At 33.4% G+C, this 72089-nt stretch overlaps 1 protein-coding gene and 3 long non-coding RNA genes across 5 annotated transcripts; 1 reads left to right on the top strand and 3 right to left on the bottom strand.

Moving 5' to 3' along the window:
- Positions 1 to 13690: 13690 nt before the first annotated feature.
- Positions 13691 to 20310, bottom strand: LOC134695331 (uncharacterized). The gene is made up of 3 exons (XR_010102744.1): positions 20224 to 20310; positions 15200 to 15268; positions 13691 to 13885 (listed from the first exon to the last, which is right to left on the bottom strand). It is a non-coding gene; the product is annotated as an uncharacterized LOC134695331 (long non-coding RNA).
- A 9022-nt stretch (positions 20311 to 29332) lies between these two features.
- LOC134694216 (uncharacterized) lies at positions 29333 to 53874 on the bottom strand. The gene is made up of 9 exons (XM_063555213.1): positions 44448 to 53874; positions 37830 to 44243; positions 37308 to 37423; positions 36498 to 36556; positions 35836 to 35886; positions 33930 to 34120; positions 32523 to 32667; positions 30867 to 31064; positions 29333 to 29510 (listed from the first exon to the last, which is right to left on the bottom strand). The coding sequence occupies exons 1-9, from the start codon at positions 53872 to 53874 to the stop codon at positions 29333 to 29335; spliced, it is 16779 nt and encodes a 5592-aa protein (XP_063411283.1).
- A 4264-nt stretch (positions 53875 to 58138) lies between these two features.
- On the bottom strand, positions 58139 to 62401 carry LOC134695404 (uncharacterized). Its single transcript, XR_010102753.1, has 3 exons — positions 62135 to 62401; positions 60401 to 60599; positions 58139 to 58379 (listed from the first exon to the last, which is right to left on the bottom strand). It is a non-coding gene; the product is annotated as an uncharacterized LOC134695404 (long non-coding RNA).
- A 3868-nt stretch (positions 62402 to 66269) lies between these two features.
- Positions 66270 to 71270, top strand: LOC134695403 (uncharacterized). 2 transcript variants are annotated; one of them, XR_010102751.1, is made up of 3 exons: positions 66270 to 66357; positions 69885 to 69972; positions 70849 to 71270. It is a non-coding gene; the product is annotated as an uncharacterized LOC134695403 (long non-coding RNA). The 2 variants fall into 2 exon arrangements; XR_010102752.1 differs by lacking the exon at positions 66270 to 66357 and adding an exon at positions 66380 to 66438.
- Positions 71271 to 72089: the final 819 nt, after the last annotated feature.

The following is a 72089-nucleotide window of genomic DNA, read 5'->3' as shown; positions in this document are numbered from 1 at the left end:
CTTTTTTGTCTAACTGTCTTTTGCATAATTATACTGTAGCTTACAGTTTATATGCATGTAACTCGTGATGAAGGTCGTACATTGACCTATAATTGTTTACTCTAACAAAATGTAATTATTCCTATTGGCATTCATACAAAATCTTCTTAAATCTATGTACAATGTGAATAAAAGAACTATAATGTATAAACGTATTAAAACTACGCAAAAGTTATATTTGGATATTGCGGCATTACTGTTTGTAAAGCATGTTAAAACCGTTGGCTTGAGTTTGAAAACAAAATGGTACATCCAGACGTGAATGCAGTTCTATGAGCGGAGTGAATAATCGTAGGGAAACAGTAAAGTTTGATCGGTATCAACACTTTTGATGAACTCATCCTTGATATACGGATTAAGGTTTTGTTAACTCAACGCTTGTTTCGTAGTAAAAATAAACCATCAGTGAACCTAGAGTCACACACGTTCAAAAGGCTGAATTGTATCACTGGATTAGATATTAAAAATTAAAATATAGTTGCCACATAGGTAAAATTTCGCTTACTTATTTTTTTACTCATTCTTAAACACTACGCAACATTGTATCTAGATAAAAGACAGATGAAAATAATACTAACAAAGTCGTGTGTTGAAATGTGATTTCTGTTGAGTTTGTATTGGTGGTTAAAAATTACATGTAATATATGATATGTGTATGCCTTTGTATTTACCTCTTCTGAACAGAACGATTTGTTGTGATATGAATGTTCAGATTGATCATCCATTTCTGGTCTCTTTTGTGGTTCAGCTGACGGATTGTAGATATAAGTCTGAAATAAAGAATGCAATAAAGAATTATTTTCGAAGTTGGCGAAAGCCATGTAAAACTATCATTTGCTATTTCTTAATTTTTTTTTTATAAACTTGCATTTTAAAATTAACAATAAAGTAATCATCGTACAGTTTAAAGAAATCGTTTTTCAAACTAGATATGTATGTTATTAGAAACATACTTGCTTATACACGATGTTTTGTGTTTATTATCTACAGAGATAATTGAATTAGTAGCTTCGTCCTCGGTCAATATACTTCTTTCAGGTCAATATATCATTGTATCGACCTCATATACAGGCTATAGTATTATATAAAAGAATCTAAACATGAGGCTATTTGTCGTTTTTTTGTAGTATTTCACAAAACAAAAGATACTGACGTAAACAATCATGAGGGCTACTTAGAGATCTGGAGAATGATTTTCCTCATTTTGAGAGATTGCATCTTCATTCAGGTAATGTATACTTCGTGATGTTTATTCTGTAGTTTTCTATGTTGTGTCATGTGAACTATTTTTTGTCTTTTTGTCCTTTTCATTTTAAGCCATGGCGTTGTCAGTTTATTTTCGATATATGAGTTTGACTGGTATCTTTCGTCCCTCAATTGAAACAAATATCAAATCGTAATAGTTGCTATAAAATCATACAAATACTGTCAGTTTATAGCAAAATGTTGGTACTCGTAATGATACATATAATAAACAAAAATATTGATATATTTACATTTCCTTTGTTTCTCTTTACATCTTCAACAACAGTATACCTTCTGTCGTCAAAGTTATATGTACTATCTCTCATAGAGAGGTACAAATTAGAAGGTGTCCTTTGACGTCCAAAAAGTGCTGCTGGGTGGTTATAACTTAACGTATCGTGTTCTGTTCTACAAATTTAAAACAAACTTAATGGTCGATCAACAAATACATATTTTGCAAATCAATTCAACAATGGTATAACGGCGATATAAACAATGTAACAAAACACTTAATACTTCTTTTAAATGCATTCTTTCTGTGCAATTACTTGAAATGGGAATAGGACCAATCTAAATACAAGGATTGGAACTCCAACGAATAATAATTGCAAAACAACACAATTTTGATTCAATATAAGGATACATATTATCGAAGGAGTTGCACTAATAAGATGTATTACAATACACTTAATTAAATGTAATTCTTTAATTCAAAGTATGAATCTGCATCTAGTAGTTCGACAACATTTTATTTTATATTGTTGTTAAACAGTAATGAAAACAAAATCAAACCCTGACATCAACACTCGTTTAAGTTGCATATAATATTATTGAATGATTTGTAGAAAATAGCTATATGACTTTCTAGGATTTTTATACAACTATTGCAACTTCCATGTTTTTCTTTCAACTTATTCGACATTTCTATTACTTTCTTAAGAACTCAGAGATTATGAATCCAATTGGTAGAAACACTGTAGAGCTACATGATGCATAGTGAGCATTTCCATCATTACTTAATACCTCGTTTGTCAGTGTCAATATACAAATTGATTAGTTGATTTGTTATTGCTTCACTCCTCATCAGCACATAATGACAATATCAAATCAATCAAGGATGCACATACATGAATACTATATAACATACATATAATAGTCTTTATTTTGTCTTTCTTTGTGATTTCTACTTTTGCAGGCTAAACAAATAATTATTGCGACGATGATGATAATTCCACCACTTCCACATGCGGCAGCAATGATATACTCAGATGCAAGTTCTAATTTTTCTCCTCTTGTGCTGCAATCGTCACCTGAGAAAACATATTTTTCATCTGCCGTGCATCTATAAAAATATAAACTCTTGTGAGAAATTAAAAAAACAACATCGGAGATTTACATTCATTTTGTTAAATGATGTACGTGATGTATTCCTCTCACCTTTTAGTATTGTTGAAATGTCGTTCTGGATATACTTCCAAAAAAAGTAACAACGTTTGAAAGTATAAATGAATTTAAATAAATGTTTTCACGAAACTTATCTCTGTGAATAAATTGTGTATTTACAATAAGTAGCCTTGGGTATTTTTTTTCAAATTTGATTACTAATTAAGTAAGTCTTGTTAGCCATTATTTAAAGAAAATTGGTGAGGGTACAAGCATTTTTTTTACCAGAAACATACAGATTCCACAACTCTAACAAGTGTACTAGGATATTTATCCACTCGAGAAAGTTAAATTCTAATATTTAAAGCGCGAGTCTTGTCGAGCTTTTTGAACAATTAAAATTTACCTTTGAGAGCGGCGAAATATTGTAATACACGAGTTACAGTGGTGGAATCTGTTTCTCTTAAGATGTTCATCCTTCCTTTTCAAAGATTTGATGACATTTTTGTACTTTTGATGTGACGTTATCAGGCATGGTCGCCTTTTTCATGAAGTAACAATTAGAAAATTCAGAGGAAAACAAGGAAATTTAAAGTCACAATTGAATTTTAACCAATCATTTGCCGAAAACTAATTTTTCACTAATTTTTGACACAGGTCAGGAAATGTGAAAATAGCACAAAAACTAGAGAAATGTACATTCTATATAACTTTTCTTTTCGATAGGATTTTTGTTGAATTATTTAAAACTAAGAAATTGACTTAAAATGCTTTTTGTTCTTCAAATAGAGTACACAAATCACAGCACGATACATTTGTCACGAAAAAGCATCAAAATATGATATAACTTTTTTTTACGCTTCCTACAGTTGTTCTTTTAAGTTAAATTTATTTAAATTGGGTCCACTTCATTTTTATTGAAAGAATGACAAAATTTTATTCGTGAAACTTTATTTTTTTCACATTAATAGCCTAAACATGGGTAAGAATTGATGAACGATTGGGAAAATCATCAAAATTGGGAACGTTCAGAAGGTCGTAGCAACTTCAGAAATTCACCATCAAATCAGTGTGTGTACACCAATTAATTTGAGACATTCATATTACCCAAAGTTGAGGGAAAAAGTTTTATTCTAGAAATATTTGGCTCCTCAGAGGTATATATACTTAAGAATACACTGCATCTTATTTTCGGCTAAAATGAATGCATATTCAGTTGTCCTATCAGTTGAGTGTCAATAGGCGCTATATAGAATTGTGTCACAACAGTTTGAGTATAGCCTATGTATGGTTTATCGTATAATGTTTGGTGTGTTAAGATAATGTCGGTGATTCGAAAATAAGAGAATGCAACTATAACTCCAATATTTAACCTTAATGGTAAAATATATTAATCTCGTAATTTGCAAGACAGCTAATTCAACTATGACTCAATATTTGTATAGCATGCAAGTTGAAGAGCTTTGGAAAAAAGACACATAGAAAATTTCTACGAAATATGAAAGAATTTGGGGAAGGCAAATTATATTGATAAATTACAAAGGAGTAGGTTCAGTAAGACCCTTTTTTTGGCCCCAAAATATAGCAGTTTTACAAAATTGTGAAAATGTAATCTTTGAGATATTTACTGAAAGTAGAATGCTTCTGCTTTATAAATGTGGGCTATTTTTTACAATACAATGTACATATATCGGGTTCTAGCATCATACATGTAAAGTCATGCTAAATTACTGAAATCTTCACAATTTTAGCATTTTAGTTAAATTTTAGACGCTTTCCGTCTGAAATGAAAGTGGCCGCATTCGTGTTCATTCATAATACTGAAAAGTAAGTTGTACTTGGTGATAATACATAACATATATCTTTTTGGTCTTTTGTGGATAGTTGTCTCATTGTCAATCATACCACATCTTCTTTTTTATATAAAGTTTAAGGATGAACACGGATGCGGCCACTTTCATTTCTGCCAAAAACCATCTGAAAAGTGACGTTTTTTTTTTGCATATTTGATGATTTTTTCATTTTAAAGCTTGAATTGGAGCGTTTTTAACGACTAAATCAGTTAATTCTTTCCCAAAAACTTGTTGAATCAATAGAAATAGACACTTTAGTGATTAAAAAGTGTCCAAAATCTTTCGTGAAATGAACTTGAATTTTGAGGCCAAAATCGGCCCTTACCGGACCTACTCCTTTGATGTACATTTAATTAATTTTAGAACCATTTAAAAACAATTCTAGGAGATATGCTATGTTGTAAACGAAGAAAAAGCACTTGCAAAAGACATTCTTTACAACTTTTTTTATACATTTGTATCATGTATATCGAACTTACCGACATACTGGTGTACCATCTATATCCAATATACACAAACCATTATTTAGACAATCAACCCCAATACAACGTGATAGACAGGTATTGTTGATTCGGTTGAATGTATATCCTAAGCCACCACAAAGTAATTTGGATATGTTGTCAGGACTATTTATTTTCCCAATATCTGAAACGACGAATTCATCGATATATTAGTAAAAAAGATATATCAACAGTATTATTGCTTTTGTTAATCTTAAACTTACTTCGATAGGTATCAAATGTCATGCAACGACATTACTTGAAGATGGCTGGAGAAACTTGTAAAAAAATGCGACCTTTATGTTAAATTGTTTATCTAATTTATTGAAAGTTTCGGCAAATACTACCATGGGTTCTTTATGATTGTTTTGCTTTAAAAGATGAATAAGAATGAGTACTGAATAATATCAGTGTCCTGTTAAAGGGGGTGCGCTGTGATTTTAAATCTATAGTATGAGTTAATCAAATTCACCATTAAAAAAGAATTAAAATGTTATCTTCAACTCATTAAAGAAGAAGATTGTAATTTCAGATATATCAATAATAAAAACGTCTTTGAAAATTTTATTAATAGAACTGATATATAAAAGATATTGCTAAATGAATTATATAAAGCAGCAAGCGGGATAGTGATCATCAATAAACAAATAACGAACCAGCCGAATATTTTATGTACATTTTTCAAATTATCATTTCTTTTGATAAGTAAGTTATTCACCTGTTTTTTTTTTTTGGTATAACATTAAACAGTGACGAGGGTTTTTTAATTCAATTCTTATTGATAATGTCTTTAGATGTCTGTAATAAACCAATATTGATATGAAACCATAGTCTTGTTTTGAACCTAAAACCTTTTACTTCCAGACCGGTAAAGTCTACCCTTTTTTGTCTTTTTATACCAATATGACATGGTGCTTGTCGTCAACAGACTTGTGTTTTCATCAAAACCTTAACATATTAGCGCTTAAACATATTTCAATTCAATTTTCCAAGAACGTTTTATAGTTTGTTCATCCCTCCCCAAAAGTCAAGTGACTGTTGTTACTTTACCATGCGATCAAAAATTTCCGACTGTTAAACTTACTTTTCTGAAATAATTGATACATTATATTCATATGAGCCCATGTACGTGCTCTTTGTTGCAAATGTAGTATTCGATTAATGCTTTTTTTTGTTTCTTTTTGAAAGCTGTGGGTCTACTATGACTAAAAAGAGTTACAAGTCAAAACATAAAACATAAAGTCACTCCCGATCTGTAAGTCAATTATAAGAAGTATCCTCTTTGATACATTAGGTACTATTCACACATGTGTTAATCAGTCAACTGACATCACTTCAACTGTCGTAGAGTAACATTTAAAATGATTTTGTAAAATTGTACCTGTGTCAAGCCTGGTCAGTATGTTGACTGGATCGTCTATTGTAAACTGATTTATACTTGTTGTTTTAATGAGGTCAAATGTTTGACGTTTGATAGCTGCAAATGTTTCATTTTCGGTATCTTTCACTTTATCTGATGTAAGCTTTTTAAATGGGGCAACTATCACTTTAAACGCAAGCTCTATCCTATAAAAAAAATGGATTTCAAACTTAACTGATATATATTTCAATAACACGAATAGACATCAAGAACCTAAATGACTTTGATGATATACGAATTTCAAATGTTCAATAAGCTAAAAAAAAAAGTCAAAACTATGATATTAGACATCATCCGTTAAAATATGTACATAATATACAAATGTTTCCACCTATTGGAGCATTGAAACGTCTTCGTTAATATTTTCATCAAACATTCTTAAAAGTCAATAACAACAAAATTCACGAGAATGAACGCAGAAACAACATGTTTTCTCTTTGTATCGTCATGCATTGTCCTTTTTTTTGTAGACTGGATGTAAATTTCTGTAAACCAGAAGCAGCAATATGTCTCTCTTATATAAGACAATTGTATCGCAAAACCAATTATCTTTAGAAATCAATAACATTAAAAGACTAAGAGTGACGTATTATTCAGCGGAAGATTCAAATAAATCGTTTTTTATAAGGTAAAAGCACATAGAAACCATATTTGGGAATTAGATTGGAAAAAAATCATTGACCCCAGCAGACGAATTGAGAAAACTTGAAGTAACTACTCATCTATCATTCAAAAATTCAATAGTTGACAGACCTTTAGGAGATTACGTTTGAAAATTTAATTCACCACAACGTTAATTCGCTGACATTCGTAGGTTGGATTCCACTTTTTCGAAATATTGTCATCGATCGTATCCAGGCCAAATTGACTCAAAGCTACGCTGCAAAAACTGATAATATGATCCAATACACAATGAAATGGCTTTGGATTATTTACCAGGAAATTGGCAGGACTAGCTAGGGCTGACCGAGAACAGAACTAACGAATTTCAGTGACTGCAGTTGGAATTCCATCATTAAGAAAAAAATAATCAGCTCGCAAACAGTAAACACAAGACATAAATCATATGAAATACCTATTTGTCCAAATGGATAATCGTTTGAATCAGTGTGAACCCCAACCTTAGACATTTAATCTAATCTGACATGACCAAGACTTAGACTGGCGAGCAATATCAAGCAACAATATCAAAATATAAGAACATTATTAATAGAATATTAGCCAAGTAACAAATAAAAGTCTTAGCAGCGGTATACAAGTCAAGCAGGTTTTTCAGAAACTATCTTTATCAGTTATTATGAAATTTAAACATAAACATCAGGTTAAAATTCGTAAAAATGCATTGAACATTTCTTATGTTGCAGAGTATATTTCTTTATTAAAGATATCACTATATGAACATTCAAAAGCTACACAACCCATCAGCTACAATTGTATTGTGAATAAAAACGGTACACTCGCAGTAGTCGTTATTTTAATTGTTAAAATATTAGATATATACTTACGATACGTCTGCTTGTCGTCGTTTTCTATATTGTGAACCTTTCTGACATGGTTTAAACCTTAATTGAACAGAAACAACGAAAAGTGATGTTAACTAATCTGCTGATTTGAAAATTTAAGTATACATTGCTTTTAAATGCCAAAGGTGCTCGCGGGTATAAAACAAATGAAGTTCCCTATATTTTTTTCTTTAAATGAACGTTATCATATACTTAATAGAAATATAAAATAAAACCATGGGGTCACTGTATTTTAGCTCACAATCGGCCTTCGGAAGATTATATTATTGTAAAGGTAGTTTTTTCTCTTCTGTTGAACTAATAAAGATAAAGGTAATAATACCAAAACATGATATGTTTGCACCAAAGGGAGATAATTTGGAGCTTTTTCAATGATATATACATTTGAAAAATCATATTGGGCCAAAACGAATTGATTTGTTTGGATAATTTTTGTAAAAAAATGATAGAGTAATAACTTTTAAAGTAATAAATAAAATCCGTAAGGAAAAAAAAGTTTATATTTTATTTATGAAATTTTTCTACCCTCGAGCCTCCTTAATATCATATCGAAGATAAACATTAGAAACGATTGAAAAGTCAAAACAATACTTACTTAAATTTGTTCTTATTAATAAAGTTTAAATCAGTTATTTAACTTAATGAAAGACACTTAGTATTAAATGGAGTTAACATTCTCTTTCAACATAAGTATGGTATATCAGTACGTACCGCAGTATGTCAATCCCAATAAATCCTGGTACACCTTTATACTGTATTTGAAGCTAGAAGAATATACATAAACACATACCGTACAAGTATAAATTGAAAATGTGTAGGTGAGGTTCATCGAGTACATGTTCAATCCTATTTTTCCAGAAAATTCCAGAACTCGTTTATTGAGCCAAACTAACCAGATGGGTATTGTTAAGGCATCGATACTTTAACTTTTGATTGTCATACAACATAACCTTTATCATCATATTTTTTTTTTAATCGTAAGTGGTTTCTCAGTGTGAAAAAAAACCAATCGAGGTACGAAAATGAAAAACAAACTTTACATACACATTGTAAAATGCAAATTTCTTTGTCATTTATGTATATCATTTATTTTATTGATTTTAATTTTGAAGCACATTCCTTTAAGTGCTTACATTACTTATCCGTCGAACAGCCAAACACCAGACACATTATGATATCATGAATGTCATAAAATTGTTTATAATAATTACCAGAACTAAATTTTAAACCTACGAAATAAATGCTGAACTTGTAAACTCATAAGTCGAAAATAATCTTACAATCCCATAGAAAAAAAAATAAATGATGTACACCAGTATACAAAATGCAAAATTGAAAAACAAAATACTCAGTAGAAATAATCCCTTTTAAATGGCAGTTAAGCAGGTTCTCTGAAAGAGTATGTAGATCCTGCTACACGAGTGTGACACGGTCTTATTTAATGGGTCATTTTTTGAAAACAAGTAGGATATGATTATGTTAACAACGATTGTAGCATATCCGTTGTCATTTGTGGAACATCTATTTTATCACGATCAAGTACATCGTACTTTCGTCCTTTAAGTTTTAGAAGAACTTATATCTACTTTACTACCTGGAAATTTAGATAAAACAGCTTCATGTGAGCATCAATCCTCTATTACTGAAATCATGATTTCTACAATACATGATCACTACAATACATGCTCGAATGGAAAATATATACTGGAATTGTTGTTAACAGCAAGAGTTTGAGATATAGCAATTTGTTTGAGCGACATGCAAAACCATGAGTGCAATTTAAAGCTTTTAAACAGCACTGTTTAAGGAATTTAAACAGATAATTATCATGTGTTTAAATAAAGCTGTGTGTCTTATATCGATACTAAAAAAACAAAGAATCTTTACTTTTCAACATTTGCTCTGTTTAAACAGAACTACAAGGAACATTCAAAATGGAACGTCCCTAGTCAACAGGCAAACCAAAAGCTCATATATATCAAACATATACACAGCTGTCATATTCCTGTATTTGAACATGCATTTTGTATTGTAAAAAAAGAAGGGTTTAATCTGGTTTTTCGCCCCTGAGGGTATCACAAGCCCAGTAGTCAGCACTTTGGTGAATATTAATTATATGGTCTTTTCAATCAATTCCCTATTTGTAAAACTTTGAATATTTCGAAATACTAAGGAATTTCTTATCCAAGGAAAAGATTACCTTAGACGTATTTGACACAACTTTTTGGAATTTTGATCCTCAATGCTCTTCAACTTTGCATTTATTTGACTGTATACTTTTTTATCAGAGCATCACTGAAAAGTCATGGTAAACGAACCGCGCGTCTGGCGTTTAAGTTATCATTCTGGTACCTGTGATAATTTTTTCACCACTGGGTCGATGCCATTGCTGTTGGACGTTTCGTATCCGAGGGTATCACCAGCCCAGTAGTCAGCACGTTGGTGTTGACATAAATATCAATTATATGGTCATTTGTATTCATGTCCTGTTTACAAAACACCTTTCCATAAAAATCTTGAAAATATTTAATAGAAACAATCATTGGTTGGAACATTTAACTTGCGAGAGAAGCACACATACGACTAGAACAAATATCAGATAACTACACATTAGACGCAAACACATATATATATACAATGACACAGGAAATAAATAATTAAACACACATGTACACATTATATAGTAATGCATGAAGGTTGTTTAAGTTTTGATGTGCTGGATGATGGTGTGCATTTTGTCTACTAGCCTTTTAAACTTACTTACATGTGTATGGATTGTCCTACATGAATCAGTTAAGTTTGCTATTTTGGTTTTGGTCTTTAGACATATGACAATTTCTACTTCCACTGTTGCAGCTATGAAACAGAAGATCACAGTTATTTAACTGATGTTTGTTTGCTTTCGTAATTCAAGTTTGATGGCATACTTTGTCAATGCATTCACGGTGTATACATTTGTTTTGCAATGAAACATGTAAACACAGAAACCAAGCTCAATCAGTATAAACAATTTAACATAGTATATCGAATAACGAATAACGAACCGGCTGCTAACTTCACATACATCATTTCTACGTTTCTTTTATGTTATATTTTTTTTTATCTATAAATCATCTGCTTCATAATTGAGAGTATTACTTCAATAAAAATATGATATACCAATTTCTTTGTGCATTTTGTTTCGTGTGTATTTCATGCATTTTCATCAATAATATTTAAAGACTGAAATTACATGATTTAATCTTTGTTAACATTTGTTTTATTTGATTGATTGTCACTTCTGTCAAATTGTTTAAATGTTATCAAATTGTCAACAAATAATAGAAAAAACAAAAATGTTAGTTCCATTTTTGTAATGATAGTCATAAAGTAACACAGGTTTGCATACATATGTTTTTTCTGACAATTTCAAATTTAGACATGTGTCTTGATTGCAAAAAGTAAAAGCACAAAAATACTAAACTCAGAGAAAACCCTAGTTGGGAAGTCCATATTCACATGGCGAAATCAAGTAAAGAAACACATGAAAAACGAATGGGCAAGAACTGTCATATTCCTGACTTGGTACAGGCATTTTCAAATGTAGAAAATAGTGGATTAAACCTGGTTTTATAGCGCTAACCCTCTCACTTTGATGACAGTATCATCAAATTCCTTTGTATTTACATTGATGTGTTAACTTAACAGACACAATAAATAAAATAGTCAAAATATGGGGACAGCAGTCATCATCGTGTAACAATATTTAAAAGGAGCACTATCGTAGAACAGAAACACATCTATTCTAACAAACACGTTCATTGATTCGCATGTCTGACGTCATAAAATTTTTAACGTCACATATATTTGTTGTTCAATGTACATGCAAACAATTTTAAAATTTCTCATATTCAATGTTAGCATACAGGTTTAGAAAATCAAAAGTATGTAAGAATAAATTTCAGAAATAGACCGAGATTTAAAATTGTCCAAAGGTTATATATGATTTATAAGAATCCACAAATAGTCAATTCAACTACGCGATTGATATTTGGCTGTTTGACCTAAATAGTATCAACTGATTTACCTCTTTCGTGCTATCAACTTCTGAATGGTTTATTCCTACCGCAATGGACGCCTAATTAGTAACAAAATATGAAATAAAAAAATATAAACAAAGAAACAAAAGATACAAATATTTACCCAGATTTGCCTTTCTAGCAGTTGTTGCTGCGGTATTGGTAGTCGACAGTTCTAAACTTGTAGGAATTGTACTACTTATTTCAGTCGGAATTTGTGCTATTGTTGTAACTGTCTTTACATTATGTGTAGATGGTGATGTAGTAATTTTATGTACAACAGTAGACGATAATGTTGAAACATCCATTTTAGTGGTTGAAAGTTGTGTAGTAGTTTCATCAACGCTTGTATAAGATGATGTAGTTGTTACATCGACATGTGTTGTAGTTAAAAGTTGTGTCGTAGTTTGATCAACGCTTGTATAATATGGTGTAGTGGTTACTGTGTCGGTTGATTGAAATGGTGTGGTTGTTCCAGAATTGACCTCAATGGATACGTCAGTAGTATTGTTATCAAATGTAAAAGGTAATGTAGTAATTATATTGTCGTGTGTTTGAAATGGTATGGTTGTTCTAGTATAGGCTTCAGTGTTGTTGTCCCACGTATAATTTAATGTAATAGTATCCGTGTTGATTGTAGATGTAAACGTAGACGTTTCGTTGTTACCTTGTGGTACCACAGTCGTTTTTGAATCACCTGTTAGAAATAACATTGGTTTGTCTGTAGGGAATGTTGTAGAAGTGTCAGTTTTCTCTGTAGAAGACATTACAAAGGCATGGTTGTTCAATGTTGCATATGATGTAGTTGTATTTGGATGTCTTGAACCGTTGTTCCCTGGATAAGATGTTGCAGTTGTATCGTTGTTTCTTTCATTGTATGTTGTAAATGTATCGTTGTCCCTTGTAGCAGGAATGGTGAGTGTGTCATTGTTCTCAACAGATTGTAATGTAGTTGTGTCGTTGTTCTCGACATATGGTGATGTAGTTGTGTCGTTCTTCGCAACAGCTTGTGGTGTAGTTGTGTCGTTGTTTTCAATCGATGATTTTGTAGTTGTGTCGTTGTTCTCGACATTTTCTGATGTAGTTGTGTCGTTGTTCTCAACCGATAGTGTTGTGGTTGTGTCGTTGTTCTCAACATATTGTGATGTAGTTGTGTCGTTGTTCTCAACAAATTGTGATGTAGCTGTCTCGTTGTTCTCAACAGATTGTGATGTAGTTGTGTCGTTGTTCTCAACAGATTGTGATGTAGTTGTGTCGTTTTTCTCGACCTTTTGTGATGTAGTTGTGTCGTTGTTCTCAACAGACTGTGATGTAGTTGTGTCGTTGTTCTCGACCTTTTGTGATGTAGTTGTGTCGTTGTTCTCAACAGATTCTGATGTATTTGTGTCGTTGTTCTCAACAGATTGTGATGTAGTTGTCTCGTTGTTCTCAACAGATTGTGATGTAGTTGTATCGTTGTTCTCAACAGATTGTGATGCAGTTGTGTCGTTGTTCTCGACCTTTTGTGATGTAGTTGTGTCGTTGTTCTCAACAGATTGTGATGTAGTTGTGTCGTTGTTCTCAACAGATTGTGATGTAGTTGTGTAGTTGTTCTCAACAGATTGTAATGTAGTTGTGTTGTTGTTCTCAACAGATTGTGATGTAGTTGTGTCGCTGAAATCTATACTTTGATCGTTGTTCAATGCAGAAGTTGTTGTATTTGGATCGTTACTTTCTGTATCAGGTATTGTAACGGCATTGTTATCCAGAAACGATTCGGTAGAAGTTGTAGTATTTGAACTAGATGTGTTGTTTCCGGTAATCATTGGTGTAGTATAAGTGTTGCTAAAGTACATATTTGAAGTAGTTTCGTTGTTTTTCGCACCTGAAAATATGTTTTTAGCATTTAAAAAAGAATGATTACATCAGCTCTATTTGGCAAAACTTTTCGTCCTTTATGCTTTTAAACTTCGTAATCTATTTGGCCTTATGACCTTTTTATTCGTGCGTCACTGGTTCGACTTGTGTCGACGAAACGCCCATCTCGTGTAAATACCAAATTTCAATCCTGGTATATATGATGAGTTTATTAACACTCGTGTTTCTTGTAAACATCTGGAATAGTGTTATTTTAGAACTTTGAAAAATAAACATACAAAGTTTTGAAAAACAATATGTAATGCTGATAAACTTGCATAATTCGTGAATACGAAAAGTTTTTTAGAAGACGTATGTACTGCTACAATTAGTTTCTGTATAATTTTTATTTGTCGGAATTTGAACAGCAATTACAAAATTTTCAAAAAGTAAATAAATTAAGGAACGAATTTCTCTCCGCCTCAGTTCCATTGCTCTGCCTTGGGTTTACTTAACTTCTGGACTTTTTTTGTTTAATCAGTGTTTCAATACTGTAATTGTTCTTATTTTCGCGGTGTATTTATTTTCACGAATTTCGCGGTTGGTTTATTATCGCGCAGATAAATACACGCGGATCTAAATGTAACCTTTCAACTGAAAGGCAAAAATTATAAAATCTCGAAAAAGAATACCCGTGATAAACACAATTCGCAAAAATAAATACCTACGAAAAGAAAGTGCAAGTACACTATTTGTATAAGGCTTTATACGTAAAATACTATTGTAGATATCTTAGTTATCATATATAATGCATTGACAAAATGGTACCGTCAATATAATACCCATGCCATATGTTCTCTTATACACAGTTTTTTATTCATTTCACATCACCTTATTCTTATAGTAGTTATCAAAGGCATCAGGATTAAAATTTTCTACGCCAGACGCGCGTTTCGTCTACATAAGACTCGTGAGTCTGATAGAATATGTGTAAAGCCAAACAAGAACAAAGTTGAAGAGCATTGAGGATCCAAAATTTTAAAAAAATTGAGCCAAATACGACTAAGGTAATAAATCCCCGGGTTAAGAAAATCCTTAGTTTTTCGAAAAATTCTTATTTTGTAAACAGAAGATTTATGAAAATTACCACGTTAATAATAATACAACCTAAGGAGTTTTATCAATCAAAAACAAAACCTGAATGAACTAAATACTTCAGGTTCATATTGTATGCAGTTAAGCTATCAGTCAGTACCATCGACTCAAATTTGTAATAATAAATTCATATCTAATTATTCTATCCATGATGTAAGGGACTAAATACGAAAAGAAAAGTACTCACATTCATTTTGACTATACAGATTTACTAGGAGTATAAGAACAATTTCTAACGAAACTATCATGTTGGAACCTGAAAAACAAATATAACAACTAGTAAAAATTAATCTGATGACAATATGAACATAAAATATGTAAAAATTAGCATGACAGCAACCGGAAAAATTAATATATTAAGCAACATAGTTCAAAGGTCAACAAACTTTCTTTCACCTTTTATTTTTTATTTTTTTAATCTCATTGTGCATCATATTTGCATCCGAAATGTTTAATGCCCAGTGAAAATTGAAAAGCGTTTACATGTATATAAAATCGATTTTGAAAGGGAACAAAATTAGTCTTATTTTATTACTGTTGGTAATACTATATAAATAACACATGCCTGAGAGGGTGATCGAGCAGATTGGTACCCCTAAAAGGGACTATTGTTAACTACGGCGAAACCAAGATTGTCAATTTTTTTTCGAGGGGTACCAATCTTCTCTATAACCCTCTCAGCTATGTGTCATAATCATACTGAATGTCCTAATATTTTTGTCTTTTACCGAGGAGTTTTGTTGAAAGTTATCTTCTATGACGTCAAGTACATAAAAGTCAAATAATAAAATCTTTGCCAAAACGTAGAACTTAAGCTTTGTCTTTATTGACTTAGTGTAAGTTCAATTCATTGTCCTTTACATTATCGATTCATTATTGGTCTGGACGACTGTGTGAAATTAATTCTTTTTTTTCTTCCGCTCAGACATGGAAAGAGTAAATTGTCTGCATCATATCAGCCAATCAAAATATGGCATTGTAACGTTAAGAATAATACTATTAAACGTACAAGGAAAATAACATTATATAAATGCATAGCATAATTTTAATTAAGGACGCAACCAACAAGATACATGTTAAAGAAATATTAAAATGAGAATATATTTTCTCTATAAAGAACTTTACTAGGAGTTCCTTGTATACTAAAGCATGCATACGATAATTCAAAGAAAACTATAAATTCCTTAAAACATCAATAAAGGTAAATCGAATATCTTTTGATAAAACATGTCCAATGTAAGACAATATATTTCAATAAAGATATATCACAAAGGAAGGGATTAAGATAACATAAGTCCCATTTATAATTACAGCAGATTTCAGTCAGTATGTAGCTAATAGTAATATCTTTGGTTAGCTTGCTTGTTAGCTGAACCGTGAAGTCATTGTTATGTAAGGTATACTACCCTTCTTTTAAAGTAGCTTAGTCCTACAGAGAGATAGATTTGTTATCTGTTGGGCTAGTCCACTATTTAAGGAGGGTAGTTACCTAACAATGACTTTACGGTTCAGCTAACAAGCAAGCTAACCAAAGATATCACCATTAGCTATATACTGACTGAAATCTGCTGAAAGTGATAATATATAAACAATATATATATTTCTATTAGAAAATGAAAGTCTACCTTTAAAATAACTGACATTATGAAATAAGTTAGTACGTCAATGAGACCGCAGCCCAATGACACACTTGATACGATTTGTGTAGTATGATTGTATGGGGGTAAGAATATATCATTTTTACTGCCTCATATCTTGACAGATAGTTAGAAATTGATGATTAGGGTGGGTTGAAAACATATAGCAAAAGATGATTTCAGCTTATGCATTGTTAAACTTTTCATTTCAACGAAGCAACATTACATCATCGCCTGCATATGGGGATATATCCGTCGTTGATACGGTAGCCCGGAACTGATATATCATGTTAAGATTTCAATGATAGGTTGTTCCTCTGAAGGACGCTGTTGAAACATGATTTCAAAGTGGCGAGGTTGAAATCATTCTTTCTGAGATTTAATGGACGTGATCAAAAGTTGACTTTTACAAGTGTTGGGGTATATATTTTACACAGATGACGACAGTTATTCATGTTCGAATTGTCATCACATAAATCCCTCCCGCGGGGGTATCTTATATCATCCCCGGATTATGGTGGTGTTCGTGTTGTTCAGTCTTATCTGCTATGTTGTACTTAGTGTACTGGTGTCTGCCTTTTTTTTTGCCATGACGTTTTCTGTTTCCATTCGATTTACATGTATAAGTTTGAATACACTTTGGAATCTCCCTTGTATTGAACGTAACTGTGCACATCCAATTAATTTCTCGGAAAGCCTAAGGAGTTTAGATATTTGACCGTATGCAATACCTAGAACACATATCAACACGTTTCATGTGACAAAGATAAAATATAAAGTATGGTATCAACATTTCAATTTTTCATGTTATTAGATCAGTATCTATAGGATTCATTCAGCTTTTTTCCCTTCATGTATTTCCCTTTTTTAACATTATAGTCAGATTGATAGATGCTGATAAATATGCTACTTGCTTTCAATTATCTAAATAAATGACTAGATTGTTTCCAATGACTTGCGTTTCTAACCAAGATAATAAAAAATAAACCTGGATTACTTGTATTACAACAAATCGCACCATCTAGTATCTTTCATATTGTTTTACATTGCACTTTACATGTTATAGTTAATCTTACTATGAGCATATTACATTGCCTTGGTCAAATATATATATTTATAACTGTAAATGTATGTGAAATCATTGTGTAGTACGTCGCTGTTACAATTCATAATTGCGGTGATTATTAATTTGAATTATGTACACACACACACACATGTCTGCATCTGAAGATTATACTCAAATTTGCTTGCTGTATAAATATGAGTTCAGTTTGTGTTTTGTTGGATTAATTAGATCTCGACAATGTCTTAGCATGTATGCGTTGGATCATGGTTATTTTCGTACTTGTATCATAAACAACTGGGAAATGCTTGTTTGATATTGGTTATTATTGTAATATTGTTAGGAATTTACCAAAGGTTATGCCATTTAAATGAATAAAGCAACCATTCGACATAATTTGCAGAACTAAATCTATATTTATTATTGAGTGATAACATATTACACATAAAGTATTTTATCAACTCATAGACTGACGTTAACAGCGTGATACATATATATGTCCATAGTTGATTGATAGAACATCCAATATGTAGGTCCTGTATTTCAAATTCAGGTTCTTTGGAGCAATGACTTTATATACTTTTCATTTTACGAGTGTCTATTCAAGTTCAAAAAATATCTATGAGAGCCAGCTATCACACAAATCATGTTACGAAAATGTTTACATAAATTCATACATGCTAAATTTTTTTTTTAAATAAACACTGAAGATTACTACAAGCATTTAGTTTGCGTTCGAAACTCTTATCGTTCGGAACAAACATTTTGTTATGAGCATTCAATATCAGGTGTGTAATGCCATTCATATATTTTGTTTGTTTTGACATTCAGATTATTTGAACAGTCCGGATTTAGATAACATAGGTGACAATATCATTGCAAGAGATTTCATTTGATAGTTGATAAGAATTATAAAACTATTTATCATTATAATGTATTAAATGTTTGTATTTACTGAGTTAACCTATAAATCAATACGTTTGTTTAAGATATCTTATGCTATTTATTATTGTGCTACATAAAATAATTATATGAATTACGTAGTGAGTAAATCAATATAATTGTTTAAAACAGATATCAATCACTGTATATTTTTATATTTATTTTGATCTGTTGTATCATTTTCACCGACTATATGTTTGGTATCATGTAATATTTAACTTAAAAACAAAATATATGTTTGCCGTTTTGATTGTTAACACTGATGAATTCTATATAAAAGCATGAACCTTTCTGGTATCTGGTGATACAGCGATGCGATGTCATCCTTAATTAAAGCATTAACTTGAAACATTTCTTAAATAATAAGGACCTTCGATATGACCGTCACAAATTAGCCTGAATTTTGAGCAGAAACTTTAGCTGACATGTTCATGGATCAGCATGTCTTCGTCTTCTTATATTATATTGACACGGTTAATGTAGATAGGGTGTCTTCCTCAATCTTTTTGTTTTGAAATTACAGAAAACAATCACTCTAGATCTTTAATAAAATGTGCAAATTTTAAGTGTAGTAAGTAATTGGTGTGTAAGTATTTCATTGCAATATAGAAAATGACATGTTTTATTGTATTTATGGTTATATTTCACAAAAAACAAAACACTTTTGTTAAATTGATTTTTTTTCCATTTTTGCCACTGAAGGGGGTGGATCTCAAATGTTAGGGCAAATAATTCAGATAAAATTTCTTCTACAATAAAATGTGTTTGGAATTTACCAATTTTATTATTAGGAAGAAAAGGAGTCTCGTGACCCGTAGAGCTATCTTCTCATATGATATCTCAAAATTATTTGGTGAAGTTATCGTTTTATGGCTGAAAATTGGGTTTTCCAAATATAGTCGGTGACAATGCAATCTATACAAAATCTGTCAATTTAGCCCAACCTGTGAAAATAAACTCTGTGAACCATTATTCTTTTTATCATTTTTTTTTAAATCATGCTTTATTCTACATTTTATGAATTTACAATTCTTTCAAATCTAATTTAGAAACCCCATCTACTTTAAGTGTACACCCCTCGTGTTCATAAGATAGATATATCGTATGCGTAATGAAGCAGGATTGAACCCAATAATGTATGTATTGATTAAATGACTTTTTAAAGCATCATATACCACATGCACATGAAATTTGATACAGTAATGCTAACAGATTTTTCAACGTTTAAAGCTACTTCAAAGGTGCATATATTTCAATATTATTCTTAAGTAAAGATCAAACGTTCAATTACAAAAGACATTTTAAGATAAAGTTAGGTTCTATCTGCGTTAGAGTTTTACATGCATTATTTTGTATTTTTATTCATATTTTATAAATGCCAACTACAATGTTTTTTTTCCTGGTCTATATCTGTTATCATAACATTACTAGAATTATAAGTATCATTGAACTGTCTACTTGATACAGCAAACTTTCTTTGATCCATGAAACGATTAAAATTAAAATTTTGTTAAGAATGTTATCAGCTTTTCATTTAATACGACCGCTTCATATTTAAGTTTCACCTACCTTAACGTTTTAAATAGACAGTGGATTTCCTTTTGGAAATATCTTACAGTTTACTCAAGTGGAAATATCCGATAATCATACCCTTTTGTCAAAAATGTTTAATAATATAGATAAAGAAAACCGTATATTGATCGATACACATATTATCAAAACGGTCAAATCCCTCCCCTTTTATTTAAAGAAACCTATAAAATAGAGTGAACATTTTAAAAGTCGAAAGACAACATTGGAATACATAGGAATGTTTTCGAATTTGTTCGGTCCTCTTTGGTAACATAGCTTTTCAACTGTCTAGGCAATCATACATTTGTATATTCTTGGCTTCAAATATTGTAATCGTTCCAGACGAAGGCAAATCTCGAAATGCGCTTCGAAACTCGGGAATTTATAACGTGTTATTTTCGTTTTTGTGACTGTTTTCCCTATATTTATTCTGTTTCTTTACCACTTAGAGAGAACAAAAATTGTGTAGTAAATTGTATTTGCTGATAAATACCATTATCATAGTTACTGATTCTTCCGTTATAATTAGTTATCAAAGGTACCAGGATTTTAATTCGATACGCCAGACGTGCGTTTCGTCAACATAAGCCTACGCTTCATTAGTGATGATCAGATCAAACTAGTTAGAAAGCCAAACAAATATTAAGTTGAAAAGCAATAAGTATCCAAAAACTCCAGAAGGTTGTGCCAAAACGCCTAAGGTCTTTTTCCCTATTCTTAACAATGCTTGTATGTTCCAAAGTCACCTATACTGAATGTTTAACGGAGAGGAGCTAACCTAAAGTGTTGACTACTCGGATAGTAATACTCTCGGGACGAAACGTTATTTCTATCTGTGGACACATGGACATTATCTTCTTATTTTGATTGTTGTAAACGCAATAGAAATTTGAATTTTAAAAATCTGTCGTTCAATTACATTATATATTAAGTCATTTGAGAAAATGCTTGATTTATAATTGATAACAGAAAAAAACAGTTCAATTTTGAATAAAAAATAAACATCATCACATTTGGGCAAAATATAATATTTTTATTTATACACACAATCTCAAGTATAACAATATATAGTTTTAGAATATAATAAGAACGCGTATCATACTTATCTTAATGGGATTAATCAGATTATATAATGTATAAAAATGCAGTCATCTTATCTTAATATACATACTAGATAGTGTAAAATGTTGAATGAATATAATTGACATGATACATATATTGTTATTTCTATATATTTTTTTTAAATCAGTATAACAATTTGCACTTGATGGTATATTAGTTTACTTGAATTACAGTAACATGATTAATATACACAACACAGATAAACAATATAAACATACATAGAATAAAATATAATTGAACAAGTAAATAAATTAAAAATAACACGCATGATAACAAAAATAAAAATGAATTATCTATATAATATATAATGATATAAGCACAAAATAATAAAAAAACGAGTCTGCAAATATTTTATTTACTATCGAAATTGATTAAATATGTATCCCAAATCAAGTCTCTTAACTCACACCAAGATACCAAGGAATGCTATTATTATTTTCTGTCACCTGTTATCACTCAATTGAATACAGATATCAGACAAAATAAATCAAAAAATGTCTTTATACTTATCAGTTACATGTTGTTGACAGTTTAAAGATATGTGCAAATACAGATTTGATGGTATTATCTATAAATGAAAGTATAGAAACGTTTGAAAGCGTATGTGGGGTAACTACAAATTGTATTTGATTTATTTGTTTTATGGTCTTCAAAGTTGTCTGTTTGAAAGAGATATTCAAACAATGTATCACCTTATTCATGATTAATTATAACACTGGTAGGTATGTTTTGTCAACAGGAATACAGATGTAAACTTATTCACGTATTTTGTTCGAAATTCAAGGATTGAATTAACCTTTTTTGTACATACAAAGATTTTGTAAGATAAAGAACTTCGACTGCATGTTTATTAAATTATTGCATATCGGTAATGCAGTTAATTCAGGGTGAATGTAGATTTTAATAGAGTTTTGAAGGCAGTATGTGTCTATTGCACCGTATGTGCTAGTCCTCTAATATAGAAATATGACATTTATCCAGATTTAAATACATTTTATTTGTGCGGTTTCATCTTTGACGTTGTTATTTTTTGTGGTCAAATTAAGAGTCTATGTGCGATAAAATGAAAGAATAGTATACCGTTTTTTGTAATAGCATAAATATTAGTTTGTATAATGTATAGGTAATACTAATTTTAGGTAAAATTAGTGTACATCGCCTATTTGGATTGCCAAACAGCAGTACCAACAATTGACTATCTTTTTTATTTCAATCAATAAATGTTGAGACGAGGTGGCAATGCATGTGTTTGGTTTATTCAGAGAAATGAAAGTAAGCAAGTTATTTCCCGGTTGTGACTGTTTCACAAACAAAAAACATATTTGATTTTTCGAAACATTTTGTTTTCCAACTTAGTCAAATAAGGATAGATAACTCCTATATTAAAAAAAAGGAGACAACTTGTTAGCTAGAACGCGAGTTCGGTTAATTTGTTTTTCTTTCAAAAAATATATAATAAATCTCTCGAGATATTATTCGTTCTATACAATTTGAAATTCTTAAAAATAGATTTTTTGTTTTACAAAAAAAAAAATTGTTTCATGCAAAATATATGTAAAATTTGGCAACTTCGGAACTTGATGTTTAAAAAATATCCTTTTGACCAATGATTGTACGTCTTTGAAAAAGCATTGAAAAAATATTATCAAAAAGTATCATAAAATTCGAAGTGCAGAATTGCTTTAGCATCCTATGTCGCCTTAAATATTTATCTATCAAAAGTGTTAAGTCATAAGAATGATAACTATTTACATCAAATATACAGCATGAGCTATATGTGCTTTAAATTGAGTAACGTCATACGAGTACTGATTTCTGTTCGTTGTTTTTCATATCAAATATAGTCCGGTCTGTATGCCGTTGGCCTGAAATAACATTGAACAAATTATACGTGTAAAAACTGTTTTTTTGTATAAATATCAATGGTGCATTGTTGATTTTGCATGATAAAAAGTAATGATTAACCAAACCAGCTTCTGAGTATGTAGTGGTAAAATATTTGTTCGTTACAATGTACCCTTTGCTTTATAACAGGTTAAATTCATACGCAATTTCTTAAACATAATTGTTTAAAGCTTGGATCACATATTCACGATTTTTACTGCCGTCCATGACAGAACCATTCCCGATTAAAATTTGTCAAAAGTCTAATCAGGATCCTGTGAATCGTGGATGAAAATTGAAACTTAAATTTGGATTTGTAAAACAAAAAATAAAATCACGACACCAATCAGATATTGTTCAAGAAGCGTCGATATTCAACCGTTTCCAAGCGAATTTATCCCGATAAATCCGTTCTCAATCGGCTTCTAATCCTATGTATATCTTTCGTCAGGTAAAATTCGACCGAGTCTGTTACGACTGCGTCCCGATTCTATCGAATGTAATCCGACAGAGATCAGACAGTGACCAGACAGTGATCCGACGCTTCCGGAAGTTATCCGTTCAAAAACTGTCGGCATAATCGGGATGACTAAGTACTGCAGGAACGTTATCCTTTTAAGCTGGGGTCACACATTCACGATTTTTACTGCCGTCCTTGACAGGACCATTCCCGATTAAAATTTGTCAAAAGTCTGATCAAGATCCTGTGAATCGTGGATGGAAACTCAAACTTTAATTAAAATTTGTAAAACAAATAATTTAATCACGAAAACAATCCGATATTGTTCAGGGAGCGCCGATATTCCAAGCAAATTCATCCCGATAATCCCGTTCTCAATCCGCTTCTAATTCAATTTGTATCTTTCGCCAGGTAAATTTCGACCGAGCCTGTTACGATTGCGTCCCGATTCCACCGAATGTAATCCATACAGTGAACCGACGCTGACGGAAGTTATCCGTTCGAAAATTGTCAGCATAATCCGGATCAGCAGGTACTGTCGGAATGTTATCCTATCACGGTCCGCTCTATCGCATTGCAAACGACTTTGTCTGGTCTCAGTCGTATTGTATTCTGTAATTGTCGGGACTCTGACGTGGGTATTATTGATGAATTTCGTATTAATAACGGAACTGTTCCGGAACGGTTTCGTCAAAAACGGTTCACAATCGACAAGATCTGGATGCAATCTGGACTCAATCGGCAGAAAAAATACAATGAAAAATTTCTCCAGATCATTCCCGTTCCACAGGACACAGTCCAGAACACACAGAACATTGTTAGGATTGTGATCCGATACAGCAGAATCTGTCCCGACATAGGCACGATTGTAATCCGACTAAACTAAATCGGCTGAGTTTCCCCGAATGTTACGGGACGCCCCTAACTGTCGGGGTGCTTTGCCGAACTATTCGGTTCCTTCCCGACCCGTAGGAATCTGTTACGAACTTAAACGACTGCGTTTAGACAATGATAGGACATTCCAGATAACTGAGGATAGTAATCCGACTTTTCACTTTTCGTTTCGTATCACCGTCTGATCTCAAACGGGAGCAATAATCGGCAATGTGTGAACCCCGCATTAAGGTTCGCTCTATCACCATGATCACATTGCAAACGGCTTTGTCTGGTCTCAGTCGTATTGTTTTCTGTAATTGTCGGGACTCTGACGTGGGCATTATTGATGAATTTCGTATTGATAACGGGACTGTTCCGGAACGGTTTCAGCAAAAACCATTCGCAACCATCACTAGATCTGGATGCAATCGGGACTCAATCGGCAGAAAACAGCAATGACAAATTTCTACAGATCATTCCCGTTCCACAAGACACCGTCCAGAATACAAAGAACATTGTTGAGATTTTGATTCGATACAGTACAATCTGTCACGACATAGGTACGATTGTAATCCGACTAGACTAAATCGGCTGAGTTTCCCCGAATTTTACGGGCCGCACCTAACTCTCAGGGTGCTTCGCCGAACTATTCGAACCCTTTCCGACACGTAGGAATCTGTTACGGAAATAAACGACTGCGTTCAGACAGGTGATAGGACATTCCAGCTAATTGAGGATAGTAATCTGACTGTTTCACTTTTCGTTTCGTTTCGTTTCGCTGTCTGGTCTCAAACGGGAGCAATAATCGGCAATGTGTGAACCCCTCATTATTATTGTTATTATGTCGGTATCCGTTTAGTTTGCAGTTTTCTTTGTATTATATAGAAGATCTCTGCATTTCTAAAGAATTCGGTTTATCAAACAGACAACTTACTTTCATTCGGTTAATATGTAAGACGTTATTTCAAACTGTATTGGATTGTTGTTTTCATTTAAACGGTTCACATCTAAACATACGAGGTTATCGCCCTTGATATAGTTAGCCCACTAGAAATCCATTAAATATTTTCCGTCTATTTATCGTGATAAACAACAGCAATCAGCATGCTCTTTGACATTTGAAACTGATATGCAACTCTTAACAGTTCGACGTTTTACAATGTAATGCATTTTGCTTCATGATTTAGTAAAAAAAACATGTAGTGATTGCTTTTTTTGCGTGACTTGATTTTTTAAAATTAGACAATTGATTGTATACTCATTTCTACATGATACAAATATTGGCTTTCAAATTGAATGTTAAAATGAGTATACCATATCTTTCTATATCTATAGATCATTTTTTAAATAGTGCCTTTAATACACTTGGCAAAATTTAAAACCTCTTAAACGTTCGGCGTTAAAATATTGCCAAAAATGATGATTAATAATTCCATAATGAGCATAGGACAAAGCATAGACAGCATATATTTTATCGTGTCTTATTAATAGAAATTCTAGGAATAAAGTAAAATAAAGCTTTTCTGGAATCATTAGAAACGACTATTTAAAAGCCGAGACGTATAGAAACCAAAAACAGTTGAAGAGCTCTATAACAAAAAAAGAAACGTAAGAAAAGCGTACGTGACATCTTTAAAATGTGTTAACTTATTGATTTCGGGTCCTTTTACAACTCACTTTATGATAGTTTTGTTCTCATTGATGAAGGCCGCACAATTATATACTTAGTACCCATTGCATTTGAACTGTGGTAGATAGTCGTCTCAATTATTAATCCTACGACATCTCCTTATTTTTAAGAATACACTATGCAAATCCTTCATATTAGAAAATGCCGAATCAAGAAAACTTTACAGTTGTGTGTATTGGAATAGTTTTAATGTGGTCTATTTTGATACTATAAATCGTGTATAACATACCTCCCGAAATTGTTAAAGAATGGTATACCTTCACTTCTTATTTGTGGTCTCTTTATATTAAACTGAAAAAAAAACAATAAAACATGGCTATGAAAGCACAAATATGCATATGAAAAGCGATAAAAACTACATACGCATTCATTTGTTTGAAACTCACCTATACTAAACATGAGTTGATGAAGTTGGTATCTACATACATTGTGTAGAAAAGACACAATAACCCCAAAACGGTCCTAGCAAAATACCGAAAAACTTATCCATTTATTGAGATACTATCAAATTCAAAATGCAAAATTTGTAAATTCAGCTTTCATTCATAGAAAAAAAACAATTAACGTTTTACTCTGTATTTTTATTTTGTAATCTTTTAAGTTTTCGAATATGATACGATATTGGTAAAGTGACATATAGGTCCAATGGACCGGGTGTAAATATCAAATTGCTATCTATATAATTGTCTAAATGTATGTTGTGATACACGTGTCACTATAATGAATACTTACTTACTTACTTACTTACTTACTTACCTACTTAAGCTTTAAAATGTGTGTTTTTAATAGTTTGAAGAAATATAATGTATATATGTGTGTATTACTAAAAGTATTGTTTTAATAACATAGAGTAGGAATAAACTTCATAAATTCCATTTTTTTTTGTTTCTTTTTCACCTTTCCAATCTTTTTTCAACCATTTTATATATGGCGCTATTACACAAAGAATATTCCAGCAATGATTTTTATGGATGAGGGATACACTTCAATGTTATTGAAATAATTTCACATGGTAACATTACCTCATTTTCAAAATTCATAATTGTAAACCAACATATTGATATAGGTATTGAATGCATATACATGTAGATATTGGAAGATCTGAATTATTTTGTCGAGTGAGAACAATGAAAGAAAAAAGGTAAATAAATAGACGTCTCCTGTTTTAAAAACAATCCTTGTTACATAATGCATTCGTGTGACAGTGCAGGGTGTGACATATACACAGCCACATCAGCAATCATCGAGAAAGCAGCTTTGCTCAATATCACGTCTATGAGGGAGAATGTAAAGCTGTGTATATTTTAAAGAACCTTTGTATACACTGTCTGAATGGTACGTAATTCGACTTTTTCAATGTGTAATTACTGTCTTATACGCTCTTTTCTTTCGACAGTCAACATTACAATATCTCTTCATCCCAGTAGTCCTTTTTTTTTGGGGGGGGGGGGGGGGGGATACTCTATGCGCTTTGTGTCTTTTCTTTTTATGTTAATGTTGGGTTATTCTCGCCTCGTGTCGATCGTTTGAGTAAGACAACTATTGTCAATAATGTTTTCTAGTCTTGTGCTTTTGCTGCACTGTCCCAGGTGAGGCCTGGGCGCTCCATATTACCTCCCTGGTTTAAAAATCTATGAATAAGAAGAACATTTAAAAATAAATTCCCTAATATAACGCACATTATGATGTGACCACTACTGACGATATTTTCCAGTCGGTATCAACATTACTGCATTCACCTGAAGTTCTTTATTTGTATAAATTTAACTGTTTCCTTCAAAATTGCTGAAATAAATACAACACCTTTCATTCATCTGTGTACAATAAATACACATGTTTTTTTTAAGATTTCTATATTAAAAATATGATTTTGGATTTACCTCTTTTTCAAATATAGCATTGTTGCAGAAATCTGGAACGTAGTCAATGTCGTCTGGTAGATCAGATGCAGTTTCATTAGATAACTAAAATATTTTGAATTAAATAATTAGGATAAGCATTAAATAAATCTAACGTTGATTATAAAATAGATGTAATACCGTGTAGCAATTTTACCTGACCATATCGGGAAATAGGTATTTAGACGGATCTTAACACGTTCTTGTGATTTGTTTAAACCGGTTTTCGATAAAAAATAGACGAAGAAATGTCAAAATGTTTAGGACTTAATTAAATCGTATTTCGGTAAAATTGTGCAAGCATACGATTTTTATTGCGTCTTACACTTTGAGAAGCGAATAATATGTAACCACTTTATTCAAATATTCTGTAAACATGTTAATTTTGAGCTATGAAAGTCAAGTGGCTCGAGAATTTTTCTGAGGAATTTTTAAAAAAGTGCAAAAAAATATTTTTACAGTCGGTTAGCTTTCATTAGTCTTCACTATCTATAGATTAACAACTTTTGGTTATATTTATAATTCAGAATCATCATTGAAGGTGGAGTACGATTGCGCAGTTAATTAATTATATGGATGTGCCATTTGTATGATGAGTGACATTCCGTGGTATTATGTGCCAATTCGAAAAAGTTATACGAGAATTGTCTCCCCTTAACAGGTTAATTTTTTTTATAATTATGTTCAATGAATCAAATAGTTTGCACCTATCATTACTTAATTGTATTTATGAAGTTTTGGCACGCTTTAAACACAAAGGACTATCGACTAATTTAACAAATTACCTGACCGACGATTACTGTTGCCATAAGGTGTACATGTAGTTACGAATTTGTTTTTATTGAAATTTTACATAAGATAAACTTCATCGACATGTACTGCAGAAACAAAAAGTTATAGAATAAACCAAGGGAACATTCAAAACTTCTCGTCGAAGAGAAACTGACAACGTCAAGCAAACAAAAAGAACGAAAAACTAAACAACACACTACATAGCAAAATAAAGAACAACATGAACTCCATCAGAATCCGGGTAGATCTTGGGTGCTCCAAAAGTTTACAAGTCATAAGCTTTATTGAATCAAATGTAAGGACCGTTTCCAAGCATATACAATATGTGTAAATCGCAAAGACCCATACCCGACGTCCTTAAAAATGTCCTTCCTGTCCTTATTCTTAAATACTTACATTATTGCTATTCATATTGCCTTCCGTGTAGGTATGTCTACTTCTATAATCAATGAAAAAATTGTCATCATCTCTACTAGTATGTGTTAAATATAAGTTAGATGGTACTCTCTGACGGCCCAAAAGTCCCATTGGATGGTTATAACTCAACGTACCATGTTCATGTCTAAAAACAATAGATTGGCAAGTTAAAGAGCTCTACATACAATAATTAACACACATATAGGCACCTAAAAGTTGCTCTCTCTTCGTAAATACATGACTTATGTATTAACACATAAGTTTGTTTATATAGTCCAATAGTCAAAGTTTGATTAGTTTCTTTATTACCGGGTACCTATTCTGCCATCGGACTTGCTGAGTTTTACTGTGCGTATTGCTGTGTATGTTATGTGAGTTAACCTATATTGGCTAGAGGTAAAGAGAGAGGATTGAGTTCTGACTAAACATGCTTAACCCTGCAGCATTTATTCGCCTTTCCAAAGTAAGGAGCATCTTGCCTTTATTAGTTTTGTACTTTTAAAAAAAAATCTAGTTCATTTATATCTTAGGAGTTTAGTATGACATGCATGCTTACGAAACTAGTACTCATGTTTGATAATAGGCCAGTTGATATCAGCTTCCGGTGAGTGGCTTGTGTTAAATCACATCGATGGCATTTGGCTTTGGTTTTACTCTTTGATTGGGTGGTTGTCTCTTTGACACAATCCCCATTTTCTTTAAATGCGGTGCATGCGGTTTGATGTTATTCTGGATGTGTTTGAATATTAATGAATATCCCGTTGTATTTCTGTTCTTCATATTCTGTATTTGTTTGATGTGTTTTCTTACACAATCTGAGTAAGCTATATTCTACACGTTTCATATAATTCACACATGCACGCATGTAGCTGAAAGTTTTAACGAAAGTGCGTGCTTGCCTTGTGCATCACTTTTTTGGGCCTACCGTAACGACAGGTCTTTCGAATCCAATTCCGTATTTGTCTATAATTCTATAAGTTAGCACGATTCGACAATGAAAAACAAAATTTCTAAAAACGAAATAAAAAATAAAAAAATGTTAGATAGAATGAAAAGAAAATCAACTAACTGACACAAAACTTGATTAACAATTGAATAATGCTTCGTTGCAGCCCTATTCAAGAATCTGTTTAAACTTGCAATTTAATTCTGGTCGATATTGTAATATTGACCAATTTCATCAGAATTAAATATGTATTTTCCAGAATATAACAGCCGATTGCATTGGGTGTGTAGGGAAAGGTAAAATACTTGGTTAGCTTGCTTGTTAGCTGAACAGTGAAGTCATTATTAGGTTAGGTTAACTACCCTCCTTTGCGAGTAGACCTGTCCAACAGATAACCTGTCTGTAAGACTAGACTACTTCCAAAAGAGGGTAGTACACCTAACCTAGTAACGACTGCGTGGTTGAGCTAACAAGCTAGCTAACTAAGGATTCTACCTGTTCCTACACAATCAATGCAATCGGCTGTAAAAAAAACAAAACTTGCACAATGCTTACATGTTTTCATTATCATATCGGGTCTTGTTATCCCGCCTCTTTGATATACACACACAGCATATGACGACGGTAATAAACAATACGGCGGACAATCCACCAATTACTATAGCAATTGTATAATTGATTTCAGAAATAATTCTTTTAGCTTTCTGTTCGCATTGTGCCCCAGAATATGTGTATACTTCGTCATCAGAACACCTACAGGAGAATATATGAAGATATAGTATTACTACGAAGTGTGTCAAGTGTATTATATGTAACTTTTGTCTTCATGTTTGTACTCGTAAATGTAATCAATTACTCATAGAAGAATGATGCTAAACAAAAATCAAGTCAGATAAATAAATAAATACAAAATAAGAAACAAATTCAAAATAAAGAGTTATAAAAAGAATGTCAAAATGTATTTACAGACATCCTTAAACCTCTAAACCAACACGTCAGTGTAGAAATTGACTATACAGCAGAAGATTTATATAATGAATATTGATTACTAGTATGATACAAGCCGAAACATATTCAGTCATACCCGTAACATATAACGTTAAAGGCGGATCAAGCCATTTTTAAAAGTAGGGGTTCCCAACACAGGATAATGGAGGGAAGGGTCTAACAAGATGTCTTCGTCAATAAAAAGGGGGTTTTAAATCCCCGGTAATTTTCATCCTCATTCCCTTGATCAGCCACTTTACTTTAACACAATCCTTTTAACTTATTACCACAAAAACACAGATCAAGTTCGAACATAGGAGGCGTCATTTTTACCTTTCTGGAGTGATGTCCCTGTATAACAGAATATGCAAGTGGGGACATTAATATGTGTCCCATGCACACGTTCTCTAATTATTTTCATGAAACTCTTGTTACGTAGATTTGTTTTATATCACGCATTTGTAACTTAAAGGAAGATATAGCAGCATATGTTCTGTTTAAATCCTTGATTGTAATGGTAATGCTACCACAAGACAACTATATATATGTTAATACAAATTTACTGGGATATTTCATTATGTACAGATGCAATTAAGCTTCGTACACTGACTTAATATGTCATGACAAATTCTTCCAAATTGTATCAATTTAACTATTACATACTTCATAACAGTTTGTTATAACTAGAACACGACGAACTTTTAATTGCTAAGCTAAAAAAAACTAATGTGTCAAATGTACACTAGCAAGTTTGAAGCTATTTCTAGAAGTGGAAATTTCAGACTGAAAGTAAATACGACTACTAGACTAAGTATTATTTTCACGAAAGTTTCAAACTCAGTTTTCTACACAAATAAGCAGACTCAAGGCCGACCTAAGAATACTCATAGCATATAAGCATACTAAAAACAAGCTCAACAATGTAAAGGCGTTCAGAAAAACAACAACTGTATAACTATTATTTCACGATTTTTTTATATTCCAAAGTCAGTGTTCGGTAAATATCAGAGGACCAGAATCTAACGCAAATTCGATCTGTGGTTATTCATAGTAGTCTCACATACAAATTAAAAAAAAAATGAAGACTTTTAGAAAAAAAACTTCAGTATAACTTTCAGTTTTAAAATTTTTAGAAGGACGAAATAGCGAATAAGGATATCACTAATTTTACCCGACCACTGTATGGCATCTGTACACATGTAGTTTATCATTATAATCACTTACTTGCATGTCGCCTTTTGTGTGTCATCTATTACACACGTCCCATTGTTTTGACAAGGATTGCTTTTACAAGGTGCAAACCAGTCACATTCTATTGTCTCTCCAATGCGACACAGATTATCTCCAACTTGTTTTAACGCTGACGTTACTAAAACAGAAACACGAAATTAAACAGTATTATTGTTTGTTCATTGATGATAAAACGGTCACAATCTCGTTTTGGCAACAGAAGCGTTATACAAACTTTATGTTTAAGTGTTTTTCATTTCTGCATCGTCATATATATATATATATTAAAATGGGGTTTTCTTGGCAGTTCGCAACGCTTCTTTGTCCTTATTTTATCTATTTACCGATTTCATCTATTCCTGTTCTGATTTTATCAGTGAGTAGTCCTATAATATATGACTTTGGAGTATGATATCATTTTTTATCATATATTTAGTACAAAATACAGCTATTTTGTATATCTAATAAAGGTTCTTTTGTCCAGTCTGTATCACCTACCCTGTATCTCATACCCCGTATCGCATGGCTAAACCCGTATCGCATACCCCGTATCGCATGGTAAAACCCGTATCGCATACCTTTTTTTTTTTTTTACTAAAGTCAGTTTTTTAGGGTTTTTTTTGCTTAAGATTTTTTTTTCTAAAAATAGGTAATTTTTTGGAATGACGTCATTGTTTGGTATGCAACGTCACGTACATCAAGTTTTCATATTGTATGTGACGTCACGAACATCAAGTGTTTACAACATATTTTTTGGCTCACTCAATGCAACTATAAAATATACAAAACACTTAAATATATACAATAATAAACAAAATATTTTCAAAACAACAGATTGTAAGGTAACCTAGGTGCTTCGTATAAATAATTGAGCAGTTACTTTAAAGCTTTGAAACAAGACAAAAGCAGAACTGAAGGTAACCCAGTGCTATGGATCAGAAAACAGTTCATATACTTTAATACTCTTCTGTTGAAATATATGATAAAGCGTATAATACATGGCAAAATCCGTATTATATGTCGTATCATCCCGAGACATCAATATCAGCCCGTTTATTATCAGAATTTTTTTTTCTAACTTCGATCAAACCCCTAAAAAAGATCCGCTTAAAACGTTGAATGGAAATGATATCAAACTCTAAAGTCATATATAATATGACAATTCATTGAGTTACTGGCTGCTTTACATTTAGCATTTAACTAGCATACTAGACTCGTGTATTTTGAAAGTGAATGTCGTCGAATTATTCAAATAAGTGGTTTCCAAATTCTTAGATGCGCATACAGGTACAGGTACATGTACTTTTCAGGGTAAGACAACAGTAATACACCAAAACATTGTGTTTTTTGTATATTTTTTTCTTTGAGACAAAGTATTTCCTTTATATTTATTAAGCTTACCTGAATCTTTCGCCATTTGTAACGACTGGGCAGTCTTATTAAACTTGTAACTTCCTATTTTCCCTGATCCGTTTGTTAAAAGAAGGTTTGTTTTTTCATAAATCTCGTTTGCAATATCGGTAACATTTCTATTGGTACTACTATTGTATGGTTTAAAAACTAACTGTGAAACACAGTCTAGTTCGGTATTCCTAAAAAAGTAAAAGTAAATGCACGTGGTTATGTGGAATTCCATAAACATGTACCAATTTGATTGGATATTGCGAATCCCTTCTATCTCATATATCGTTTGTTTTTTTCGCAAGGAAAAGAATAATTAAAATTATAGCTACTTTTGAATTGAGATTCTATATGAAAAATGAATGCTACCTCGTCTTTGTGTTACATCATTGTTTTATGCCCACGGTAATCATAAACACATATATGCGTTGGGGTAGTAAAAAAGGACATGCATGTCATTAAAGACTTCTCGTTTTGTGTGCTATGCAAAAAGGGTAATATTTTACAAAATGATGGCGATGAATAAAATTACAGTTGAAATGCACTGTTATATTTGTTTTTGAACATTCTAAATGCAGACTAGAAGCAATAGCAGAAGAGTGACACTCTATCCCTGATATTTTTTTTTTATTGTAATGTCAAATATTAATTGTATTTTTTTGTTTTGTTTTTAGATTTATTACTATCTCGGTTTTCGGACTTTATATACTGCTTTACGCGCCCTTTTCATTTCATCGAGTTTTCACACACTAAACTTGTTCGACAACTTTACTACATTTAGATTGTATTATTATGCTTTGTATAAACCCTAATTCTTTGTATTTTCTTTTTGTAGAATTTAGTATAAACAGTTGAGATGATTATATAATGACGCATACTGTATGGACTTTAATATTCAATTGGTACAATGTATACATGTATTTTGATTTTTTTAAATTAAAAGTGTTTGATGTGTATCTCCAGTCCTGCTATATTAGTCTTTGCTGGGTTTTTTTTTCATACAGAAAGAGAAATAATTTATGTATTGACAAGCAAAGCATATGAACAGTTTACGATTGCCTTACTTCATCTAAACTGGTTGGAACTCAGATATGCTGGAAAGGTCAGTATCAAATTCATTCAGACAGATATCATGTAAGTTATTTTGTACGTGTGAAATTAGTTTAAATTGTATTGAAATAAGAGTGTTTGTTGTTTCTGTGTTTTATATAGATTAGACCGTTAGTTTTACTGTTTGAATTGTTTTACACTTGTCTTTTTGTGACCCTTTATGGCTTGCTGTTCGGTGTGAGTAAATGCTGTATGTTGAAGACCGTACTTTGACCTTTAATGGTTTAAAATTTACTTTAACAAATTGTGAATTTAGTAGAGAGATGTTTTATAGACACTCGTACCACATCTTATTTTATCTATAAATGAGGTAAGATGTTTATACATGTTATACATTTCTAAGAATATCATTGGCTCAACGCGACCACCTGAAGATCATGTTTATTTCGTATGGAGTAAGTAGGCGTTGTTGATTTTAATACGGTTAGTAGTGGTGTTAAATCTGTTTATATAAACAACATTATGATTGTGATGCCAAATGGCAATAAAAAGTTTCGCTCAACCAGTAGACGAATACATTGATGATGAACAACTGAAAATAAATCATACAAAACATCCATTAAAGTTAACGATTCGCATATTATTGGCATTTGTTTTTGTATATAATAGAATAGTGGAAGTAGGTTCTTAATATTGACTTGATCACTGTTATAGACTACTATTCTCGATGCCACATGTTCAGAAAAACAATAATAACAATTTGTTTCACAGTTTGCTATCATTATTTTCACGGATGCTTCGCATCAGACAAGACCACACAGATTTTTAAGTATTAATTGAAAAATAACATATATACCTGTTGGCAATCTGTCGTCGTCTTCTTTGATTACCAGTAGGAATTCTAACTCTACGAAAAATAATACTCTGATTGTAAACAACGTAAATCAAAAGCAATGTTCAAGACAACTTTTTCCATTCCTTCCTTCCTTCCTTCCTTCGTGCATTCATGCATGCATTCATTCATTCATTCATTCATTCATTCATTCATTCATTCATTCATTCATTCATTCATTCATTCATTCATTCATTCATTCATTCATTCATTCATTCATTCATTCATATTCATTTATTCATTCATTCATTCATTCATTCATTCATTCATTCATTAATGCATGCATGCATGCGTTCGTTTGTTCGTTCGTTCATGCATGCATTCATGCATTCATTCATTCTTTATTCGTTCGTTCGTTCGTTCGTTTTTTCGTTCAATCATTCATTCATCCACTCATCCATCCATTCATTCATTCATTCATGTATTTATTCATTCATGACGTCATATTTTTTTTATTTCTTATTAGATGGAATGGGATCCAGGTTTTTCAAAACATCATCTACAATGAAGTAATTTCCAATTGTGAGTAACCCACTATTCTTGATTTGAATTCTATTATATATTATGTGATTTACTTATTAAAGCATTCATTGCAAGTATTGTTTTTGTTCTAATAGACAACTTACTTGAACTGAATGATCCGTATTGTGACAAATCCAGTAACACTTTTATACGCTTCTTGAAGCTACAATAAAAAAGAGTAAGGAAAATTAGACTGAAAATAGTAACAATAGAGAAAAAAATAGGCTATAAAAACCTAGTTAAATGAAGAATACTTCCTATTGTAATAGAAGAGGCGGTTGCAATACGGTGAATTGAATGTTATGCATATCTGTGTGTTCATTCAAAATAGTATGCAAGCTCGTTTTGATTGCACTTTCGACAAGTCTTATATGCGAAGTTAGTGACGGGTTTTTATCATGTTTATTCGTTATACGATATTAAATAACTAGCTACCCGCACACCGATGGTTCAATATTCCATATATCTTTGTAAAAAAATAAACCGCAATGAATATATCCATGCATAATAAAATTGAGAAAGTCGAAAATATAAAGTATTATAGAAAAATTTGGGCCAAGAAAATATAAAAAATAAAAAAATAAAAACCCACAGAAAAGAAGAACCATTGTGCATTATTATTATTTTTTTTAAGGGCGAACGGCATTGAAATCCCAAAGATCGGTTCAAACGTATGTCTGCGTTACCTATTTTGAATGTCGATAGCACCAACTTTGTCCAGGTAAGACCCTTACTGGTCCCAAGTTTGAATAGGCTAAACAAAATCATATAGATTGAAAATTTAGCTATGTTTGTTAAGGGCTCTAGTTCGCATGAGGCAAATACTAGTGCAATATATACTGAAACTTACGAATCGCTTATGAAAGCAAACGAACGCACGGTTGTTATGTGAATAATGTTCTGGTATTACTTACATATGGAAGTATCGTGTTGCTCAAAATTCGAAATTCTTCAGAGCTGCTGTTCTCTGCTTTTTTTTTAAAATGACCTTCACTCAAGAAGAAAACTAACTGTACATATGCATTTACTCCTAATAAGAAATAAATACATGATACAATTCTGCAAAGTATAAAAAAAACAGTTATTCTGTTTTGAATTAAGCCCCACTTAATGTTTTTACTGTGAATTCATTATTATTCCTTGGATACTAATTTTCGTTGGTTTTGTGGGAACAGGTGAACCCAAAATCAAAATTGTGAACGTATTACGTTTTTCATTTGCTTTTGATTTTCTGAAACATAAAATCATAAAACTACACATTGTCAAATACTCTCCTTGTTTCTAGTAAAGGAATGAAACAATACTAGAAGAAACTTGAAAACGTCAAATTAAGGAGATCTAGAAATGCACTTTGCAAAAAAAAAATAATGTTTGTATTCCAACAATTAAATTTTACTTGTACGTTTAAACAAAAATAACCTATCATAGTGGCAAACCTTTTTTTGCCGTCACCCCTTGGACAGTTGATTTTACAGTTGTAATAGTAGGTGTAGTAGTACTGACAGGTAGAGTTGTAATGGTTGGTGTCTTTGTACTCGTTGGTATAGTTGTACTGGTTGGTTTATTTGTACTGGTAGGTATAGTTGTACTGGTAGGTACATTTGTACTGGACAAAATAGTTGTATTGGTTGGTGTAGTTGTACTGGTAGGTATAGTTGTACTGGTAGGTATAGTTGTACTGGTTTGTATAGTAGTACTGGTTGGTGTAGTCGTACTAGGAATTACAGTTGTATTCGTTAGTGTAGTTGTACCACTAGTTGAAGTAGTAGTACTGTTTGCTATAGTTGTACTTGTTGGTGTAGTTGTACTGGTGGGAGAAGTTGATCTGGTAGGTATAATTGCACTGGTAGGTACAGTTCTACTGGAAGGTAAAGTGGTACTTACAGGTACAGTTGTACTGGTAGGCACAGTTGTACTGGTAGATAAAGTAGTACGTGTAGGTATTGTTGTACTGGTAAGTTCAATTGTACTGGTTGGTGTAGTAGTACTAGGAATTACAGTTGTACTCGTAAGTGTAGTTTTAGTGGTAGCTATAGTTGTACTTATTGGTGTAGTTGTACTGAAAAGTACAGTTGTATTGGTAGTTGTAGTAATACTGGAATAAATAGTTGTACTGGTAGGTATAGTTGTACTCATAGGTGTTGTAGTGCCGAGATGTACAGTTGTACTAGTTGGTGTAGTTAAAGGTACAGTACTTGAAGGTACAGTTGTTCTGGTAGATGTAGTAGTACTTGTAGATAAAGTAGTACTGTTAGGAATTGTAGTACTGGTAAGTTCATTTGTACTAATTGGTGTTTTAGTACTAGGAGTTAAAGATGTACTCGTAAATGTAGTTGCTCTACTAGGTGTAGTAGTAGTACTGATAGCTATAGTTATACTTGTAGGTGTAGTTGTACTGGTGGGAGAAGTTGTACTGGTAGGTATAATTGCACTGGTTGGTGTTGTTGTACTACTAGGTGTAGTAGTACTTGTAGGTACAGTTGAACTGGTAGGCACAGTTGTACTGGAAGATAAAGTTATAATGGTAGGTATTGTAGTACTGGTAAGTTCAATTGTACTGGTTGGTGTAGTCGTACTAGGAATTACAGTTGTACTCTTAAGTGTAGTTGTACTACTAGGTGTAGTAGTAGTACTGGTAGCTATAGTTGTACTTATTGGTGTAGCTGTACTGATATGTACAGTTGTACTGGTAGGTGTAGTAGTACTGGAATAAATAGTTGTACTGGTAGGTATAGTTGTACTCATAGGTGTTGTAGTGCCGAGATGTATAGTTGTACTAGTTGATGTAGTTAAATGTACAGTACTTGAAGGTACAGTTGTTCTGGTAGATGTAGTAGTACTTGTAGATATAGTAGTACTGGTAAGCTCATTTGTACTGGTTGGTGTTTTAGTACTAGGAGTTACAGATGTACTCGTAAATGTAGTTTTACCAATAGGTGTAGTATTAGTACTGATAGCTAAAGTTGTACTTGTTGGTGTAGTTGTACTGGTGGGAGAAGTTGATCTGGTAGGTATAATTGCACTGGTAGGTACATTTCTACTGGAAGGTATAGTGGTACTTACAGGTACAGATGTATTGGTTGGTATAGTAGTACTGGAGGGTAGTGTAGTACTGGTAAGTACAATTCTACTGGTTGGTGAAGTCGTACTAGGAATTACAGTTGTACTCGTAAGTGTAGTTGTACTACTAGGTGTAGTAGTAGTACTGGTAGCTATAGTTGTACTAGTTGGTGTAGTTGTACTAAATGGTATAGTTGTACTGGTATTGGTAGTAGTACTGGAAAGTATAGTTGTACTGGTAGGTGTAGTAGTACTGGAATAAATAGTTGTACTGGTAGGTTTAGTTTTACTTGTAGGTGTTGTAGTGCTGGGATGTACAGTTGAACTGGTTGGTGTAGTTAAAGGTACAGTACTTGAATGTACAGTTGTTCTGGTAGATGTAGTAGTACTTATAGATATAGTAGTACTGGTAGAAATTGTAGTTCTGGTAAGTTTATTTGTACTGGTTGGTGTTTTAGTACTAGGAGTTACAGATTTACTCGTAAATGTAGTTGTACTACTAGGTGTAGTAGTAGTACTAATAGCTATAGTTGTACTTGTAGGTGTAGTTGTACTAGTGGGAGAAGTTGTACTGGTAGGTATAATTGCACTGGTTGATGTTGTTGTACTACTAGGTGTAGTAGCACTTGTAGGTACAGTTGTACTGGTAGGAACAGTTGTACTGGAAGATAAAGTTATAATGGTAGGTATTGTAGTACTGGTAGGTACAATTGTACTAGTTGGTGTAGTCGTGCTAGGAATTACAGTTGTACTCGTAAGTGTATTTGTACAGCTAGATGAAGTAGTAGTACTGGTAGATATAGTTGTACTTGTTGGTGTAGTTGTACTAGTGGGAGAAGTTGATCTGGTAGGTATAATTGCACTGGTTGGTGTAGTTGTACTGGAAGGTATAATGGTACTTACAGGTACAGATGTACTGGTTGGTATAGTAGTTCTGGTAGGTATAGTAGTACTGGTAAGAACAATTGTACTGGTTGGTGAAGTCGTACTAGGAATTACAGTTGTACTCGTAAGTGTATTTGTACTACTAGGTGTAGTAGTAGTACTGGTAGCTATAGTTGTATTAATTGGTGTAGTTGTACTCAAATGTATAGTTGTACTGGTAGGGGTAGTAGTACTGAAAGGTATAGGTGTACTGGTAGGTGTAGAAGTACTGGAATAAATAGTTGTACTGGTAGGCACAGTTGTACTGGAAGATAAAGTAGTACTTGTAGGTATTGTTGTACTGGTAAGTTCAATTGTACTTGTTGGTGTAGTAGTACTAGGAATTACAGTTGTACTCGTAAGTGTAGTTCTACTACTAAGTGAAGTAGTAGTACTGGTAGCTATAGTGTTACTTATTGGTGTAGTTGTACTGAAAGGTACAGTTGTATTGGTAGGTGTAGTAGTACTGGAATAAATAGTTGAACTGGTAGGTACATGTATAGTTGTACTTATAGGTGTTGTAGTGCCGAGATGTACAGTTGTACTAGTTGGTGTAGTTAAAGGTACAGTACTTGAAGGTACAGTTGTTCTGGTAGATGTAGTAGTACTTGTACATAAAGTAATTGTAGTACTGGTAAGTTCATTTGTACTGGTTGGTGTTTTAGTACTAGGAGTTAAAGATGTACTCGTAAATGTAGTTGTACTACTAGGTGTAGTAGTACTGGTGGGAGAAGTTGTACTGGTAGGTATAATTGCACTGTTTGGTGTTGTTGTACTACTAGGTGTAGTAGTACTTGTAGGTACAGTTGTACTGGTAGGCACAGTTGTACTGGAAGATAAAGTTATAATGGTAGGTATTGTAGTACTGGTAAGTACAATTGTACTTGTTGGTGTAGTGGTACTAAGAATTACAGTTGTACTCCTAAGTGTAGTTGAACTACTAGATGACGTAGTAGTACTGGTAGCTTTTGTTGTACCTGTTGGTGTAGTTGTACTGGTATGTACAGTTGTACTTGTTGTTGAAGTAGTACTGGTAGCTATAGTTGTACTTGTTGGTGTAGTTGTACTGGTATGTACAGTTTTACTTGTTGGTGTAGTTGTACTGGTGGGAGAAGTTGATCTGGAAGGTATAATTGCACTGCTAGGTACAGTTCTACTGAAAGGTGTAGTGGTACTTACAGGTTCTGATGTACTGGTTGGTATAGTAGTACTGGTAGGTATTGCAGTACTGGTAAGTACAATTGTACTTGTTGGTGTAGTCGTACTAGGAACTACAGTTGTACTTGTACGTGTATTTGTACTACTAGGTGTATTAGTAGTACTGGTAGCTGTAGTTGTACTTATCGGTGTAGCTGTACTGAAATGTACAGTTGTACTGGTAGGGGTAGTAGTATTGGAATAAATAGTTGTACTGTTAGGTATAGTTGTAATTGTAGGTTTTGTTGTGCTGGGATGTACAGTTGTACTAGTTGGTGTAGTTAAAGGTACAGTACTTGAAGGTACAGTTGTTCTGATAAATGTAGTAGTACTTGTAGGTATTGTAGTACTGGCAAGTAAAATTGTACTGGTTGGTGTAGTCGTACTAGGAATTACAGTTGTACTCGTAAGTGTAGTTGTACTACTAGGTGTATTAGTAGTACTGGTATCTGTAGTTGTACTTATCGGTGTAGCTGTACTGAAATGTACAGTTGTACTGGTAGGGGTAGTAGTATTGGAATAAATAGTTGTACTGTTAGGTATAGTTGTAATTGTAGGTTTTGTAGTGCTGGGATGTACAGTTGTACTAGTTGGTGTAGTTAAAGGTACAGTACTTGAAGGTACAGTTGTTCTGATAAATGTAGTAGTACTTGTAGATATAGTAGTACTGGAAGAAATTTTAGAACTGGTAAGTTCATTTGTGCTGGCTGGTGTTTTAGTACTAGGAGTTACAGATGTTCTCGTAAATGTAGTTGTACTACTAGGTGTAGTAGTAGTACTGATAGCTATAGTTGTACTTGTAGGTGTAGTTGTACTTGTTGGTGTTGTTGTACTAGTATGTGTAGTAGTACTTGTAGGTACAGTTGTACTGGTAGGCACAGTTGTACTGGTAGGCACAGTTGTACTGGAAGATAAAGTAGTAATGGTAGGTATTGAAGTACTGGTAGGTACAATTGTACTGGTTGGTGTAGTCGTACTAGGAATTACAGATGTACTCATCAGTGTAGTTGTACCACTAGATGAGGTAGTAGTACTGGTAGGTATAGTTGTACCAGTTGGTGTAGTTGTACTGATGGGAGAAGTTGATCTGGTAGGTATAATTGCACTGGTTGGTGTGGTTGTACTGGTAGGTATAGTTGTATTGTTTGGTGTAGTTGTACTGGTAGGTACAGTTGTATTTGTTGGTGTAGTTGAACTGGTAGGTATAGTAGTACTGGTAGGTGTAGTTGTACTAGTTGGTGTAAGTGTACTGGTAGGAATAGTCGTACTGGTTGGTGTAGTAGTACTGGTAGGTACAGTTGTACTGGTTGGTGTAGTAGTACTGGTAGGCACAGTTGTAATCGTTGGTATAGTTAAACTGGTTGATTTAGTAGTACTGATAGCTATAGTTGTACTTGTTGGTGAAGTCGTACTAGGCATTACAGTTGTGCTCGTAAGTGTAGTTGTACCACTAGATGTAGTAGTAGTACTGATAGCTATAGTTGTACTTGTTGGTGTTGTTGTACTAATAGGTGTAGAAGTACTTGTAGGTACAGTTGTACTGGTAGGCATAGATGTACTGGAAGATAAAGTAGTAATGGTAGGTATTGTAGTACTGGTAAGTACAATTGTACCTGTTGGTGTAGTCATACTAGGAATTACAGTTGTACTCGTAAGTGTAGTTGTACCACTAGATGAGGTAGTAGTACTGGTAGGTATAGTTGTACTAGGTGGTGTAGTTGTACTGGTGGGAGAAGTTGATCTGGTAGGTATAATTGCACTGGTTGGTGTAGTTGTACTGGTAGGTATAGTAGTACTTGCTGGTGTAGTTGTACTGGTAGGTACAGTTGTATTGGTTGGTGTAGTTGTACTGGTAGGTATAGTAGTACTGGTAGGTGTAGTTGTACTGGTAGGTATAGTAGTACTGGTAGGTATAGTTGTACTGGTAGGTATAGTTGTACTGGTAGGTACAGTTGTATTGGTTGGTGTAGTAGTACTGGTAGGTATAGTTGTATTGGTTGGTGTAGTAGTACTGGTAGGTATAGTTGTATTGGTTGGTGTAGTTGTACTGGTAGGTACAGTTGTATTGGTTGGTGTAGTAGTACTGGTAGGTATAGTTGTATTGGTTGGTGTAGTAGTACTGGTAGGTATAGTTGTATTGGTTGGTGTAGTAGTACTGGTAGGTATAGTTGTACTGGTAGGTACAGTTGTATTGGTTGGTGTAGTAGTACTGGTAGGTACAGTTGTATTGGTTGGTGTAGTAGTACTGGTAGGTATAGTTGTATTGGTTGGTGTAGTAGTACTGGTAGGTACAGTTGTATTGGTTGGTGTAGTTGTACTGGTAGGTATAGTAGTACTGGTAGGTGTAGTTGTACTAGTTGGTGTAATTGTACTGGTAGGTATAGTCGTACTGGTTGGTGTAGTAGTACTGGTAGGTACAGTTGTACTGGTTGGTGTAGTAGTACTGGTAGGTACAGTTGTACTGGTTGGTGTAGTAGTACTGGTAGGCACAGTTGTAATCGTTGGTATAGTTGAACTGGTTGATTTAGTAGTACTGATAGCTATAGTTGTAATTGTTGGTGTAGTCGTACTAGGCATTACAGTTGTACCCGTAAGTGTAGTTGTACCACTAGATGAAGATGTAGTACTGTTAGCTATAGTTGTACTTGTTGGTGTAGTTGTACTGGTGGGAGAAGTTGATCTGGTAGGTATAATTGCACTGGTAGGTACAGTTCTACTGGAAGGTACAGATGTATTGGTTGGTATAGTAGTACTGGTAGGTATTTTAGTACTGGTAAGTTCAATTGTACTAGTTTTTGTAGTCGTACTAGGAATTACAGTTGTACTCGTAAGTGTAGTTGTACTACTATGTGTAGTAGTAATGCTAGTAGCTATAGTTGTACTAGTTGGTGTAGTTGTACTCAAAGGTACAGTTGTACTGGTTGGTGTAGTAGTACTGGTAGGTACAGTTGTACTGGTTGGTGTAGTTGTACTGGTAGATGTAATTGTACTGGTAGGCACAGTTGTAATCGTTGGTATAGTTGAACTGGTTGATTTAGTAGTACTGATAGCTATAGTTGTACTTGTTGGTGTAGTCGTACTAGGCATGACAGTTGTACTCGTACGTGTAGTTGTACCACTAGATGAAGAAGTAGTACTGTTAGCTATAGTTGTACTTGATGGTGTAGTTGTACTGGTGGTAGAAGTTGTACTGGTGGGAGAAGTTGATCTGGTAGGTATAATTGCACTGGTAGGTACAGTTCTACTGGAAGGTACAGATGTATTGGTTGGTATAGTAGTATTGGTAGGTATTGTAGTACTGGTAAGTACAGTTGTACTAGTTGGTGTAGTCGTACTAGGAATTACAGTTGCACTCGTAAGTGTAATTGTACTACTATGTGTAGTAGTAATGCTGGTAGCTATAGTTGTACTGGAAGGGGTAGTAGTACTGAAAGGTATAGTTGTACTGGTAGGCACAGTTGTACTGGTAGGCACAGTTGTACTGGAAGATAAAGTAGTACTTGTAGGTATTGTAGTACTGGTAAGTTCAATTGTACTGGTTGGTGTAGTCGTACTAGGAATTACAGTTGTACTCGTAAGTGTAGTTGTACTACTAGGTGTAGTAGTAGTAGTCCTGGTAGCTATAGTGTTACTTGTTGGTGTAGTTGTACTAAAAGGTATAGGTGAACTGGTAGGTGTAGTAGTACTGGAATAAATAGTTGTACTGTTAGGTATAGTTGTAATTGTAGGTGTTGTAGTGCTGGGATGTACAGTTGTACTAGTTGGTATAGTTAAAGGTACATTACTTGAAGGTACAGTTGTTCTGGTAGATGTAGTAGTACTTGTAGATATAGTAGTACTGGTAAAAATTGTAGTACTGGTAAGTTTATTTGTACTGGTTGGTGTTTTAGTACTAGGAGTTACAGATGTACTCGTAAGTGTAGTTGTACCACTAGATGAAGTAGTAGTACTGATAGCTATAGTTGTACTTGTTGGTGTAGTTGTACTTGTTGGTGTAGTTTTACTGGTGGGAGAAGTTGAACTGGCGGGAGAAGTTGATCTGGAAGGTATAATTGCACTGCTAGGTACAGTTCTACTGAAAGGTGTAGTAGTACTTACAGGTACAGATGTACTGGTTGGTATAGTAGTACTGGAAGGTATAATAGTACTGGTAAGTACAATTGTACTAGTTGGTGTAGTCGTCCTAGGAATTATAGTTGTATTCGTAAGTGTAGTTGTACTAATGGGTGTAGTTGTACTACTGGTAGCTATAGTTGTACTTGTTGGTGTAGTTGTACTTGTGTGAGAAATTTTACTGGTAGGTATAACTGCACTGGTTGGTGTAGTTGTACTAGTAGGTGCAGTAGTACTTGTAGGTAGAGTTGTACTGGTAGGCACAGTTGTACTGATATATATAGTAGAACTGGTAAGTATTGTATTAATGGTAAGTACAATTGTACTGAAAGGTGTAGTAGTACTTATAGGTACAGATGTACTGGTTGGTATAGTAGTACTGGAGGTTATTGTAGTACTGGTAAGTACAATTGTACTGGTTGGTGTAGTCGTACTAGGAATTACAGTTGTACTCGTAAGTGTAGTTTTACCAATAGGTGAAGTAGTAGCACTGGTAGATATAGTTGCACTTGGTGACGTTGTACTGGTGGGAGAAGTTGATCTGATAGGTATAATTGCACTGGTAGGTACAGTTCTACTGGAAGGTATAGTGGTACTTATAGGTACAGATGTATTGGTTGGTATAGTAGTACTGGAGGTTCTTGTAGTACTGGTTGGTGTAGTTGTACTAGTAGGTATAGTACTACTTGTATGAACAGTTGTAATGGTAGGTACAGTTTTCCTGGTAGGTATATTACTACTGGTAGGTAAAGTAGTACTGGTGTGTATAGTTGTCCAAGTAGGTGTAGTAGTACCAGTTGTACTGGTTGGTGTAGTTGTAGTGGTAGTTACATTTGTAATTGAAGGTACAGGTAAAGTTGTACTAGTGGTTGCATTTCTACTGGAAGGTATAGTCGGACTAAAAGGTACAGTTGTACTGGTTAATGTAGTAGTGCTCGATGGTACAGTTGTACTGGTAGGTATAGTAGTACTAACATGTAAAGTTGTACTGGTCAGTGTAGTAGTACTATTTGGTACAGTTGTACCTGTAAGTATTGTAGTACTGCTTGGTGTAGTTGTCATAGTAGGTATAGTAGTACTAGTAGGTACAGTTGTACTGGTTTGTGTAGTTGAACCAATAGGTGAAGTAGTACTTGTAGGTATTGTAGTACTGGTAGGTACAATTGTACTGGTTGATGTAGTCGTACTAGGAATTACAGTTGTACTCGTAAGTGTAGTTTTACCAATAGGTGAAGTAGTAGCACTGGTAGCTATAGTTGCACTTGGTGACGTTGTACTGGTGGGAGAAGTTGATCTGGTAGGTATAATTGCACTGGTAGGTACAGTTCTACTGGAAGGTATAGTGGTACTTACAGGTACAGATGTATTGGTTGGTATAGTAGTACTGGAGGTTCTTGTAGTACTGGTTGGTGTAGTTGTACTAGTAGGTATAGTACTACTTGTATGAACAGTTGTAATGGTAGGTACAGTTTTCCTGGTAGGTATATTACTACTGGTAGGTAAAGTAGTACTGGTGTGTATAGTTGTCCAAGTAGGTGTAGTAGTACCAGTTGTACTGGTTGGTGTAGTTGTAGTGGTAGTTACATTTGTAATTGAAGGTACAGGTAAAGTTGTACTAGTGGTTGCAATTCTACTGGAAGGTATAGTCGGACTAAAAGGTACAGTTGTACTGGTTAATGTAGTAGTGCTCGATGGTACAGTTGTACTGGTAGGTATAGAAGAACTAGTAGGTGAAGCAGTGCTGGTAGGTGTAGTTGTTCTTATAGGAGTAGTAGTACTGGTACGTATAGTTGTACTGGAAAGTACAGTTTTACTGATAAATGCAGTTGTACTTGTTGGTGAAGTTGTATTGTTAGGTGTAGTAGTACTGGGATATACAGCTGTACTAGATGATGTAGTTTTACTGACAGGTGTTGTACTAGTATTAGGTAGAGTCGTACCGGTAGGTATAGTAGTACTAACATGTAAAGTTGTACTGGTCAGTGTAGTAGTACTATTTGGTACAGTTGTACCTGTAAGTATTGTAGTACTGCTTGGTGTAGTTGTCATAGTAGGTATAGTAGTACTAGTAGGTACAGTTGTACTGGTTTGTGTAGTTGTACCAATAGGTGAAGTAGTACTTGTAGGTATTGTAGTACTGGTAGGTACAATTGTACTGGTTGATGTAGTCGTACTAGGAATTACAGTTGTACTCGTAAGTGTAGTTTTACCAATAGGTGAAGTAGTAGCACTGGTTTCTATAGTAGCACTTGGTGACGTTGTACTGGTGGGAGAAGTTGATCTGGTAGGTATAATTGCACTGGTAGGTACAGTTCTACTGGAAGGTATAGTGGTACTTACAGGTACAGATGTATTGGTTGGTATAGTAGTACTGGTAGATATAGAAGTACTGGTTGGTGTAGTTGTACTAGTAGGTATAGTACTACTTGTATGAACAGTTGTAATGGTAGGTACAGTTTTCCTTGTAGGTATATTACTACTGGTAGGTAAAGTAGTACTGGTGTGTATAGTTGTCCAAGTAGGTGTAGTAGTACCAGTTGTACTGGTTGGTGTAGTTGTAGTGGTAGTTACATTTGTAATTGAAGGTACAGGTAAAGTTGTACTAGTGGTTGCAATTCTACTGGAAGGTATAGTCGGACTAAAAGGTACAGTTGTACTGGTTAATGTAGTAGTGCTCGATGGTACAGTTGTACTGGTAGGTATAGAAGAACTAGTAGGTGAAGTAGTGCTGGTAGGTGTAGTTGTTCTTATAGGAGTAGTAGTACTGGTACGTATAGTTGTACTGGAAAGTACAGTTTTACTGATAAATGCAGTTGTACTTGTTGGTGAAGTTGTATTGTTAGGTGTAGTAGTACTGGGATATACAGCTGTACTAGATGATGTAGTTTTACTGACAGGTGTTGTACTAGTATTAGGTAGAGTCGTACCAGTAGGTATAGTAGTACTAACATGTAAAGTTGTACTGGTCAGTGTAGTAGTACTGCTTGGTGTAGTTGTCCTTGTAGGTATAGTAGTACTAGTAGGTACAGTTGTACTGGTTTGTGTAGTTGTCCTGGTAGGTACAGTTGTACTTGAAGGTATAGTAGCACTGGTAGGTACAGTTGTACTAGAAGGTACAGTTGTACTAGTTGGTGTAGTTGTACTGGAAAGTACAGTTGTACGGGTAGGTGTATTAGTACTGGAAGGTATAGTTGTACTAGTAGGTATAATTGTAGGTGTTGTAGTACTGGAATGTACAGTTGTACTAGTTGGTGTAGTTAAAGGTACAGTACTTGAAGGTACAGTTGTTCTGGTAGATGTAGTAGTACTTATAGATATAGTAGTACTGGTAGGAATTGTAGTACTGGTAAGTATAATTGTACTGATTGGTTTAGTAGTACTAGGAGGAACAGTTGTACTGGTGGGAGAAGTTGTACTGGGAGGTATAATTGCACTGGAAGGTACAGTTCTACTGGAAGGTATAGTGGTACTTACAGATACAGATGTACTGGTTGGTATAGTATTGTTGATAGGTTTAATAGTACTGGTTGGTGTAGTAGTACTAGTAGGTGTAGTAAAACTTGTAGGCACAGTTCTACTGGTAGGCACAGTTGTACTGGTAGATATAGTAGTACTGGCAGGTAGTGTAGCACTGGTAAGTACAATTGTACTGGTTGGTGTAGTAGAACTAGACGGTGCAGTTGGACTCTTGAGTATAGTTGTACTAGTAGGTGAAGTAGAAGTACTGGTAGCTGTAGTTGTACTTGTTGGTGTAGTTCCACTGGTGAGGGAAGTTGTACTAGTAGGTATAATTGCACTGGTAGGTACAACTCTACTGGAAGGTACAGTGGTACTTACAGGTACAGATGTACTGGTAAGTGTAGTAGTACTGAATAATACAGTTGTTCTGGATGGTATAGTAGTACTGGTAGGTACAGGTGCACTGGTAGGCACTGTTGTACTGGTAGAAATAGTAGTACTGGAAGGTATTGTAGTATTGGTAAGTACAATCGTACTGGTTGGTGTGGAAGTACTAGGAGGTACAGTTGTACTCGTAAGTATAGTTGTACTACTAGATGTAGTAGTAGTACTGGTAGCTATAGTTGTACTTGTTGGTGTAGTTGTACTGGTTGGAGAAGTTGTTATGGTAGGTTTAATTGGACTGGTTGGTGTAGTCGTACTTGAAGGTGTAGTAATACTGGATTGTACAGTTGTACTGGTAGGTATATTTGTACTTGTAGGTGTTGTAGTGCTGAGATGAACATATGTTCTAGTTGGTGTAGTTAAAGGTACAGTACTTGAAAATACAGTTGTTCTGGTAGATGTAGTAGTACTGATAGATATAGTAGTACTGGTAGGTATTGTAGTATTGGTAAGTACAATTGTACTGGATGTAGTAGTAGTACTAGGAGGTACAGTTGTATTCTTGAGTATAGTTGTTCTAGAAGGTGAAGTAGTAGTACTGGTAGCTATAGTTGTACTTGTTGGTGAAGTTGTACTGGTGGGAGAAGTTGATCTGGTAGGTATAATTGCACTGGTAGGTACAGTTCTACTGGAAGGTGTAGTGGTACTTACAGATACAGATATACTAGTTGGTATAATAGTACTGGTTGGTGTAGTAGTACTTGTAGGTGTAGTAAAACTTGTAGGTACAGTTGTACTGGTAGGTATAGTTGTACTGGTAGGCACAGTTGTACTGTTAGATTTATAAATACTGGTTTGTATTGTATTACCGGTAAGTACAATTGTACTGGTTGGTGTAGTAGTACTAGGCGGTGCAGTTGTACTCTTGAGTATAGTTGTACTAGTAGGTGAAGTAGTAGTAGTATTAGCTATAGTTGCACTTGTTAGTGTAGTTGCACTGGTGAGAGAAGATGTACTGGTAGGTATAATTGCAATGGAAGGTACAATTCTACAGGAAGGTACAGTGGTACTTACAGGTACAGATGTACTGGTTAGTGTAGTAGTACTGGATAATACAGTTGTTCTGGTTGGTATAGTAGTACTGTCAGGTACAGTTGCACTGAAAGGCACTGCTGTACTGGTAGATATAGAAGTACTGAAAGGTATTGTAGTATTGGTAAGTACAATCGTACTGGTTGGTGTGGAAGGACTAGGAGGTACAGTTGTACTCGTAAGTATAGTTGTAATACTAGATGTAGTAGTAGTACTGGTAGCTATAGTTGTACTTGTTGGTGTAGTTGTACTGGTGGGAGAAGTTGTACTGGTAGGTATAATTGCACTGGTTGGTGTAGTTGTACTAGTAGGTATAGTAATACTTGTAGGTACAGTTTTACTGGTAGGCACTGTTGTACTGGTAGATATAGTAGTACTGTAAGTTATTGTAGTATCGGTAAGTATGATTGTACTGGTTGGTATAGTAGTACTAGGAGGTACTTTTGTTCTCGTAAGTGTAGTTATACTACTAGGTAAAGTAGTACTACTGGTGGCTATAGTTGTATTTGTTGGTGTAGTTGTACTGGTGGGAGAAGTTGTACTGGTAGGTATAATTGCACTGGTTTTTGTAGTTGTAGTAGTAGGTGTAGTAGTACTTGTAGGTACAATTGTTCTAGTAGGCACATTTGTACTGGTAGATATAGAAGTAATTGTAGGTATTGTATTAACGGTAAGTACAATTGTGCTGGTTGGTGTAGTAGTACTAGGAGGTACAGTTGTACTTGTGAGTATAGTTGTACTAGTAGGTGAATCAGTAGTACTGGTAGCTGTAGTTGCACTTGTTGGTGTAGCTGTACTGGTGAGAGAAGTTGTACTGGTAGGTATAATTGCACTGGTAGGTACAGTTTTACTGGAAGGTAAAGTGGTACTAATAGGTACAGATGTACTGTTAGGTGTAGTTGTACTAACTAATACAGTTGTGCTGGTTGGTATAGTAGTACTGGTGGGAGAAGTTGTACTCCTAGGTATAATTGTACTGGTAGTGTCAGGTGTAGAACTACTGGTAGAAACAGTTCTACTGGAAGGCAAAGTTGTATTGGTAGATATAGTAGTACTGGTAGGTATTGTAGTATTGGAAAGTACAATTGTATTGGTAGGTGTAGTAGTACTAGGAGGTACAGTTGTACTTGTAAGTAAAGTTGTACCACTAGGTGAAGTAGTAGTACTGGTAGCTATAGTTGTACTTGTTGGTGTAGGTGTACTGGTGAGAAAAGTTGTACTGGTAGGTATAGTTGTACTGGTTGGTACAGTTTTACTGGAAGTTATAGTGGTACTTATAGGTACAGATGTACTGTTAGGTGTCGTTGTACTAACTAATACAGTTTTGCTGGTTGGTATAGTAAGACTGGTGGGAGAAGTTGTACTCCTAGGTATAATTGCACTGGTAGGTACAGTCGTAGTGGCAGGTGTAGAACTACTGGAAGGCACAGTTGTAGTGGTAGATACAGTTTTACTGGTTGGTATAGATGTACTTGTTGGTACAGTTGTAGTGGTAGATATAGTAGTACTGGTAGGTATTGTAGTACTGGAAAGTACAATTGTACTGGTTGGTGTAGTAGTACTAGAATGTACATGTGGTCTCGTAAGTATAGTTGTATCACTAGATGAAGTAGTACTACTGGTGGCTATAATTGTACTTGTTGGTGTAGTTGTACTTTTGGGAGAATTTATACTGGTAGGTATAATGGCACTGTTAAGTACAGTTCTACTGGACGGTATAGTGGTACTTACAGGTACAGATGTACTGATTGGTACAGTAGTACTGGTAAATACAGTTGTACTGGTATGCACTGTTGTACTGGTAGATATAGTAGTACTTAAAGATAGTGTAGTACTTGTAAGTACCATTGTACTGGTTGGTGTAGTAGTACTAGGAGGTACAGTTTTACTCGTAAGTAAAGTTGTACTATTAGGTGTAGTAGTACTGGTAGCTATAGTTGTACTTGTTGTTGTAGTTGTACTTGTGGGAGAAGTTGTACTGGTAGGTATAATTGCACTTACAGGTACATATGTATTGGTTAATTTAGTAGTACTGGATGGTACAGTTGTAATAGTTGGTATAATTGTACTTGTAGGTTTAGTTAAACTTGTAGGTACAGTCGTAATGGTAGGTACAGTTGTACTGGTCGGTACAATTCTACTGTAAGGTATAGTTTTACTAGTTTGTGTACTTGCATGTACAGTTGTAATGGTTAGTGTAGTTGTACTGGTAGGTACATTTGTACTGGTTAGTGTATTAGTACTGGTCTCTATAGTTGTACTTGTAGGTATAGTTGTACTGGTAGGTATAGTTGTACTGGTAATTGTTGAAGAATTGGAGTATATTGAATGTACAGTAGTACTAGGAGGTACAGTTGTACTGGTTGGTGTAGTGGTAGTACTGGTATGTATACATTTACTAGTAGGAGTAGTTGTACTTGTAGGTGTAGGAGTACTGGTAGGTGAGGTAGTACTGCTAGGTATAGTAGTAATACTAGGCACAATTGTAGTCGTCCTAGTAGGTATAATAATAATGGTTGGTACAATTGTACTGGTTATTGTTGTTGTGCTGGTAGGTATAGTTCTTCTGATAGGCACTTTTGTACTTCTTAATGTAGTAGTACTGGTTACTGTTTTTGTACTTGTAGGTATAGAAGTACTGGTAGGTATAGTAGTACTGGTAGCTATAGTTGTACTGGTAGGATTAGTTGTCATCTTTGATGTAGCAGTACTGGTAGATAAAGGTGTACTAGTAGATGTAGGGGTAAATGTACTTACAGGTACAGTTGTACTGCTTAGTGTAGAAGTACTGGTAGGTACAGTTGTACTGGTTGGTGTATTAGTACTGGTAGCTATAGTTGGGCTGGTTGGTATAGTTGTACTGGTTGGTGTAGCTGTACTGGTTGGTATAGTTGTACTGGTTGGTGTAGCTGTACTGGTTGGTGTAGTTGTACTGGTTGGTGTAGCTGTACTGGTTGGTGTAGCTGTACTGGTAGGTATAGTCGTACTGGTTAGTAAAGTAGTATTGGTAGATGTAGTGGTAAATATATGTGTAGTTGTACGGGAAGGTGGAGTTTTAATAGTAGGTATAGTTGTACTGGTAGGTATATTTATACTGAACGGTATAGTATTGCTGATTGGTTTAGTTGTAGTAGGAATAATTGTACTTGATAATGGTGACAACAACTTTATAGCTGTGGAACTTTGTTTTGTGGATACCCTCAAACTGCCGTCGGTGTTAACTAAAAGAGTAAGACACTCATGTATTTTCATTTATATTGCAACCAAACTTCGATGAGCATTTTATTTCACATATATAAGATTTATTTCATCTTTTAGGTGTCATCACTTGTACACTCAGGTAAGTACTTCTTTAACTCATTTCTATTGTACATGGAAGAAAATACGATTGTTATTTTTTTAGTTTTAATTTAATTGAATCATTTGTTCTTTTGAATATCATTTCCACTGTCTTCTTTATAGTTGTACATAATTCTTTTTTTCAATATAGACCCAATTCGCATGCAGAAAGAGGAAAATACTACGTGCAGCATCATTGAGGACCGGGAAAAACATTGTCAAACGCATGTTTGTCATTGCGTCTAAACTTTTTGTTGTGTAGACAATTCATTGTACAAACTGATGGAAATACAAATAAAAAGAATATATAGCATGATTGCGAATGAGGTAGTTCTCTACTAGAGACCAACTGGCTGAATTAACAAATACAGGTCAGTATATGGCCTTCAAGAATGAGCATCACCCGTACCCCATAGTTACATATTATAGGCCCACACTAGACAAATGAAAAACTATTCAACTGAGAAAATAAACGAACCGATTCAAAACAAATGATAACAGACTAAACAATAATTTCAAAATTATAACAAGAACATAAGTTTATTTTATGTTACAGTTAATAAATTAAAAGTATATTGTACGAATGCCGATAAGAGTCATTCGAAAAAAATATTATTTATGTCGTAACCACGACAAACATGTAGTATGTCGTAATAACGACATCGCTGTGTCGTACTATAACGACATAGTATGTGGAAATAACAAAATCGCTATTCCGTAATAACGACATCGCTATATCGTAATTACGACAACCGTTGTTACTTTGTGAGCATTGATACACTAGTGGAATTTATTTTTATCTTTATTTTAAGGACCACCTATCAGAATTGAATCAAACTTGATATACGTGTACCCTATAATGTCCTATTCAAGTGTTGTTACTTAGTTACCAATTGGTTAAAACTAATGGCCCCAAGGGACTTTGAAGAATTAATGTACAAAATCTTCTTTTCAAGATCGCTAAAATGACAGAGTTTAAACTTTAAGTTAGTATAAGTATACATTATGTACCTAATATCCGGGTCCTTAAAAAGAGTTTTTACGTTAACTTTTCACCTGTTTTAAAATTGCCGCTAGTAAGGGCAAAGTTTGTATCAAAACCCTATCGTGAACATATTCATTTTTTAGCTCACCTGGCCTAAAAGGGCCAAGTGAGCTTTTTCCATCACTTTGCGTCCGTCGTCCGTCGTCCGTCGTCTGTCGTCGTTCGTTTTAGGCTTATAACTCAAAAACCAAAGCATTTAAAGCAAATCTGACATGGGGTTAAATTGTTCATCAGGTCAAGATCTATCCGCCCTACAATTTTCAGATGAAACGGACAACACGTTGTTGGGTTTCTGACCCTGAATTGGTAATTTTAAGGAAATTTTGCTGTTTTTGGTTATTTAATCTTGAATATTATTATAGATAGAGATAAACTGTACACAGCAATAATGTTCAGCATAGTAAGATTAACAAATAAGTCAACATGACCGAAATGGTCAGTTGACCCCTTTAGGAGTCATTGCCCTTTATAGTCAATTTTTAACAATTTTTTGTAAATCTTAGTAATCTTTTACAAAAATCTTCTCCTCTGATACTACAGGGCCAAATTAAACCAAACTTGGCCACAATCATCATTTGGATATCTAGTTTAAAAAATGTGTGACGAGACAAGATGGCCGCCACAAATAGAACATAGGGGTAAAATTCAGTTTTTGGCTTATAACTAAAAAACCAAAGCATTTAAAGCAAATCTGACATTGAAGTAAAATTGATTCTCAGGTCAAAATCTATCTACCCTGAAATTTTCAGATAAATCCGACATTCCGTTGTTGGGTTGCTGACCATGAACTGGTAATTTTAAGGAAATTTTGCTGTTTTTGGTTATTATCTTGAATATTGTTATAGATAGAGATAAACTGTAAAAAAACAATAAATGTTGGCAAAGTAAGATCTACAAATAAGTCAATATGACCGAAATTGTCAGTTGACCCCTTTAGGAGTTATTGCCCTTTATAGTCATGTTTTAACAATTTCTTCGTAAATCTTAGTAATCTTTTACAAAAATCTTCTCCTCTGAAACTACTTGGCCAAGTTAATTATATATAGAGATAATTGAACAAATGTAAGCAGCTAGAATTTTCAGTAAATTAAGATGAACAAACACATCACCATAACCAAAACACAATTTTGTCATGAATCCATCTGCGTCCTTTGTTTAATATTCACATAGACCAAGGTGAGCGACACAGGCTCTTTAGAGCCTCTAGTTTTATAATGATAAACATTGAATTCAATCAAGTTTATTCATAATTAATATTAATTTTATTTAATCTATATGTATGCACATAATAGAACTTTATTTCATAATCAAGTATAATGGGACCCATTGAAATGATGAACGATTCAGGCTATTTAGATCCTTTATTTAGTACAGACTCCTGACTTGGAACATGCACATTCATACATAATGTGGCGGGGTTAAACATGTTAGTGGTATCATAAACCTCTCCCTAAGTTTGTAGGAATAGTTGTCATGGGGAATATTTGTTTAAAAAACTTGAGGTCCAAAGTTATAATTAAGGCTTCAATGGGGAGGACGCTGTATTTTTGTAATGTGCATCAAGCATCAGTAGGACATTAAGATTCAATTGTGTACAAATGATGGTACAGAGGTCCATGGGTCTGAGCACTATGAGTCCAAAATTTAACATAGTCTTTATTGCGAAAAGCTTTAAACAATTCCTCTTCTTTATAACCTGCAATAGAAATGCAGTCTTATTTTACATGAATCTGTACATGTCAAACATAACTGGTGGCTCCAAAGAGTCTGAATCGCTCCCCTGTGCAACCGGGTCTCATTATACTTGATTATAAAATAAAGTTGTATTGTGTGCAAGTAATATAACTGTAGGCTAGATTGCATTTGGTGTTCATTATTCTGAAAAAAGATCAATTACAAACTTTGCTCTCACTAACGACCATATCGAATTTCCTATCGCCTCAAAAAGTGATAACGCTAATTTTGTCCTAATTATGAGATCAGGAGCATGTAATTCAGTGGCTGTGTAACATATTTATTTTTCGTTCATTTTTTTGTACATTAATAAAGCCGTTGATTTTCTCGTTTGAATTAAATTGTTTAACATTTGTCATTTTGTGACCTTTTATAGCTGGCTATGCGGGGGCTTTGTTCATTATTGAAGTCATTACAATGACATATGGTTGTTAATTTCTGTGTAATTTAGTCTCTTGGCAATCATAATATATAAACCATATTCTTTTTTTTTATATATATAGCGATGTCGTTATTACGACAAAGTGATGTCGTTATTACGACATATGTAGTGATGTCTTTATTACGACATAGTGATGTATGTACTACGGAAGCCGATAAGGGCCATTCAAAAAAAAAATATTATGTCGTAATTACGACAAAGCATGTCGTAATTTCGACATAACATGTCGTAATAACGAAATAGCTATGTCGTTATTACGACATAGCTGTATATAAAAGAATATGTATTATGAACACTGGACACTTTTAATTTGCAAAACACTCATTTGCAAATCCGCCGCCGCCTCAAACAAGAGCTACAATATCATGTATATAACCAAAATGTGCAGAATTACATGGGATTCAATAATTTCATTGGGTTTCTACAGTTTCTCTCATATTTATTTTGCAATTTGAATTATAAAAACATGGGATTTTCAATATCCCATGGGACAGGGCTAAATCCCATGGGATTAACCATTATCCCATGGGATTTTGGTTAAATCCCATGGGATTTTTTTTTGTCCCATGGGATTATTGTAGTCCCATGGGATATTTGTTGTCCCATGGGACAAAAAAAATCCCATGGGATTTTTATTATCCCATGGGATTTTCAATATCCCATGGGACAAATTAAAATCCTATGGGATTCTAATTGTAAATATATAGATATATATAAACAGTAATGTGTATGTTACAATGTATTCTATTTGGTAGTAAATTATTATAAGATGAATCTTTTTAATTGAATATCTTTTTTTCTTGGGAAATGTTAATTTAGCATATTGTTCTTTAACATTTGTTAACTGTTCAAAACTAAACTTTTAAACAACAAAGCAGATAATGTAAGTATCAATATATGTTTATTCATGAATTATAGAATACTTTCTTGAAACACAATTATTTGCCATATCTCTCAACACAAAACATTAATAGTTTCTTATCATCCAGCATTGTTTGATGGTATAGTCCACTTTTTGGACATTCAGTACAGAACTTTGACATTATTGTGGTTTCAATATTTTTTTGAATTTAAAAGAACTTCAAATCATTGACTGAGTGATGAAAATAATAACTGATCCAACTTTTGTCTTCGAATTTATTCTGGTCTTGTTTCTATGTTTTCTCCATTTATTCTAGGTGGTGAATTTCAATCCTTCTGAAAAAGAACCAATAAAATCTAAAGTAATGGATTATACAAAATTGTTTTCATACATGTAGCAATAATATGATTTTCAATAAAAATAGCTATGCGGTATGGATTTTACTGATTGTTACAGGTTGTCCAGTGTCATCAGTTGCTAACAGCCTACATCCTTTGGTCTCTGATGAAGGGTTGTCAAATTAGCAATATACCACATCTTCCTATTCTAATACCATATAACAATCAATTAAATTATTCTTCTTTATAACATTTGGGTATTTTCCCAAGTTATATACATAGTATATATATAAACTGTAAATTCAGAATTAATGCGATTTTTTTTTTATTGCGAAAAATGCAACAGAGTTGTAGACACAATAATTTAAACTCGCATTATGAAATATTTTATATGGATTAAACAGGATTTTTCTCAAAATCGTAAAATTTAAAATCGCATTTAAGTCTAAAATGACAGAATCGCAATAATAAATGCACACAATAATTTATGAATTTACAGTATAAAGATCAATGTTAAAACTTTAGACAACTATAATAACATTCCATTATTCACAAGAATTTGCAATATATTATACAAAATGCAGACAACAGAAACAATATTTCTTTAAGCTTTTGAAGTTCAGACAGATTTCAATTTGTGTTTTATTTCAATGAAAAAATACCTTGAACTCTTTGAACATATTGGAAATTATAACATTGATACAAAAAAAATATGTATGTTTTATCCTTATTTTTTGTGTTGTTGGCTTGCTGTCTCATTTTAATATACATTTAAACATACATCAATGATCTTCTTCTTTATCAAAAGTAAAAATGGGATATTTTTGATTTTGATATCCCAAAACATTATAGTTCTATCAAATAACTTATTACCAAGTTCAAAAACACCAATGTGTTTGATATTAATTTTAAGACATGTATAAATGTTCCAGACCATATCAGTATTCGGATCTTACTTTTACGGTCCAGAACTTACAGTCCCACCATATGTGTATAGTCAGACCATTTAAGTATACTTGTACTGTCTGGTACCAGCTCGACCAAACCTGTGTTTTTATTTTAACTGCAATTAAACTTTTTGTATTAATCTATTAAAGATTTCAGTTATGTTGATCTGTACTATACATTTGTTTGTAATAAACTTGACCAACTTTTTAAAATTGGGCAGACTGTATGCATACAGTCCAAATACTTGTATGTTCTGGAACATAAACATGATTAACAAGCATGTTCTTTTCATATATGTTATGATGGTATGTTACTAAACCCCTTACGGGAAGGATTGTGCCTGATGTTCATATGATGAAATCATAATCTTTCAGTCAGTTTAATTGAAGTCTGGAGCTGGCATGTCAGTTAACTGCTAGTAGTCTGTTGTTATTTATGTATTATTGTCATTTTGTTTATTTTCTTTGGTTACATCTTCTGACATCAGACTCGGACTTCTCTTGAACTGAATTTTAATGTGCGTATTGTTATGCTTTTACTTTTCTACACTGGTTAGAGGTATAGGGGGAGGGTTGAGATCTCACAAACATGTTTAACCCCGCCGCATTTTTGCGCCTGTCCCAAGTCAGGAGCCTCTAGCCTTTGTTAGTCTTGTATTTTTTAAATTTTAGTTTCTTGTGTACAATTTGGAAATTAGTATGGCGTTCATTATCACTGAACTAGTATATATTTGTTCAGGGGCCAGCAGAAGGACGCCTCCGGGTGCGGGAATTTCTCGCTACATTGAAGACCTGTTGGTGACCTTCTGCTGTTGTGTTTTTTTATTTTGGTCGGGTTGTTGTCTCTTTGACACATTCCCCATTTCCATTCTCAATTTTATTTGGCCGGATGTCATGCTCAAATCCCATTAATATTAGTACTAAATTTTGAGTATATATACATGTAAATCCACAAGTTACTTACCATGCTTACTGAAATTCATGGTGAACACTCACCAAAAACTTACAATTTAGAGGAAAGACTGGAAAGATGAATGCACTAACACTATCAAAACAGAGCATGAAACTTACCGAAAAACAAGATGTTTTACATTTATCCAGGAGCAGGATAATTGTAAAGTTGTTTTTTTCTTTCTCTGCTGTCCATCACATAACCTTTGAATTCATTCATGCAAAATATGAAAATCTGCAAAGGTAAGACCTAGAACCTCAACTTATCCACATTTTGAATTTTGAACTGCATACTTGTCCTTTTCATCTTGCTGACAACCTAAACATAAAAAAATGATAAAAACATAATTCTAGATTGACTTTGTGTTTTTATTTTTGTTGGTACATGTACAAATAATTTTCCCAAATTTAAAACGAACACATCATCACCAAAGAGGAGGTCATACTAACCTCCGAAATATTTAAACAAACCGAAATTATTACTTGATTAAAATATTGTAAATCAATGGCATAGATACTCTTATTTTTGAAAACTTGATGTCTATTGCATACTTATATTCCTTTGTACGAGAGTATGCATATTAAGATAGACTCCATAGACTTTAATGTAAGCATGATTAATTTTACAGTCACTGACAGTTTTTCAGCTCTATGTCTACATTTTGAGAGAATCTTGCAGAACTGTATATTCTGATATTCAGAACTTATTGTGAGGTTTTTATTAATGCAACTGAAAGCTGTATCTCGTTTTCATTTCTGATACATATTTATGAGCTGAAGACCAGTGCCGAATTTTTCTCACTGCATTGAAGACCCATAGGTGACCTTCGGCCGTTGTCTGCTCTTTGATTGGATTGTTGTCTCTTTGTCAAATTCCCAGTTTCCACTTCCCATTTTATATCATGTATGCTGATTTTTCTTAAATTACAATATTCAATCATGCAATTTTGTCCATTATTGAAAATACGATAAGCAAAAATAAATGCACAAAAATTTTTAACATTTTTATATATGTAATCATGGTAATGTAAAAGACTTTTTTTAAATTCAAGACAGTTGCCTACACTGTTAATTTCCTTGTTTGATTCCATATTTTAAAAGCCTTTATAGATAGCTAGATGGTATGCTGGGGCGGATCCAGCCATTTAAAAAAAGGGGGGGGGGGGTCCCAACCCAAGACAAAGGGGATGGTCCTATATTCATTTGATTTGTTTTATTGTCGCATTATCATACAAGAATATATATGGTTTGAGGGTGGGGATCAGGGATCCTGAAATTTTTTCACCTAACCACTGGATGACAGGGGATCTCAAACATGTGGGGGTGGGGGTGAACCCCATGGACTCTCCCTATATTTCCTTTGATTTGTTTTATTGTTCTTTACAAAAATATATAAATATGGTTTAGGGGTGGGGATGTTAACTGTTTACAAGTTTTCAAACTAGAGGGGGTTGGACTTCACTTTTATTTTATTTCATTATTAATTTTATTGTCCCCGACAACATGGACAAGAATATATATGGTTTAGGGGTGGGGATCTGGATCGTTCACAAGATAATAGCACATTCTCAAATTGAGCAGGGTGGGGTAACCCCCTAAGACCTCCTTTTAATTTCATTTGATTTTTTTTATCGTCCCATTCAAAAATATATATGGTTTAGGGATGGGGATCTGGACCGTTTACAAGATAATAGCATATTCGACTGCCTAAGAGGGGCCTGCTCCTGCCATGACTCAGTGATTCCATATATAATCAACTAATTCTTTTCCCAAACAGGGGGCCCTGAACTCCTGATCCCCCCTTTATTTTCCTCGTTTCAATCACCCCGATATAAATTCAGTTTTATCACTTACAATAGGAATGGTTTGAATTCCCCAATAATTCTTATATACCATTAATATCAACATATTTCATTGTTGATAAATGAAAGGCAAAAGTTTTCTATGGGTAGAAATGGATAGTGGGAAGCTTTCAGATTCACACCATGCCGGTGTCTGTGTTCAAAGTGCTGGGTTTTTATGACCCTCGTTGTTTGCGGACTAACTATTTAGGCCTGTGGTGGATAATAGTGTGCGTGCATTAATCTTCTATACCTTCTTCATCAATATATTCAAATACTGACGGCAAGTGAAACTGTTGTAATGATGTATCAATGTCTTTTTGAAATCACCGTGCTATTTACATGTGGGATCGAGAATGCAGGGGAAGGAAACTTGTCAATTATGTTTATTTCTAAGCCAAAATAAAATGAGCCGCCGTAAAATTAACCTTGAATTATAACAATGCATGTAAGGCTCGTCTCGGAGGGGTGTCTTTTTTCTGTCTTCTTTTTTAAGTTATATTTTTAATAACTTACACTTTTTCAACATTATTCTCTTTCTTTCACTATTCTTTATTCCTTTTTTTCTTTGTCCTTTGTTCTCTATTCTGTTAATTCACATCCATACCCTCTTAATATGTGTATGTGGACTTACTGTATTTATTTTTTTTTAGTTCTGGCAGAGATATTAGATACAATATATATGTCTCTGGTTCTGGTATTATGCGATAAGTCCATTTCTTTTTCATGCAGTGTCATGAAATATAATGGTTATGACGTTGCGCACGATATTGGTGTCACTTTGGAAATATGGGTTAGATAGCGTGTTATTCAAATTCATGCTCTTATCCTATACAATAAATAGCCATGTTATGCATATCATTCGAAAGGAAATAAACCATAGAAATCAATAACATAGATGAATTTGTGTTTTGTCAATTTTTTAATGAAAAAAAAATGCTCATTTCGATGCCTATAACGTCATTTTAAGGGTGTCCCGCTGTTACAATTTTGTTTTAGGTGCGTCTTTGAAATCCCAGTGCGGATTCATTAGTAAGTAGAATGGTTTAAAATTTTACAATTATATTGTATAAATTTAACGTTAAATGAAGCAATAGACGTTTTTGACTATAAGAGTAGGAAGATCGTCAGAAAAGTTTAAACAAAAAAGAGAAAAAATGTCCCAATTTGCTGCTCAACCCGTAAAAAACCTTTCTGTCTTTAATTACATAATATATAACATACGAAAATGGATTTTAATAATATCAGAAAAATTATACATGTTCCGAAGAAGCTATCTGAAGTCATCATTATGTAACTGCGGTCTTATTTTAAAAACATCGTCATTTTCCCCGTGTCCAATAAAATGTCCCGATGGACAAAATAACACAAAGAATAATTCAGAGGCTTTTTATCAAACGAAATTCTACTATATCTCAAATTTTTATCACCTGTTAACTGATATGAATGGAAAACACATTTAATTTCCTTTAAAATGATATGATATCTACTTTTGTTTGAGTTGCAGGTAGAAAATCCGAAACGATCTAAGATGTCCAATGAAATGTCCCCGTAACCGTAATTTGACGGTCGCGTTATAATAACGTTAAACTGGTATACGACTTTTCTTGCATATTTGGCAAAACATAATTTCATGAAATGGTCTGATCTATATAAAATAAAGTTCTCGTCTAATATGCATTAAAAATGTAGATCTGCATTGTTTCAAGGATATAAGAGTCATATAAGATGTCGAAATATTTAACTGGGATACTCCATAAAGACAAGGCCCCAGAGCTATAACAAAGAGAAAACTTACTAATGACCACACAACGTTTTCAAAATGAAATAACTTGAATTGAAAATTTCCCAACTGTGAAAATTTGTTATTTCTAAACGTCTTTAATTATTATTTCGGAAAAAAAAATATTTAGCATATTCATATATTTTCATAATTATTTCCAAGGAAACCTTTTTTTTTTGGCAAAGTTTACTTCTATATGTTTTTAATCTTCACCAGCGATTTATTCTCTGCCATCACCAATTAGTCCTAATTATTAAAGATCAATTGACCTAATTCAAATGATGATTGGTATATCGTATTGAATATGACCATCGGTCATCCGTGACGTATCCCAAATAACGACGAATGCCGATAGATAGATCATAGTTTATTAATTAGCGTCTCGCAATTTAAATTTCATCAAGGGGACTTAATTAAACCAGTTACTATACAAATCTTGAAAAAACGATGTACATGTACTTTTTAATATTTTCAAAACAAATTACGAAAACGTTTAGTGTAAAAATCACCGAATATAAATGTTTCTTTCTTGCAGGTTTTGGCATTTGTAATATATATTCTATATGCATATATTCAAAGCTGTTCTTAATTATATGCATACTAGGTATCAGTGGCGGATCCAGGGGGGGGGGGGGGGTTCTGGGGTTGGAACCACCCCTTTTTTGAACGATCAATGCATTTGAATGGGGACATATGGTTGGAACCACCCCTCCCCCTTTTGTCCTGGGTTGGGACCCCCTCCTTTTCAAATGGCTGGCTCCGCCGCAGAGGTATATTTATATATATATGAGTGTACCAGCCCCCTCCTAAATCTTGGGAAACAAATGGTAGATTATATAGGGAATCACGGAAGCATGACTGGACGTGACCCCTCTAAGGCAGTCAATGAGTCCCCACTTATGAAAATTTCTGGATCAACCATTGCTTAGTTCTAGTTATCTTAGGTCCTAGTGTGAAATAAAGCCGTCTTTTTAAACACATCTTTATTCATACATGTATATATACGTTTTCTCACGGATTTGTTCATGCAATATTGAAATTATGTTTACTCAATGCGCAATTACTGAAGTTTATATTTGCTACTTTTCTTCTTAATTTCATATAATTTTTTTTAATTTTTTTTTCTTCGAAAAATTAGTGGCGTTGAAATAGGGAATGGACACAGATACCTTATCACATTTAACCAAAGAAATGTTGTATAATGTCATCAATCTGTAATACACGTAGACAGGATGTTCTCTAGAAAACTATACGTTATACACACCCGAGAATACACGCACTGTCGTAATGGAAAATTACTGTATGTTATAGTTACCTGTAATCAGCTTTGCAACACCATGTCATGACGGTTCAAAAAGATTTTCTTCAAATCAAAATGGAATATTATTTTTTTCTGTAAAATTTAATACTTTAAAAAGTAGACTTTGACAAAATTATGAAATAGAAGGAATTGAACAATTTAAATTCGTATTTTAACAAAGATTTAGATATAATTTTACAACGATCATTAAAAAATAACCAAACAAACGTTGAATCAAACGATATGAACCTACGCAGTTTTATATTAAAATACTGACACACACCAGTTTGCCATCTCAGTATGCAAGGCAGGGGTGCTTCAATGTTGAGGTGCTGGAACTTGATGTACATGTATCATTAAGTTAATACAGTTCTGTTAGGATTGACTGCCTTTTTACAGAGACTTTCTATTCTTACTAGTTGTTATCAGTTAGTATAGACGGTTCCTGGCTTAGAATGATTCTCTGCTCAGCAAATGGTGCGTAATTAGCATTTGAATCAAATTTCTTGTAGAAGTAAAAAACACAAATTAATGTATTTGACAACTTTATTCAGGAGCACAGTCTATATCATCCGGCGTAAATAACTTCGAGATTTATGTGGAAGTTTACTCTGCTGCTCGATCTATGCTAATCGATGTTCCAGTATATTTCATATTTATATTTATTCGTGAGGCCTCGTCATCGTTTATATTCACTAAAAGCACAGTCGCCTAAATATTTTATATGGCGAAAAAATTGCGAAAATTGGAGGCAATAATATATTTTTAGTAGCCATTATTATTTTAAAATCTTAAGAGGTTGCTTGCAAATTTAACTCTAAAATCATCTTCGCTAGCCAAGGGTTACGATCCACTCCCGCTCTCTCTCTAGCGAAGATGCTCCAAAATTGAGAAGAGATGACGATCTATAACGAATATATACATTCATCATGTGTGCAGATACGACGGCGACTATATAGGATCTGCCATGAGTGCACTTTGTATGCCCTGCATGTGTGCACCCAGGAGGTCCTCCTGAGCGGTGTTTAGACGTACCGGGAAAATCTTATCTGATTCAGGATCAATTCATCGATTACACTCCCCTGTCACCAGTGATTCTTTTTTGCTGACATTCTGAAAAAGTATTGTGTACTCGAGATTGTGTAGTCCCTGTGTAAGTCTTGCACATGTGATTTTTAACACTCCCTGGACTTCTGCAAAAAACAATTATTCAGTTCACTGATTAAGATGGAAGGTAAACGAACAGAAAGTCACTGGACAAAAAGTCAAACACATGTCAAACTCAGGCATAAAGTAACAAAGTTGATAGGACAAAAAGTCACAAACAATTTGTTGACAATTGATTGAATATAAATGAAAAAATATTTTGAAATATCTTCTTTTTATTACATATATTCATTTTTAATTTTAGGAAATTGTTCATAATATAAAAAAGATGTGGTATAATTGCCAATTAGACAACTGTCCACAAGAGACCAAAATGACACAGACATTAACAACTAGAGGTCTTTACGGCCTTCAACCATAAGCCAATATAAAGAAGATATGGTATGATTGCCAATGAGACAACTGTCCACAAGAGACCAAAATGACACAGACATTAACAACCATAGGTCACCATACAGCCTTCAACAATGAGCAAAGCCCGAGGTAAAGCCCATACCGCATAGTCAGCTGTAAAAGGCAATCATACTATATCTTTTTTTTTATATTTATATGTTAAAAAATGCGTGCAAATGTAATCAACATGATCAAAAGCTGCACTTAAACGTAGTGATTTTTTTGCGCAAATGTAATGGTAATGTGCGCAAACCTTATGCACTGATTTATTTGTTTTTAATAAATTTTAATTTAAAGTTGCTACATCATGTTCATGTATATATAAAATTTCAAGAAAAATACAAAAAGAGTGTTTTTTTGTTCAAAGAAAAATAATCTCAAAACTAAAATGTTACTTTTTGTCCTGGGACAGTGTGTGACTTTTTGACTGACTTTCTGTCCTGCATTCAGATTGAATAGGGGAGTTTGGTTGAGCCCGCCTCCCTCTATCTGAGACTACTATCTCAGTGATGAGCTTTATGTTTCATGTACAAATGTATTGTGCTTGTCATATATATGTATGTCGGATAAAAGCTCTACAGACATGACAGACCTTTAATATGTTGTATTGTTATATGTATAACCGACAATAAATAAAAAGCCCCTAACAAGTAAGAATTAGGTTACTTCTTTCTGTTTTGACATCTTGCATGGGTTTTTATAGCCCCATATTAAAATTATGCCCCCACTTTAAAAAAGGGGGGGTATACTGTTTTACCCCTGTCTGTCCATCCATCCTTGCGTCAGTCAGTCCGTCCGATGAATATTTTTCGTCACATTTTCCTTAGGAACTACAATAGAAGGATTTCTGAAATTTGGTTTCAGGGTTAAATAAGTCAGCTATACCGTGTGATGCATTTTCAGATTCATCACTCGACAACTTCCTGTTTTCCCAAAACTTGTATGATTTGACACATGATAGCCAAGTTGAAAGTTGAAAACTAACAACCTAATTTATGTACAAAAAAATTGAAAAACAGATATGTTACACATAAACAAACGACAATCACTGAATTATCGGATCCTGACTTGGAACAGGCACAACCATAACAAATTGGCAGGGTATAAGGAACTTTGAAAATATTTAGTTTTTGTGGTTTGGTCTATTTTCCGGATACTGTAAGCAATAAGGCCCCTTTATTTAGTGAATGAAATAATTGTAAGATGCACTTAGCTGTCTGTCATATTTTATATGAACTTGACCTCATTTTCATGGTTCATTGGTCAATGAAACACTGCATTGTTTTGTCAGTTTATCATATGTTTAAAGTTACAGGTAGATTATATTTGGTAGATATGAAACAATTGTAAGGTGTGGATTCATATATATAAACCATGACCGCATTTTATTGTTCTTTGGACCAAATTCTACCAAACTTGGCCACAATCATCCTTGGGGTATCTAGTTTAAAAAATGTGTGGCGTGACCCGGCCAACCAACCAAGATGGCCGCCATGGCTAAAAATAGAACATAGGGGTAAAATGCAGTTTTTGGCTTATAACTCAAAAACCAAAGCATTTAGAGCAAATCTGACTGGGGGTTAAATTGTTGATCAGGTCAAGATCTATCTGCCCTGAAATTTTCAGACGAATCGGACAACCTGTTGATGGGTTGCTGCCTGTGAAATGGTTATTTTAAGAAAATTTTGCAGTTTTTGGTTATTGTCTTGAATACTATTATAGATAGAGATAAACTGTAAAAGCAATAATGTTCAGCAAAGTAAGACCTACAAATAAGTCAACATGACCAAAATTGTCAGTCGACCCCTTAAGGAATTATTGCACTTTATAGTCAATTTTTAACAACTTTTCATCATTTTTTGTAACTTTTTTAAAAATATTCCTCACTGAAACTACTTTGCCAAATTTAACCAAACTTGGCCACAATCATCATTGTGGTTTGTAGTTTAAAAAATGTGTCCGATGACCCAGCCTACCAAACAAAATGGCTGAAATGGCTAAAATTAGGACATAGTGGTAACATGCAGGTTTTGCTTTATATCTTTGCAACTAAGACATTTAGGGCAAATCTTTCAAGATTTAAATGTCCATCAGAATAAGATCTATCCCCTCACAAATGAATTGGACAACCTGTTGTTGGGTTGCTGCCCTAAAATTGGTGATTTTAAGGTAATTTTGCAGTTTTTGGTTATTATCTTGAATACTATTATAGATAGAGATAAACTGTAGACAGCAATAATGTTCAGCAAAGTAAGATCTACAAATAAGTCAGCATGATCAAAATTGTTAGAGGACCCCTTAAGGAGTTATTGCCCTTTATAGTCAATATTGAACAACTTTTCGTCATTTTTGTAACTTGTATAAAATCATTTCTAAAACTACTTGGCCAAATTTAACCAAACTTGGCCACCATCATAATACTAGGGTATCTATTTTAAAAAAAAGTGTCTAATGACCCCGCCTACCAACGAAGATGGATAAGACATCAGTAAACACATTAACAGGTGAGCGACACAGGCTCTTGAGAGCCTCTAGTTTTTTTTAAATGGATGTGATTGTCATAGCATGGTCACATGAATGGTTTGACTTGTCCAGTCCAGGCCACTTATCAGTTGTTTGTGCTCAATTTGAGTGTATTTATTCAGATTATCAATCCTTCTGCTTCCAAGCACTTTCCAAAAATGGAAACAAATTATTTTCAGGAAAAAAATAATTTCCATTTATTGTGGAAAATAATTTTTTGACTCGGGCGCTTATTTTTGACCCGTGTGGGGGGAGGGGAAACAAACATATTTTTAATTTGGGCCTTAGATTTTTAATTTTTTGACTCGGGCGCTTATTTTTGACCCGTGTGGGGGGAGGGGAAACAAACATATTTTTAATTTGGGCCTTAGATTTTTTAAGCATAGGTCTACTTGTCTGTCTGCCTGCCAAGGTTAATTTTACTGTGACCTCATATTCATAGAATAATGATAATATTCATGATATTGAACGGCATGAATAATGAGTAAGTTGATGTTATATATACAAATAAGACAACATTTTCAGTTGCCTACTAATTATGTAATACATGTAGTAGTTATTTTTGTCATTAAATGATGTTTACCCTTTTATGTGTAGGACAAGAACATGAAAGATAAAGGGGAAACTATAAACAGAAGAAATTATCAACAAAATAAGATTTACAGAGGTCAACAAAGCCTAAATGGTAAGTCCACAGTTATAAAAGTTTTTGTCCTTGAATAATGATTAAATATTTATTAAAATAAGATGTGGTATCATGAAAGAGAAAACTATCCATCAGAGTTCAATTTAGTGGATGTAAGAATTGTAATTACTTATTAGAGGCCATTGATGACCTGTAAGTAATGAGAAAACCCATACCCTATACATGTTATAGTAATCTATAAAAGTCAACACTAACCAAATTTGAAACAGAGCATCAATTCAAACGTCAAATATACCAGACTAATTTACAAAAACAAAAAATTATGAAAAAAAAAAATGACGGATATGAACCAACATCAACCACTGAACTATGTACAAGCTCCTGATATAAGACAGGTATAATATGGCTGGGTTGATATAAAAATAAGAAACACTTAGCAGTCTGATTTCCAATGAGACATTTCTCCAATAGAGATCAAATGACATTTAAGGAGGCTCTAGGGTATAACAATTTCAGAAAAATGTTTAATAATTTTTTTTCATTACTCATTTTATTTATAACTTTATCATATGGTACACCAAATCATTCAAAACAATCAATTGGGTTTGGCCCCAGATGACTTTTGAAATGCATATGTATCATTGAAAAAGCTCCAAATTATCTCCCTTTAGTGCAAAAATGCCATTTTTTTGGCATTAGAAATATAATATCTTATTTAACTCATCGGTGGCCTATATTTTTTATTATAATTTTAAATAAGCTGTACTTTAACTAAACTATTATAAAATTTTAGTGATTTCTGTAATTTAGTACTTGAATATTTAAATGAAAGTTTATCATATTAATCATAAACATGATAAAATAGCCATTTTATTGATCTCTTCACTGATAATTTTTGAGTTTGTGTATTTGTAGGTCAGACATCTCAATTTTCATGGTCATCATTCACAGATCAATACTGAACGGAAAACTTAAAGCTGATATTTTTCTCCATGGTGCGACTTTTTTATTAATTTGAAATGGAACATGTTTTTTCCTACATTTATTTGAAAGAGGAAATTTCAACATGATGACTATAAACAAAAATGAGTCATATCATCACGATCATTGATGCACAAGAACTTGATCATATAAATACAACAATGTAATTATCAATTGAAAGATGGAATGAATGAACAAGATATTAGAATGTTGTTGTCCAAATAAACTTGCTTTGTCTTCTCATTTGAATCTCTCCATTCAATAAAGATGTACAGAGGAAGATCTTTGAAGAACAGATTGAAAAAATATTTTGTCTAAGAATTGCAGGAATATTCTAGTGAATGAAATTATTTATTGACTTCACTCATATATAGTGGACTGAATAATTGTATATAGCAAGTTGTGAATAAAGAAAGCAAAAACTTTAACAAAAAGTGTTTATATTATAAATTTGCAAATATAAGCATACTTTTATGTACACCACAAAGGTATATATAATTCAAATTGTTTGCCTATACAAGTATTGCAATGAACCTATAACAAAGAAAATCTTACCTCATGAAAAGAGTGAACTATTCAGTCAGAATATGAAATATTTTTTCAGTTCTATTTTTCATATTAGAATAAACAAGACAAAGATTTCAAAACAATATTTTTTCATTTATTTAGAAATTTCATCATTTTGTTTCAGTGAAAGAACTTTATTCTTTGACTGTAAAATATTATTATTATACATTCCAAAATAAGAATAATATTTATTGTCATATAAACAAATAAAAAACATGTTTGTGACAAAATTTACAAAAAAATTATATATATGTATATATATATAAAAATTATAAAAAAAACTCGTATACATTTAAAACATTTTACTACCAACATGACCAAACAGCATTCATTGTAACATACACATAACTTTATATTTATATATATATATTTATAATTTTAATCCCATAGGATTTTATGTTGTCCCATGGGATATTAAAAATCCCATGGGATAATAAAAATCCCATGGGATTTTTTTTGTCCCATGGGACCAAAAAAAATCCCATGGGATTTAACCAAAATCCCATGGGATAATGGTAAATCCCATGGGATTTTGCCCTGTCCCATGGGATATTGAAAATCCCATGTTTTTATAATTCAAATTGCAAAATAAATATGAAAGTAACAGT

Source organism: Mytilus trossulus, chromosome 13, assembly GCF_036588685.1.
Source record: "Mytilus trossulus isolate FHL-02 chromosome 13, PNRI_Mtr1.1.1.hap1, whole genome shotgun sequence".
In the NCBI taxonomy this organism is placed as follows: Eukaryota; Metazoa; Mollusca; class Bivalvia; order Mytilida; family Mytilidae; genus Mytilus; species Mytilus trossulus.
The sequence above is the reverse complement of the archived record's forward strand: the minus strand, read 5'-3'. Positions and strand labels throughout refer to the sequence as shown.

Bases quoted from the DNA above. Each gene is read 5' to 3' on its own strand.
- LOC134694216 (XM_063555213.1), bottom strand. From the start codon at position 53,874: ATGAAAATACATGAGTGTCTTACTCTTTTAGTTAACACCGACGGCAGT. The intron at 37,424-37,829 runs GTTTGCCACTAT...ATTTCTTATTAG, and splicing joins AGGGGTGACGGCAAAAAAAG to GAGTAAATGCATATGTACAG. The intron at 36,557-37,307 runs GTAAGTAATACC...TTTTTATTGTAG, and splicing joins GCAACACGATACTTCCATAT to CTTCAAGAAGCGTATAAAAG.